Here is a 72,089-nt window from a genome sequence, read left to right on the forward strand (position 1 = left end):
CCCACGCCAACCGTTAAGGCATCAACTTCCAAGATGAAGGCCTTACTGACATCCAGCTGTTGTAACACAGGAGCTGAAATAAAGGCTTGTTTTATTTTATGAAAAGCAGACAGTGCTTCGTCAGACCATTGAGAAGGATTTCCCCCTTTCCGGGTAAGGCAGGTAATTGGAGCTATTAACGTGGAAAATCCTTTAATAAACTTTCTGTAGTAATTGGCGAAGCCAATGAAGCGTTGAACTGACTTGAGTGTTGTTGGAAGAGCCCAGCTTTCTATAGCTTCCAGTTTAGCTGGATCCATTTGAAGGTCTGTTCCGGAAATTATGTATCCTAAGAAAGGTATTGAAGAAGCTTCAAATGTGCATTTAGACAGCTTGCCATACAGATGATTCTGTCGAAGACGATGAAGAACCTCCTTCACTTGTTGGCGATGGGAAACTAAATCACGGGAGAATATCAAGATGTCATCAAGGTAAACTACCACACATTTATACAGGAGATCTCTAAACACTTCGTTGACAAAGTTTTGAAACACGGCCGGGGCATTGCTTAAACCGAAGGGCATCACTAGATATTCATAGTGGCCGTCACGAGTATTGAAGGTGGTTTTCCACTCATCCCCACTTCGAATCCTAATAAGATTGTAAGCCCCGCGAAGATCTAGTTTCGTGAAGATGGAAGCCCCCCTTACTCTGTCAAACAATTCTGTGATGAGAGGTAACGGGTAGCTATTTTTGATCGTGATGTCATTTAAACCTCGGTAATCGATACAGGGACGAAGTCCTCCATCTTTCTTCTTGACGAAGAAGAATCCAGCACCAGCTGGGGAAGAGGATGGACGGATGAATCCTTTCTTTAAATTTTCCTTTATGTATTCACTCATTGCTTGAGTCTCTGGGACTGAAAGAGGGTATGTACGCCCTCTAGGCGGCTTGCTCCCTGGAACCAAATCGATGGGACAATCCCACTCTCGATGGGGAGGCAAGACATCCGCTGCTTTTTCACTAAAGACGTCAGTGAATTCCTGATAGGCCTCCGGAAGCCCGGACTGGGACTTTACACTTGAAGACTTTATAGGAAAAATTTGAGCAAGACAAGACTGGTGACAGGAGGAACTCCATGATGTTAACTGTAATGTAGACCAGTCGAATTGTGGATTGTGCAGTTGGAGCCAAGGCATACCCAGTACAATCTCATAGTTCGCTTTAGGTATAACCAGGAACTCAATGAGCTCGGAATGCAGGAAGCCTGTTCCCAGAACTACCGGCTTGGTTTGCTGAGAGATGGAACCCTCTGGAATACGGCTTCCGTCCACGGCCGTGAGATACACTGGACGACACAGCCTAGACACTGATAGATGAAGTCTATCCACTGCAGCTTGCGTGATAAAATTACCAGCAGCACCACAATCCACTAAGGGAGACAAAGACTGGAGTCCCTCTGGCCTTTCCAAGGTGACAGGTAATATCAGATCTTGCGATGAAGGAGCTTTATTCAAGGTCCCTAACTTGACTCCTCCACTACAAGTTAGGACCTGGCGTTTCCCGACCGAGCAGGGCAGGAACCAATCAGATGACCAGCAGCAGCACAATAGAGACACAGTCTTTCCTTTAATCTTCTGGACCGCTCCTCAGGTGTTAAACGAAATTTGTTTACCTGCATGGGTTCATCAGCAGCAATAGGTAGAGACTGTACAGGAGGCATAGCGCAGTGCTTGTGAAGATCACCTCGAGAGCGTTCACAGGCTTGCTCGCGTAAACGTAGATCCAACTTGACACATAGGGAAATTAGAGCTTCCAGTTGCTCTGGTAAATCTCGAGTAACCAACTCATCTTTTATGCGGTCGGACAGACCATGCCAGAAGGCGGCAACCAATGCCTGGTTGTTCCACTTCACCTCTGATGCCAATGTCTGGAACTGGATAACGTACTGACCCACAGTACGTGTTCCCTGGCGGATCTGAAGGAGGTCTGAAGAAGCAGAGGTCGTACGCCCAGGTTCGTCAAAGATGCGTCGGAATGCGGCAACAAATTCAGTATAGTTGTTCAATAATGCATCTGCTCGCTCCCACAGCAGAGAGACCCAGTTTAGAGCAGAACCAACTAGAAGAGAAACAATATAAGCAACCTTTGATCTGGGTGTTGGAAAGTTCTGTGGTTGCAATTCAAACTGAACTTCGCATTGATTTAAAAATCCACAACACATCTTGGCATTACCATCAAATTTACTTGGTGTAGGAAGATGGATGCGAGACATTGAAACAGAAGCAACTGGAGAGCTAGAAACTGAGGAACTAGGAACAGGAACTGGAACTGAGGAAGACACTGGGGAAACTGAAATTGGAAGTGATTGTTGCAGAGTATCTAAACGTGAAGACATTCCTTGCAGGGATTGAATAATCTGCCGCTGCGCAGCCTCTTGACTATCCAGTCGTGACACTAGGTCTTGGAGTGTCCCTGACCCCACACTCTGACCACCGTCCGGGTCCATGGGCCTCGGACAAACTGTCAGGTCTCTAGGTTTGTCTGTCCCCGGCGGGGGCGCTAGTGGGTCAGTGTTGGTATGATGGATAAAACATAGAGGCAATATAAAAGTCCTGCGCATAGGCGCTATGTTTTATTATAACTGAGCAGATGAGATAACACAGCGTGAACAGAAAACCGGTAATGAAATGACAATGATTGATAACGGAATTTGAATAACTGAGGTCTCTTGCAAAAGAAATATGAAACAACAAATACTGAAGGCAGATGATATAAACTAAAGTCCGGAAGTAATTGATAGCACACAGTCTCGGTATAACATAAGGTAACGTAACTTGGAAAGCAGAACTCCGATATGCATAGGAAACACACAGTCCCAATAAAGCACAAGTCCAAGTAGCCTTGCTAGGCTCAAGCAGGAGACAGTCTCTAAGCAACTTGTTGTTATATTGCAGGAATGCACAGATGGAATACTGATAGCAAGTGCACAGGTAAGATGGTAATACGAACACCTGAGGAGAGTCTCTGCTGCTGGTGGATTGTGGCTGGATGTAATTGAGTCCGGAGTAACAGAAGAGCTTGTGAAGGTGAAAACTGGAACAAAGGAAATAACCACGGGGAACGCTGGAAACAGGAACACAGGAACCAGGAGAACTTAGGCACAAGGTATGTGACTCGTTGTCCGGGGCAATGTGAGAGGGCCACGGACCAGCAGTTAAACCCCCTGCTCAGCAGCGATTAGACACAGAGCTGCAGGCGGAGACACAGCGCTGGATTGAGCACCCGGAACAGCTGAGTGCAGGTGTCATGGCAACGTCCCCACAGGCCGGACACCAGCACGCAGGAAAACCCACACAGGATCAGACCCAGGGGCATTCAGTAATGCGGAAGATGACGCTCACGGCCACTACACTCACGCAACCGCAACTGGGGCCACGACCTCCGGAGGCCTGCACACCAGCGCGCTGGTAAGTGAGACGCAGCAGCGCGCCGATTCCTGACAGGTACAGATTAATCAGCACATATCACCCACACGGGGTTAGAGAAGGTAGTTTCTTCATATACTGTAGCTAGGGCTTAGAAGAGACAAATATAGTGCAATCCCATTTATAAAAACAAGAATTTTTAATGTATCAACACACTCACATAGGGTAAAAAGCTTATAAGCATATATCACCAATCCTCTGGTGGACCCTCCCAGGCAGTCTCATGTGGTTAGATGGAAATTCCTTGGGTAACCAAATGATGTAAAATCGTCCCCAATGTAGAACACACAGCTGCAAGGTCCGTTTCTGTCCAGAGTCCCTCTGTCTGCTTAAACGCGTTTTCGGATGATTATCCTTCCTCAGAAGCATGGGGATCTGGGGTGCCTGTTTGCCTTATATACCTACCAATATTAGTTCACACAGAACACCTGAAGAGCCGCGCCAATCCAGCCGCCGGAAGCGGAACTCCGTTACCGGAAGTGACGCGGCATGCGTTCCAAAGCAAGTCTCCTGACTTCCTGTTTGCATTCCACAGTCCGTAAATGGCTCTGATATACAGTTCCTTTTGTTTTCACATAGATCTTTCACTCAGCAATTTGTATATAAGGCAATCAGGCATCCAGATGAAGGTATGATCAACATGAAATATAGAAATATAATATCAAGATACATATTTTTAATACATGAATAAACATTAAAAATAGGAAAGTAGAATAGGCTCCTTTTGTGTTTTTAAAAAAATTCAATATTGTAAAAACCATTTAAGCTCGAAGTCATTATTAAGACCTAAAGGTGCTAATGTGCCCAACTTATATATCCAGCGCATTTCTGATTTTGCTAAAAGGATATCCACATCCTTATTCCGCCATGTGGAATTTACCAATTGGATACCCCAGAATGACTTAATGCCATTCGGACTGCACCCATGTGCCGTTTTAAAATGCAACGAGAGGGAATGGGACTCCAGGCCTCTCTTTATGTTATACAAGTGCTCGGAAAGTCTCACTCTAAGATTTCGGGTGGTCTTTCCTACATACACGAGCCCACACTTGCACTCTATAGCATTAATTAAATTTTTCGGGTTGCAAGTAATGAACTCGTTAATGGTATGTTTTTTGCTGTTTACCACAAAATCCTTCATCTTGCTTATACCCGTTGTTGCCCTGCACATGTTGCATAGGGCGCAACGATGAAAACCTTTTGTCCTTATACTGCTCCTTTTAACAGGCTCAATAGAGCTATGGACTAATTTATCTTTAAGAGAACGTGATTTTCTATATATGAACACAGGTTTCATAGGTAGATTACTTCCAAAAATGGGATCTTTTTTTAACATCAATAGTTTTTATTGAATTTTATATCAAATGCAAAGAAAAAAAAACAAAAGGGGGGGGTACAGAAAAAAGAACAGGGTGGGGAGGGATGTACATGTCAATGAAATGCAACATACATATTGAACAGATAACATAACACTAAGTAGGTATACAGGTATCCTAGTCATGTTAAAGGTTTGAAGTGCACATAGCTAATTTGATAGGGTTTCTCTACTCCGTCTCTAGTATCCGGTGGGGATCGGTCGACAACATTATAAATGTAATCTAGTGTAAACCAAAGGGGGAAGCATGAGAGATAGAGCACTCAAGAAGTAGAAGATTTCTCATTCAGGCTGAATTGTAAGGGGGATGTCTTCCCCGGGTCGACAACATTATAAATGTAATCTAGTGTAAACCAAAGGGGGAAGCATGAGAGATAGAGCACTCAAGAAGTAGAAGATTTCTCATTCAGGCTGAATTGTAAGGGGGATGTCTTCCCAGGGTGTGATATGAGGGCAGAACCTTCCCCCTCCGTGACGTATTCATGCCAATGGAACCATTTCACAATGGGAGAGGAAGCAGAGGAGGAATAAGGCACACATTCAGTTTCCATAGTATAATGGAAATTAACTTTATGAAACACCCTTAGAGCAGAGGGGACCACCGCCTGTTTCCATGCTTGGGCCAAGGTTGCCCTTGCTGCTATGCAGATGTGTCCCAACAAGTACCTCTGGGAGGCTGATACCTCCAGGGGATACATATGTAGGAGAGCCAGAGCTGGGGACGGGCTTAAAGATAGGCCTAGAACTTTATTTATTAGCTTAAATACTTCTGCCCAGAAAGTTTGGAGAAGGGGACACGACCAAAAAATATGGTACACATGTCCTATCTCTCCGCAATTTCGCCAACATAGTGGTGAGCAGGAAGGCCAGAAGGTGTGCAGTCTGTCTGGGGTCAGGTATAATCTATTCAGTAATTTAACATGCATTTCTGAATGGTTTAAACAGCGAGACATGCGAAATGTTAAACGATATAATTTCTCCCATTGTGACTCTGCTATGGGAATACCCAAGTCCCCCTCCCAGCGCCTCTGGGCATTAGACTTTTGGTATGGGACTAATGAGATGAGTGTATTGTACCAATAAGTGATATCTTTAGTTGATGAAGATAATACCACGCGGGATCGAATAGACTGAACTAGAGAGCTGGGGGGAGTTTGTACGGTGGGTAGACTCTGGAACCAGTGTCTGATTTGAAAGTAGTGAAATAGTTCAGTACTCGGGAGGGAGAATTTATCGTGCAATTGGGCGAATGAAAGAAAAGTAGTTCCATCTAATAAGTCTCTAAGGGTATGAATATTACAAGCAGTCCACGTGGAGATATGTAAGTTGGGAATTAACTTACTCACTGCTTTAAGTGAAAGGGCCGTGTAGGGGGTAGTAATGCCAGGGAGTTTACTCATCAAATTATCCCATATTCTTAAAGAAGAAGCCGTAGAGGGGAGGACATTCAAACCATTGGGACGGAGGGCCTTAGGAGTCCACAGCAAATCTGCTAAGGGGTATCCTATGCACCCGACCTCCTCAATATGAGCCACAGGGGTGCGGGATTGGAGATATTCCAAGATTTCAGTTGGGCAAGCACACAAGCTTCCTGATACATACTTAGGTCAGGCAATGCGAGGCTTCCTCTGTGTCGGGGAAGTATCATTCTAGCATGTGCCAGTTTTGGGGGGTGCGATTTCCACAGGTATCTCGTCAGAACAACTCTGCATTTGTCGAGATATGGTTTGGGGAAAGAATAAGGTATAGTGCGAAATAAATACATGAGTTTGGGTAATAAGGACATTTTAAAGGCCGATAAACGTCCCAGCCAGGATATCTCATACAGCAGCCACGAGGATGTCAGGTTCTGGTGAGTGAGTATCAGGGGGGGGAGATTTAAATCGAACACAGCAGAGGAGGTAGTGGGGATATGTATCCCGAGGCATGTAAGTGAGTTGAGTTTCCAGTTGTATGGGTATTGAGAACGTAAAGCAGCCGTGAGTGTATCGGGTAGTTGGACAGGCAAAGCGTCGGTTTTAGTTGTATTCAGTTTGTAGTGTGATGCCTCACTGAAGTCGTGTAGTATGGAATGTAGATGCGGGAGAGAAGAGGAGGGTTGAGATACGAAGAGGAGAACGTCGTCAGCAAAGAGACACAACTTATGGGAGAGTCCTCCATGGGTCAGGCCGGGGAATGCAGCATCTGCTCTAATTTTAGCTGCCAGGGGTTCAATACCTAGAGCATATATCAAAGGTGAGAGAGGGCAGCCCTGGCGGGTACTATTAGTGATTGGGAAGGCGTCCGACAAGAATCCATTGCTAAAAACCCTTGCTGACGGTAAGGTATATAATGCTAAGATTGACGCCAGAATCTTGGCCGAGAAGCCAAATTTAACCAAAACAGTACGCATATATAGCCAATTTAGTCTGTCGAACGCCTTCTCAGCATCCAATGAGAGCAACAAAAATCCCTCGGTGCCAGGGGCCCTATCTATCAGGTTAAAAACTCTGCGGGTATTGTCAGAGGCCTGTCTGCCAGGTACAAACCCAACTTGATCGGGGTGAATCAACAGCGGTAAATAAACACTAAGTCGGGATGCTATCAATTTAGCATAAAGCTTAACATCACTATTAAGTAATGCAATTGGTCTGTAATTGTGGCAGTGGGCAGGGTCTTTCCCAGGTTTGGGGATCGCTACCACCTGAGCCTCCAGCATTTCTTTAGGGAAGGTACCGGTACTAGTTATATCATTAAACAGAGCGGTCAAAGTGGGGGAGAGACGGTCCGCAAAGGAAGCATAGAAGTCGTTAATAAACCCATCGGGGCCAGGGGCTTTATCCTTAGGGAGGGATTTATTTGTGGATTCGACCTCTATTGCGGTCCAAGGAGCATTTAAGGCGTCCAGCTGATCATGGGTTAGGGTGGGGAGATTGACAGAAGAAAGAAACGCTTGTATAGAGTCAGGGGTAGGCTGGAATGTGAGGGGATCAGAATGCAAGTTGTACAGTTTAGTGTAATAGTCTGCGAATTGGTTAGCAATATCTAGAGGGTTAGCAAGCTTAGAGCCTGTGGAGGAAAGGATGAATTTAATTCTGTTGCGAGCTTGTTGGGCACGAAGCCTGCGGGCTAGCATTTTACCGGGTCTGTTACTTACTAAATAGAATTTCTGTCGTAGTCTATTGAGAGCCATTTGGGTTCTAAAAACCAAGAGTTTTTGTAGTTGGCTGCGGATGTCAGCAAGTTCCTTACATAAAAGCCGGGTGGGGTGCTTCTTATTCTTGTCTTCAGCTATTTTAAGTCTCTGTTCCAAGTCTAGTTGGAGTCTTTTTGCTTGCTTTTTAAGCGTAGCTCCAGCCTGAATAGCGGAGCCGCGAACAACCGCTTTTAACGCACACCAGTAGTTCGGTAAAGATGTGTCCGAAGGGGAATTGGTATCTGTATACAGGGACAAGCTGTCTGAGATAATTTTTTTGGCTAGCGCGTCATGCAACAAATGGGGAGATAGTCGCCATGGTCTGGGGGGCACGGGAGCAGGCCCAATATGCCACTTCCATAATAGCGGAGCATGGTCGGACCAGGTGATAGGTAGGATATCCACTGCACCAGACTCCTGTAAGGTCCATTTATCGCATAACACGAGGTCAATTCGTGAATATGAATTGTGAACTGGTGAAAAGAACGTGTAGTCTCTACCTGAGGGGTTGCGAATTCGCCAAATGTCATATAAATCAAACTCCGCTACAACATTACGCAGCGCTAGTGAGGGGCCAGAGCGAGTTTTAGGTGTAGTTGAAGGGGGCTGGGACGATTTATCTAGTTTAGGATCTAGTACTAAGTTAAAGTCTCCTAGGAGAATTAGGGAGCCGACCCGGACCTTCTGGATAAGCAAGCATAGCTTCCGAATAAAGGCCACTTGGTTCGAGTTAGGTGCGTATAGAGAGACTATAGTGACGGACTTACCCTCCAAAATACCCGTGAGAATTAAGTACCGGCCTGCTTTATCTGCAATTTGGGAGTGGAGAGTAAAAGGGACACCATTTCTAAACAGCAGAGCTACTCCGTTTCTTTTAAAGGGTCCGTTAGCGAAATATCCAGTAGTGAACCTATGATCTTTCAATACAGGGGGATTGTGTGAGGAAAAGTGAGTTTCTTGTAGGGCTACTATATCGGCTTTATACTTATGGAAGGAGGATAGAGCTAATCTACGTTTGTTGGGGGAGTTTAAGACCTTAACGTTCAATGAGAGAATACCAACCATACCTATTCAATTAAAGTATCATGCAAGTGACGGCATCCCATCCGGATGGGGGGGGGGGGGCACAAAAATCACGGAAACGGGGCAATATGCGTAGACATAGTAAAACAAAAGGGAAAGAAAAGTAAACCGACCCAGTACATCGGGTCTGCATAGCTACTGCAGGGGAAAAAGGAATGCAGTAGATAAACGAGGGGCAGGCGGACTCTTCAATCCGCCCAGAGTCATTAAGAAAACAAATAGCTAATATGTAAGGGGAATAACTGCACATCTCCATCTAAACATAAGTGGAACGTGGGGTATAAACACACATTAGAAAAACACAAGTATAGCACAAAATGATATGGCATATCTTGCTAGCGGGAATACATCCGTCTGCTGTAATCAGCGAATACTAGAAAGATAGGCCAGTAAACAGATAAACAGGTAAACTGGGGCGAAAGCTGAACGACCACATTTAAGTAAAAGAGTAAGCGCTATAAGAATTAGTGGGAAGAAGGTGTATCTCACCTAGAGGGGTTCGAGAACCGTAAGAGCAACAATAAACAGAATATAATAAAGACGATAACTGTAACGAAATATAGAAAGGCATGTTAGAACAAACATTAATTACGTAATGCGTTCACTCAGTGGACCATTCCGAGCGAGGAGGAGGACGTCTCTCATGAGAGGATGGTAGTTTCACCGAGACGTCCCAGTCTTCGAGCAGCTTCACTCCGGCTTCCAGTTCTGATATAATAAACGTAGAGCCGTCATGAAATACAATCAGCTTCACTGGAAAGCCCCATCTATATCGGACATCTTGGGCCCGGAGGGCGGTGGTAATCGGGGCTAAGCTGCGTCTTTTAGAAAGGGTGATTGCGGAAAAGTCCGGAAACAGTTGCAAGCCTCCCAGGGTATCAGAGTTCTCTGCATCTCGAGTAGCTTGGAGAATACGTTCCTTAACGGTGAAGAAGTGTACCCGGAGTAACGTATCTCTAGGTAAGGAGCTGGAGAGAAACCGAGGTTTAGGAAGACGATGAATCCTGTCAATGAGCAGATCCGCATCGGGTGCTTCAGGTAGCAGTTTACGGAACAAGGCCATCGCATATCCCGTCAGATCGGAGTTATCGACCGAATCAGGTATTCCACGTATTTTAATATTGTTCCGTCTGGAACGGTCCTCCATATCTGCCATTTTGTTTTTAAACGTGTCCAACTCGTTTTGTTGTTGGTCGTGAGCTGTAATGAGATCATTATGTGACGTCACCAATTCTTCCAGTTTACGCTCTAGAGTGTTGGTTCTATCACCAATGGCTGTCAGCTCAACATAACTTCCCGTATAGCAGCTGTGAGGTCGCGAGTTAAGTCCGATTTGAAGGCTGTTAAGACCTGGCAAAGGGTCTTCACGGTAAGGGGAGCGTCAGAGCTCGGATCTACGCCCGACACTGAGAGCGAGCTGGTCAGATCAGATGCATGCGGGCTTTTCGTGGAGGGGGCCGACACTCCTCGAGGTGGCGGAGACGCCTGATATTGTTTCCGGATCGGGAGAGATACCTGAGGAGGTAGTGTGCCCTTTGCTTTTTTAGGCGCCATACTGAGATAGAGGAAAAAATGGAGAAAAATAAATGCTCTGAGGGTAGTGCAGCAGCCGGATCCCTCTAGGCTATATAAAAAGAAAGGAGTTTTACCAGCGCTGGCTGATCATGTAGATAATGAAAACAATCTAAAAACCAAAGGGCTTAAATGAATATCACATTTATTATACAATAACAATGAATAAAAATACTATCATAAAATGTAAATCATAAAAATAAAAAACTAATAATAAGTCCAAAATAAATGTGTGAATCAGTAAGTTTTCACTAAAAATGCCACAAGATGCCTGGGATTATTTAAAAAGTCCACGTTAGGCTAATATATGTCACTCAGAGGGACTTGATTTACTGGAAGTGTCCATCACTAGTCGGTTGTTTTGCATAGACCGACAAATAGCAGATGTGTGGTAGTTACCAGTTATCCTTGGTGCAGAATGAATCCACCTGTATTGACTGGATGGTTGTCCTCTTTAGGCATGGAGGAATAGGTCCAGAATGGTGGGTGCTGCTGGATGATTGTCCCAATAATATATTCCAAGTGACAGGAAAGCCGGTGGTGCTAATAAAAATCAGGCTGGAGTAGGCGCTCCCTCTAGGCTGATGTGTTATAAAGTAGACAGGGTGCTGATTTTCAGACGTATTCCCATGTTAAACGGTAAGACTCTGGGCGGAGATGGCACATATTAGGGTCACATCTTGCCGGGCTGTATGGATATAGAGACGAGGGCTGCCTCAAGCTCGATAATGATGGTAGGAAAGCTCCAGGCAGGGCTGAGGGCAGTGACAGATTAGTATAGGAGGGCACGGTTAGATAGCAGAGCGTATTGCAGTGGCTGCAACCAGCAGCTTATTATATGTCTTCAGTAGGTAGAGGCTGCATACAAATGCACAGCATACAGGATGTGTGGGCTAAAAGATTACCACAGAGCAGCTATGTAGCAGCCCTGGGTTATGCTGCTTGTAATCTCAGGAGCTATAAGAAGTTTTCCAAGATGGCCGCCGCCAGAGTTAACAGGACAGAGACTCCTCTTCCACTGGCTATTGCAGGCACAGGAAGGGAGCTGTCGGCCCTCTGCAGGTACCTGAGGGTCTGGGAAGGGTCTCCGCCGGTCAGGGTATGTGTAGTGCGCCCACAGGAGATCCGCCGGGTCCCGCCGCGGCCGCGAGCGGGTCTCGGAGCTCGGCGCCGGGATGTCCCCAAACTCGAGGCCCCGGCTTCTGGAGGACACGTAGGCCCCGAGCTCGTATCTGCGGAAATCAACTCTCAGCGGTGCGGGAGGCCTCTCCGGGGAGCCCACAGCAGGCAGGAGGGGAGCTGGAGGGGATCAGGAGCCAGCAGAGGCCAATACAGGTAAATTGTGGCTATTTTAAAGCTCTTATAAGCAGGAGCTCCAGCTCAACGTGACAAAGCAGGACAGCATCCAAGCCATGCCCCCAAATGGGATCTTTTTTAAGAACTTTCCAGTGTTTTCTAAACACATGTTCAATTTAGGGACATGGCGCAATAAGGATGTGGATATCCTTTTAGCAAAATCAGAAATGCGCTGGATATATAAGTTGGGCACATTAGCACCTTTAGGTCTTAATAATGACTTCGAGCTTAAATGGTTTTTACAATATTGAATTTTTTTTAAAACACAAAAGGAGCCTATTCTACTTTCCTATTTTTAATGTTTATTCATGTATTAAAAATATGTATCTTGATATTATATTTCTATATTTCATGTTGTTCATACCTTCATCTGGATGCCTGATTGCCTTATATACAAATTGCTGAGTGAAAGATCTATGTGAAAACAAAAGGAACTATCTCAGAGCCATTTACGGACTGTGGAACGCAAACAGGAAGTCAGGAGACTTGCTTTGGAACGCACGCCGCGTCACTTCCGGTATCGGAGTTCCGCTTCCGGCGGCTGGATTGGCGCGGCTCTTCAGGTGTTCTGTGTGAACTAATATTGGTAGGTATATAAAGGCAAACAGGCACCCCAGATCCCCATGATTCTGAGGAAGGATAATCATCCGAAAACGTGTTTAAGCAGACAGAGGGACTCTGGACAGGAACGGACCTTGCAGCTGTGTGTTCTACATTGGGGACGATTTTACATCATTTAGTTACCCAAGGAATTTCCATCTAACCACATGAGACTGCCTGGGAGGGTCCACCAGAGGATTGGTGATATATGCTTATAAGCTTTTTACCCTGTGTGAGTGTGTTGATACATTAAAAATTCTTGTTTTTATAAATGGGATTGCACTATATTTGTCTCTTCTAAGCCCTAGCTACAGTATATGAAGAAACTACCCTATCTGACCCCGTGTGGGTGATATGCGCTGATTCATCTGTACCTTTGTGAGTGGGACCAATAAAAATAGTTTTTATCTTATGGTGCCATCTCCTATTTGCACTATTGTGTCTTCTTCTTTAAATTTTAGGAAATTGAAATCTTATATGGTCAAAAAGAATTGTGTATGAAATTAGCCAACGTTTCTATATATATGTGTAAGCATCTTTCTTTTTAACGATAGCGCCCCTTAGTACATCTGCCCCTAATTGTGCTATCTTCACTACTACAAGTCTGGAGAGTTCTGCTATATACAGTATGTTTGAATATGACTTCTATTGATAGTGGGCACTGCGGCAATTGTATGCTCATAAGATGAGCGCTATCCCATTCAGGCTTTCAATCACTTGTGTATATAAAGCAATGAAAATATAGGCATTTGATTAAATTCCCTCAATAACAGGGTTAATATAGTGAAAATAAGGCAATTTAAATATTTCTCTCTCCATGATATGGTTAAATGAAAACGTACAACAGTAAAGTTGATTCCATTCCCAAAAAAGGTAAAAAAAAAATATTTATTCAGATTTTGAGATATTTCGCGGGAGGGGGCATGGACGGATAGAGCACCATAGATGGATGCAGGGGCGGATTGGTATGCCGGGACTCCGGGCCACTTCCTGGTTGGCTGTCCCCGCACTGGCCGGCATTCACCCCTCCACTGGCTGGCTGCCGTGATCGGAGCTGAGCTCTGATCAGGCAGAGTTTAGAAACGGCACCCTCATCACCAGGGACGTGCAGTCAGGGGAGGCAGGGGAGGCAGTGCCTCCCCTGTCATTAAAGATTAAAATAATGCAAAGAAGATATTTATGACACATATTCTGTGTCATAAGTATCTGCGTTAGGTTGTGTATTATTTTAATCATTTTACGCTGTAAAAAACTGTTTTAAATGTGTTTTGGAGGCACCATTCTTGGTGCCTCCCGCCGTCAGTGAGAAAGGTACAAAAGCGGGGGGCGGGGCCAAGCATTGGGCAGTGAAAGCCCATTGAAAAAAGAAACATAAGCGGCACCTACTAGCAGTGCCGCATAGACAGGGGCGTGCTTTCAGCTCATATGATAGCACGCCCCTGTCACTGAAGAAGATAGGATTGGGCAGTGGGAGGGCCGACCCTATCTTTAACCCTGGACCTAGTATGAGGCTGAGTAAGGTGCAGGACTCGGAGCCACATTTAGGAAGGTGCCGCACCGCTGCACGACATACCCTGGCGCAGTGTCTACTGGTGTCCCCACTACTAGCACGACCACCGTACACAATCCCCTGTGTTCCACCCCTCCCCATGTGTCCGCACTCCCTCCCCCCCGTGTGTCCCCGTAGACGGTGCGCACAGACGTTTTTTTTTCAGAGACGGAGACAAGGTTGTCTCCGTCTCTGTACCAGCTGCGCACCCTCACCCCATTGCTGCTGCCCGGCGGTTCAGCTGTTAGCGCTTCCGTGACAGGTTGCCGTCATATCCACACCACCTAACACGGAGCGCAGGCAGCTGAAGCGCCAGTGGCCGGGCAGCACACCGCGAGCACTCGATGACAGCCCTGCAGTGAGGAGGAGGAGGAGGTTCTGCGCCGCCAAGCCCTGCCAGCAGTCACGGAGGACATCCTGACCTGTAACAGCCACCTGCATGTGAAGTATGGGGGAAGGAGAGGGGGGGGGGGGGGGGGAGGCTGTGTGTTTTGTGTGTTTTTATAACGTGTGTGTGTGTATATGCCCTGTTGATGTTTTTTCAAGCATGCTGCGTGTGTGCATGCTACATGTATGTGTGCTTCTGTGCATGTAGGCTGTGTGTTTGGTATGCTGTGTGTATGTACTGTATTTATGCTGTGTGCCACACATACTCTCTCTGACTTGACTTACTATATATATGTATATATATATAGTATGTGTGTGTGTGTATATATATATATATATATATATATATTTTATTTTTTTTGTATGTGTATATATAGAGTATATAGTACAAGAAAAAGGCCAGGACACCAATAATATAGGAAAACTTGCCATGGTGCCCTCCCAGGAAACAGATGCCCATATTATACAGGTTGCAAATGGCGGCAGTCAATGGTCTATATTAGTAAAGAATTACACAACTCACAAGAATTCTTGATAAAGGTGGAAACACCGAAAATTTGAGCTAAGAAGGACTTGGGGTCACGTGATTCTTTGCTAATATAGACCACTGAGTGTTGCCATTTGCATCTGATATATAAATATGTATATATACTGCAGATAAGATAGATATTTATATTTTGCCCCTGTGCCTGGCAGCGTGAGAAACCCTGTCTGTGAGGTGAGGGGGTGGCAGGACATGTCTGCAGCCACAGTGACCCATGTTGAGTCTGCCCGGCTGACAGGGGACCTTCAGGGGCGAATTTAAGGGTCAGGCCGCCCCTAGGCACAATATTATTGCCGACCCCGCCCCCCACCTCACACACACACACCTATTTTAACGTATTAATTATTGGATTATTAGTCATAACATGCAGGCCACACTGACACTTTGCTGTTGCTGCTCTCTCCTCCTCTGCAGGCGCTCTGCTGTTAATGCCCCCTCCCCGAGGCTGAGAGCTGTGCTGTAGGCACGGGGCGGGCGCTCGCTGCTCTCTCCTCCTCTCCTCTGATGTCATTGTCAATTATATTTGCCACAGTGGCGAATTGACAGCAGAGAAGGAGAGAGTGGCGAGCGCCTTCGTCACCGCCGCCACTGTGGCTCACAGCCTCAGGGGGACATTAACAGCAGAGGAGGGGAGAGCATAGCAGCGAGCACCGCTCACAGCCAGGCGGATTATCACTAATGTATCAGGTAACCAGGGCTGCTGTGTTCCTAACCAGGGCTGCACTGCCAGGAGCAGCTAGTGGCCAGTCGGACATCAGCTAGACTAATGGTGGGGGGGTGGTGGAGGAATTAGCATGCCGCCCCCAGCAGGTGCCTAGTGGAAAATCAGGCTCTGGGGACCCTTATGAGGCAGATACAGACTGCTGCTGCTGGGTCTGCCTAGTGGGATGAGAAGGCCTCTATGGTAGGAGGATTACTGCAGCAATGGACAGTCACAGAGCTGTGAAAACAGTGGGGAGTACGCGGGGAGGGATCTGAAAAGATCCCTCACCTGCACAAGCTGTCGCATCAGTGACGACGGCAGTAACTCGCAATGGCTTGGGGGTGTTAGCGGGCAATAGCACAGGGGTGGCAGCGGGCATCAGCACGGCAGCGGTATGGGTCATCGGCGGGACTCTGCAAACACAGTGCCTCACTAGCTACTGACTTCACCGCACGCCACTCCTCATCACTGATGCAGCAGCTCTGTGGCTGGCTGGGCTGTGTGCAGCACTAGCCCTGTCCTCTGCATGACATCACAGAGGGGGCGAGGCCAGCACTCTGCACTGCTGCTGCAGTGTGATGTGAGAGAGGCAGGAAGAGCCCAAGTAAGAGAGAGAAGAGAGATGCAGTAAACGTAAAGGAAGGTATGAGAGAGAGAGAGAGAGAGAGAGAGAATATGGAATGTGGTCAAAGAATGAGGGGAGGAAAAGAGTAAGGCACATTAGACAGTAAAGGGGTGATCAAAGTACTGTATGTTAGAGAGAAAAGAAATACTCATTCTGCGTGAGAGAATAGAAATGAAGGTGAGATACAGTAGAGAAAAGAAAGATGAAAGAAATGAGAATAAAGTATAAAAACTAATGGGAAAGGTGAGGCTTCAGAGAGCAAAGATAGTAAAGAAAAGGGGGGCACAGGGACCTGTGTGCGGTATTATAAAGAGGGATGTGGGACCCACGTGTGGTGTGATATAGAGGACGGGGACCTGCACACAGTGTGGTATATAGGGATGGTGATCTGCGTGCAATATGATATAGAGGGACGAGGACCTGTGACGGTGTGATATAGAGGGACAGGGACCTGCTTGTGATATGATATAGTGGGTATGTGCGGTATGATACAGAAGGACGGCTACCTTCTCATGATATGATGTAGAGGGATGGGGACCTGCACATGATGTGATATTGAGGGACGACGACCTGCGTGCAATGTGATATAGAGGGACGGGGACCCACGTGCAGTATGATATTGAGGGACAGGGACCCATGCACAGTGTGATATTGAGAGATTGGGACCTGCGTGTGGTGTGATATTGAGGGACAGGGACCCGCACAGGCTGTGATATGGAGGGACGGCTACCTGTGTGCGATATGATATAGAGGGATATGGACCAGTGCACGGTGTAAAATAGAATTACGGGAACCAGCAAACGGTGTAATAATAGGATTTGGTTACCTAACGGTAAATCCTTTTCTCGTAGTCCGTAGAGGATGCTGGGGTCCACATTAGTACCATGGGGTATAGACGGGTCCACCAGGAGCCATTGGCACTTTAAGAGTTTGAGAGTGTGGGCTCTCTCCTCCCTCTATGCCCCTCCTACCAGACTCAGTCTAAAAACTGTGCCCGAGGAGACGGACATCTTCGAGAGAAGGATTTAACACAGATAGTGGTGAGATTCATACCAGCTCACACATACAAGGCACATCAGGCTAACTTAGCCTGAAAACTCATCAACCACTGAAAACATTACCAAGTAACAATGCAGTACTTAACTAAAAACAAAGCTGCACTGAACCAGATAACAATTGCAGGAAAACGAAGCGCTGGGCGGGCGCCCAGCATCCTCTACGGACTACGAGAAAAGGATTTACTGGTAGGTAACTAAAATCCTATTTTCTCTTACATCCTAGAGGATGCTGGGGTCCACATAAGTACCATGGGGATGTACCAAAGCTCCCAGAATGAGAGGGAGAGCGCGGAGGCTCCTGCAAAACTGATTGACTGAACTTCAGATCATCAGAGGCCAAACTGTCAAACTTGTAGAACTTTGCAATCTGTTCAACCCAGACCAAGTTGCAGCTCTGCAAAGTTGTAACGCTGAGACACCCCGGGCAGCCGCCCAGGAAGACCCCACCTCACGAATAGAGTGGGCCTTGACAGATGTAGGACACGGCAAGCCTGCCGTAGAATACGCCTGCTGGATAGTAAACCTGATCCAGCGAGAGATCATCTGCTTAGAAGCAGATCACCCAATTTTCTTGGGATCATACAGGACAAACAGAGAGTCCGATTTCCTGTGACGAGCAGTCCTCTTCACATAGATTTTCAGAACCCTTACAACATCTAAGGACATCCAAGGTCAGTATTCACTGGCACCACAATAGGTTGGTTGATATGAAATGCCGACACAACCTTCGGAAGAAACTGCTGACGTGTCCGGAGCCCAGCTCTATCTTCGTGGAAGATCAAGTATGGGCTTTTACAGGACAAAGCCCCCATCTCCAACACACGTCTAGCAGAAGCTAAAGCCAACAATGTGACAGCTTTCCACGTAAGAAACTTGACCTCAACCTCCTGTAGAGGTTCGAACCAGTCCGATTGGAGGAACTGCAACACCACGTTAAGGTCACAAGGCGCCGTAGGCGGCACAAAGGGAGGTTGGATGTGCAGAACTCCCTTCAAAAAGGTCTGAACCTCAGGGAGGGCAGCCAATTGTCTTTGGAAGAAAATGGATAGGGCCGAAATCTGGACCTTCACAGATCCCAACCTCAGGCCCATATCCACACCAGCTTGTAGGAAGAGGAGAAACTGTCACAGTTGAAAGTCCACCGCAGGAAATTTCTTGGACTCGCACCAAGATACATATTTTTCCAATTTCGATGGTAATGTTTAGACGTTACTCCTTTCCTAGCCTGTATCAGGGTAGGAATAACCTTGTTCGGAATGCTCTTCCGAGCTAGTATCAGGCGTTCAACCTCCATGCCGTCAAACGTAGCCGCGGTAAGTCTTGATAGGCGAAAGGCCCCTGCTGCAGCAGGTCCTCCCAAAGAGAAAGAGGCCTCGGCTCTTGCAGTAGATCCAGAAGATCCGCGTACCAAGTCCTTCCTGGCCAGTCCGAAGCAATGAGGATCGCTTGAACCCTTGTTTCCTTTGGCGACAGACGTATTCTCTGGTGCATGTGTAGATGGGATGCCGACCACTTGTCCAGGAGATCCAGTTGGAAGGACCGAGCGTGAAACCTCCAGTACTGCAGAGCCTCGTGAGAGGCCACCATCTTCCCCAGAAGTGAATGCACTGATGAACTGACACCCGGGCTGGCTTCATGACATCCCGGACCATCGTTTGAATCACTCCTCTGGGAGAAATACCCTTTGCACCTCCGTGTCGAGGATCATTCCCAGGAAGGACAACCTCCTGGTTGGTTCCAATTGTGATTTTGGAAGATTCAGGATCCAACCATGTTCCCTGAGAAGCTGAATCGTGAGTGTTATGGACCATAACAGCTTCTCCTTGGATGATGCCTTCATCAGCAGATTGTCCAGATACGGAATTATGTTCACCCCCTGTCTGCGGAGGAGAATCATCATTTCCGCCATCACCTTGGTGTATACCCTCTGTGCTGTGGAGAGCCCGAATGGGAGGGCCTGAAACTGAAAGTGACAGTCCAACAATGCGAATCGAAGATAAGCTTGATGCGGCAGCCAAATCGGAATGTGGAGGTACGCATCCTCGATATCCAGGGATACTAGGAATTCCCCCTCCTCCAGACCTGATATAACTGCCCTTAGAGACTTAATTTTGAACTTGAACTCCCTCAGAAAGGGGTTCAGAATGGGCCTGACCGAACCATCCGGTTTCGGTACCACAAAAAGGTTCGAATAGTAACCTTTGTTTTGCATATGAGGAGGTACTGGCACAATAACCTGTGCCTCCACCAACTTCTGGACGGCTTCTTGCAGGACAGTCCTGTCTGCCAGCAGAGCTGGCAAGCCTGATCTGAAAAATCGGTGAGGAGGGAGATTTAGAAATTCCAGCCTGTACCCCTGGGACACAATCTCTTGCACCCAGGGGTCCAGGCCAGAGGACACCCAGACATGACTGAAATGTCTGAGTATCGCTCCCACCGGCGCCACCTCCGGGGCGTGCAGTCCACCGTCATGCGGAGGACTTTGGTGTACCTGAAGCAGGTTTCTGTTCCTGGGAACCTGAAGCTGCAGGTTTCTTGAACATGGGCAGACCTCCCCGAAAGAAGGTGTTGGACAGCTTGGTCTTTCTGGGCTTGTTAGACCGAAATGGCTGTGATGTAACTGAAGAAAAGGGTTTCTTCGGAGCAGGTGTAGCTGAGGGAAGAAAGGGTGACTTACCAGCCGTAGCCGTGGAGATCCACGCATCTAAAGCTTCCCCAAAGAGAGCCTGACCTGTGTAGGGTAGGGTCTCCACACTTCTCCTGGATTCCACGTCGGCAAACCACTGGCGCAACCACAGTCCTCGACAAGCTGATACCGACATGGAGGAAATCCCCGCAGCCATGGAACCCAGGTCTTTCATGGATTCTACCAGAAATCCTGCCGATGTCATACCGCCGCCGGGCTTGTCTCTCCGGGGGTGCTGGCTTTCCGGGCGGTCGTCCTCGCTGGCGGTCTCTGCCTCCCGGCGCTCCATCCGGCGCCCGTAGTGTGGACGTCGCGGGTGCGCCCGACGTTCACTGGGGACGGGTGACGTCATCAGCGCTCCTCCAATCAGGTGCTGGCGGGAAGTACAAATTCAGACGCCGGGCAGAGCTCCGGCGCCTGAGTATCATCGCTACTACTACTGTACCTATGATCTCCAGAGCTCCGTGCCTCCAGCACCTCCGTGCCTCAGCATTTCCGTGCTCCAGCATCTCCGTGCCTCAGCATCTCCGTGCCTCCAGCACCTCCGTGCCTCCAGCACCTCCGTGCCTCCAAACATCTCAGCGTCTCTAAATGCCTCAGCGCCTTCAAACACCTCAGTACCTCTAGCATTTCAGTGCCTCTAGCACCACAACATCGCTCACAGTGAGCTTTTGGTACTCTCCACCAATTCATCAGCACCTTTACAAGTCTTGTCTTTCAGGAGACCTTCAAGCGCCCACCCGTGCCTTCTGCCTACCGTCCTAATCCTGCATGAGGAAGACCTACATCCGGCCATCTCTGCTGCGACCCAGTAGCGGTTCCTCTTCCCGGTCACCGGAAGAAGCCCCGAGTCCACAGCACTTCCAGACCAGCTCAGTGATAGAATACTCAGGCCCCATGGACCAGGTCACGTCTTCAGCTTCCTACTCCTTCCCGCTATAATGGGAACCCAAAGAATTGCTGTGGTTTTCTAAATCAGTGCGAGGTGCACTTCGAGCTTCTCTCTCATAATTTCCCTACGGATCGCTCTAAGGTAGCGTATATCATTTCCCTGCTTGAAGGGTCAGCGTTGGATTGGGTGTCTCCGTTATGGGAACGATCTGATCCCGTGGTTTCCAACTACACCAACTTCATCACATCCTTTCGAAGAATCTTCGACAAGCCCGGCAGGATGACCACTGCTTCTTCCGACTTGCTCCGTGTTCGTCAGGGCTCCCGTTCCGTGGGTCAGTACGTGGTTAATTTCCAGACCATTGCCTCTGAACTTCGCTGGTATAATGACGCTCTGAGGGCTGCCTTCTGGAACGGTCTCTCCGACCGGCTGAAAGATGAGTTGGTCACTAGGGATCTGCCAGATCCATTAGAAGAGTTGATTTCCCTTTGCGTCAAGGTGGATCTTCGGATGCAGGAGCGTGGAGGAGAACGTAGCCGTTCAGATCGTTTCAGGTTCCGGCATCCTACTCCTAGACCGGCGGCTGGGCCCAGCTCGGACGAACCCATGCAAATTAACCGATCCTGACTGTCTCCGGAGAAACGACAGCGTCGTCGTGAGGGTGAACTTTGCCTTTACTGTGGAGCCGCAGATCATTTCCTTAAGTTTTGTAAATCCCGTCCGGGAAACGGGCAGGCCTAGCTTGTTCCGGAGGAGTCAAGTTGGGGGTCACGACTAAATCTTCTCCAATTTTGGATTGTTTGCTTCCTGTGTCTTTAATCACCAATTCAGTCTCCAAGTCTTGTGAAGCCCTGTTGGATTCGGGAGCTGCGGGGAACTTCGTTTCTTCCTCCTGTGTCCAAAGCATGGATTTAAAGGTACGGCCTATCGAGCGGCCTATTTCGTTGACGGCTATCAACGGTACTAGAATTTCCAAGGGTCTCATAACGTGGCGCACGGAGCCAGTTAAGCTGCAGGTCGGGCTCTACATCAAGAATGTCTGGAACTCTTGGTGATTCCAGAAATGCATCACGATCTGGTCCTTGGAATGCCTTGGCTCAAAATTCATAATCCCCACATTGACTGGAAGTCTTCTCAAATTCTGTCTTGGAGTTCTTTTTGTCATGCTAACTGTCTCACTCCCGTTTGTTCGCTCCGTGTCTCTTCTAAGTCGGATGAAGAGCATATTCCGGAGGCGTATCAAGGGTTCAAGGATGTGTTTTCGGAACAGGCGGCTGATCAGTTACCACCTCATAGGCCTTGGGACTGCCCTATTGACCTTGTCCCAGGGAAGATGCCACCCCGCGGCCGCACATATCCTCTGTCACTTCCCGAGACTCAAGCTATGTCGGACTATATTAAGTCCAATCTGCTCAAGGGATTCATTCGCCCCTCTTCCTCCCCTGCTGGAGCGGGCTTCTTTTTCGTGAAGAAGAAGGACGGGGGGTTGAGACCATGTATCGACTACCGCGGCTTAAACAATATCACCATCAAGAATAAATACCCCTTGCCACTAATCACAGAGTTATTTGATAGGGTTCGTAGCGCCCGCGTTTTCTCCAAACTCGACTTGAGGGGAGCTTATAATCTTATACGCATCCGAGAAGGGGATGAATGGAAGACCGCCTTCAATACCCGGGATGGGCATTACGAATACCTGGTGATGCCGTTCGGCCTTAGTAATGCTCCTGCTGTCTTCCAGGGATTCGTCAACGAAATCTTCCGAGACATGTTATATCAAAGTGTTGTGGTATATTTGGACGACATACTGATTTTTTCCAAATATCTTGTTGAACACAGGACTCAAGTCAAAGAAGTGCTCCACCGTTTACGAGAGAATCATCTCTATGCTAAGCTCTCCAAATGTACCTTCGAGTAACATCAATTCCGTTCCTCGGTTATATCATCTCGGGGACGGAGCTTCGCATGGATCCGGAGAAGCTCTCTGCCATTCGTGACTGGACTCAGCCTCTCTCTTTAAAAGTAATACAAAGATTCCTGGGCTTTGCGAATTACTACAGGAAATTTGTTAGGGGTTTCTCCACTATTGTTGCGCCCATTACTGCCTTGACGAGAAAGGGCTCTAAGCTTTCATGTCCGCTCCAGTTCTCCAACAACCAAATTTCGATGAACCTTTCTTCCTAGAAGTTGACGCATCTTCGGTCGGAGTTGGGGCCGTTCTCTCTCAGTACTCCTCAGATAAGAAATTACATCCGTGTGGCTTCCACTCTCGTAAATTCTCTCCGGCCGAACGAAATTACACTATTGGAGACCAGGAAATTTTGGCAATTAAATCTGCCTTGGAAGAGTGGAGATATCTCTTAGAAGGGGCCAAACATGTGATTACCATTTACACGGATCACAAAAATTTGTTGTATATCAAATCCGCACAATGCTTGAATCCTTGCCAAGCGAGATGGGCACTTTTCTTTACTCGATTTTCTTTTGTTATCAAGTACCGGGCCGGGACTCTCAATACTAAAGCAGATGCACTGTCCCGTTCACAAATTTCCACAGACGAGGATGATTCTTTCAAGCGGAGTTTAATTCTAAATCCAATTTCTGTCTCCGCTGCTTCAACTACTCCAGCTCCTCCTCCTGGAAGAATGTCCGTACCAGCTAGATTCCGGCCGAGAATACTACAGTGGGCCCATATCTTCAAGTTTTCCGGTCATCCCGGCGCCCAGAAGATGTACAAGTTTCTGCAAAGATCTTACTGGTCGGACACCATGAGGAAGGATGTACAGGATTACGTTAATTCTTGGCCACAGTGTACACAACATAAATCTCCTCGCCTGCCTCCTGCTGGGTTGCTTCGTCCTCTGCCCATTCCTGTGAAGCCCTGGACTCACATTTCCATGGACTTCATTACTGACTTGCCCTGTTCCAAAGGTTGCAACACCGTCTGGGTGATCGTCGACCGTTTCTCGAAGATGGCGCACTTCGTTCCATTGACTGGTCTGCCGACAGCTCCTAAACTAGCCCTACTATTCATCCGAGAACATTTTCGGTTGCATGGGTTGCCTCAGGAAATAGTCTCTGATCGAGGGGTACAGTTCACCGCAAGGTTTTGGAAAGCCCTCTGCTCGGCCTTACAGATTAAACTTAAGTTTTCATCCGCCTATCATCCCCAAACGAATGGTCAAACGGAACGAGTCAATCAAGATCTAGAGACGTTTCTTCGCCTTTATCTCTCCCCTTCACAGGACAACTGGGTGGAGTTGTTACCTTGGGTGGAGTTTGCCCATAACCATTCATTTCATTCTTCCACTGGTGAATCTCCGTTCTTCGTCAACTATGGGTTCCATCCACGAGTTCCGGAATTACCAAGTCTTCCGACAGAAGAGGTTCCAGCTGTAACGTCCACTCTACTGCACTTCAGACAAATTTGGTGTAGGATTCATGCTAGTCTTAAAAAGGTTTCTGTCCGATACAAGTTCTTCGCCGATAGGAAACGACGAGCCGCTCCTCAATACAAGGTTGGTGATAGGGTATGGCTGTCCACACGTAATCTCCGGTTGAAGGTGCCCACTATGAAGTTTGCTCCAAGATTCATCGGTCCTTACCCTGTGCTACAAGTCCTGAATCCTGTGGTCTGTAAGTTGGGTTTACCTTCTCACCTACGTATTCCAAATGCCTTCCATGTTTCTCTTCTTCGTCCTCTCGTCCTTAATCGTTTTCATTCAAAGTCCTCTAGCCCCACCTCAGTGGAAGCTGAAACGGGAACAGACTTCGAGATCAAAACAATTCTGGACTCTCGTTACCTTCACAAGAATCTGCAATATCTGGTGGAATGGAAAGGGTACGGTCCTGAGGAGAGAAGTTGGATAAAGGCTTCTGAGGTCTCGGCTCCTCGACTAATCCGGATTTTCCATTCTAGACATCCTACGAAGCCAGGAAAGCATCCAGGGGCCACTCCTAGAGGAGGGGGTACTGTCATACCGCCGCCGTGGCCGCCGGCCTTGTCTCTCCGGGGTTGCTGGCTGTCCGGGCGGTCGTCCTCGCTGGCGGTCTCTGCCTCCCGGTGCTCCATCCAGCGCCCGTAGTGTGGACGTCGCGGGTGCGCCCGACGTTCACTGGGGACGGGTGACGTCATCAGCGCTCCTCCAATCAGGTGCTGGCGGGAAGTACAAATTCAGACGCCGGGCAGAGCTCCGGCGCCTGAGTATCATCGCTACTACTACTGTACCTGTGATCTCCAGAGCTCCGTGCCTCCAGCACCTCCGTGCCTCAGCATTTCCGTGCTCCAGCATCTCCGTGCCTCAGTGTCTCCGTGCCTCCAGCACCTCCGTGCCTCAGCACCTCCGTGCCTCCAGCATCTCCGTGCCTCAGCACCTCCGTGCCTCAGCATCTTCGTGCCTCAGCACCTCCGTGCCTCAGCATCTCCGTGCCTCAGCATCTCTGTGCCTCAGCACCTCCGTGCCTCAGCACCTCCGTGCCTCCAGCACCTCCGTGCCTCCAAACACCTCAACGTCTCTAAATGCCTCAGCGCCTTCAAACACCTCAGTACCTCTAGCATTTCAGTGCCTCTAGCACCACAACATCGCTCACAGTGAGCTTTTGGTACTCTCCACCAATTCATCAGCACCTTTACAAGTCTTGTCTTTCAGGAGACCTTCAAGCGCCCACCCGTGCCTTCTGCCTACCGTCCTAATCCTGCATGAGGAAGACCTACATCCGGCCATCTCTGCTGCGACCCAGTAGCGGTTCCTCTTCCCGGTCACCGGAAGAAGCCCCGAGTCCACAGCACTTCCAGACCAGGTCAGTGGTAGCCGAATCCTGAATGTTACGTAAAAACGATTCAACATCACATTTCTCCATAGTATCCAAGTCCTCAAGTAACGTGCCTGACCACTTTGCTATAGCTTTGGCAATCCAAGCACTGGCAATAGTGGGACGTAGGATCGCCCCAGAAGCTGTGTACATGGATTTGAGCGTATTATCAATTTTACGATCAGCCGGCTCCTTCAAGGCGGTAGATCCTGGAACTGGTAAAACCACCTTTTTTGAGAGTCTGGATACTGACGTGTCAACAATAGGTGGGTTTTCCCTTTTTTTTCCTATCCTCTACCGGGAAAGGAAATGCTACCAGAATCCTTTTAGGTATCTGGAATTTTTTATCCAGGTTTTCCCAAGCCTTTTCAAATATAGCATTTAATTCCTTTGACGCAGGGAAGGTTATCGAGGCTTTCTTATTGTTAGTGAAGTAAGCCTCCTCAACCTGCTCGGGTGTTGTATCAGCAATATTCAACACATCCCTAATAGCCTCTATCATCAACTGCACCTCTTTTGCAAGAGATGCAGCCCTCCGCAACACATCCTCGTCACCGTCTGCAGTATCAGAATCGGTATCATCCTGCATGATCTAAGCAAGAGCACGTTTATGTGAATATACAGCGGGGAGTCCTGATGTACCAGAACTGGGCCAGACTGCCATAGAGTTCTGTAAAGCTTGAGTTGCAGATTCATTTTGTGCAACCCTATTTGAAATCTGAGAAATCATAGATTTGATAGAGGATAACCACCCAGGCTCCCTTGCTGGAATCTGTGCTAAACCAGTGCAATCCTGATTACATGGAATGGGATCATCCTGAGAGGACATATCCTCTACAGCATATGACACAGAGTCCCTGGACATTGCTTAATGGAGACCACAGACACTCCACACACACACAGGGGAGGGCGGACAGAGTTTCACCCCCAAGAATGGCAAGAGAGACACAGAGATTGGAGCCAACCCACACACAGCGCTTTTAATATAAAGGAAGACCCCCTATTAGCGCTGACTGTGCACCATAACAGGTTACACAGTCGTTTTGCAGCCTCCCCCCCCCCCCCTCCTTCTACAACCCCCTGGTACCGTGATAGATAGCTGGAGATGCTGTGGAGGGACTTGCTCTTCACTGACAGCACTGTGCAGGCAGGAAAATGGCGCTGAAACGCTGCTGGGTCCGCTCTGAGGAGAAGCTCCGCACCCAATATGGCGCTGTCTTCCCGCTCTTCACAGGATTATACTGGCCTGAGGATTGATGCTAGCTGAGATCCGGGGACCCTGACAGGCTTTGTGACCAGTGTAGGGGCTGGCACAGGGCACCCCTCATAGCGCCGCACTATGTATCGCTTAGCCTCCGGAGCGCAGTTAATACTGCGCTCCTACCCTGATGCCACCATCTTCACACCGCCCCCCCGCTTGCTAGGGGGTCAGTGACTCACTCACCACAATCTTCAGCTCCCCCCCTCAGTCCCTCGATGCAGGTAGGCTGTTGCCAGCAGCCTCCCTGTAAAATAATAAACTCTAAACTTTACTAAAGAAACTCTGGAGAGCTCCCCTAGCTGTGACCAGGTCCTCCGGGCACATTTTCTAAACTGAGTCTGATATGAGGGGCATAGAGGGAGGAGCCAGCCCACACTCTCAAACTCCTAAAGTGCCAATGGCTCCTGGTAGACCCGTCTATACCCCATGGTACTAATGTGGACCCCAGCATCCTCTAGGACGTAAGAGAAATACAGGGATATGGACCTGCTTGCGTGTAATATAGAGAGAGGGAGACCTGCGTGTGGTGTAATATAGAGGTATGGGGACCTGCAGGTGGTGTAATATAGAGGGATAGGGACCTGCGTGTGGTTAATATACTATGAATATACAGTATGAGAGAGTTGAAAGAAAAATATAGGACTTGAAGAAGCAACAAATATAAAGAGAAGTGGAGACAGTAAAGGATGAAGAGTTAAGCGGGATGTGCTGCTGTCAGTGAGGTGAGGATGTGCTGCTGTCAGTGAGGCAGGGATGTGCTGCTTTCAGTGAGGCGGGGATGTGCTGCTGTCAGTGAGGTAGGTATGTGCCGCTGTCAGTGAGGCGGGGATGTGCTGCTGTCAGTGAGGTGGTTATGTGCTGCTGTCAGTGAGGCGGGGATGTGCTGCTGTCAGTGAGGTGGTTATGTGCTGCTGTCAGCGAGGAGTGGATGTGCTGCTGTCAGTGAGGTGGGGATGTGCTGCTGTCAGTGAGACGGGAATGTGCTGCTGTCAGTGAGGCGGGGATGTGCCGCTGTAAGTGAGGTGGGTATGTGCCGCTGTCAGTAAGGCGGGGATGTGCTGCTGTCGGTGAGGCAGGTATGTGCTGCTGTGAGTGAGGCGGGGATGTGCTGCTGTCAGTGAGGTGGTTATGTGCTGCTGTCAGTGAGGCGGGGATGTGCTGCTGTCGGTGAGGCAGGTATGTGCTGCTATCAGTGAGGCGGGGATGTGCTACTGTCAGTGAGGTGGTTATGTGCTGCTGTCAGTGAGGCGGGGATGTGCTGCTGTCAGTGAGATGGTTATGTGCTGCTGTCAGCGAGGCGGGGATGTGCTGCTGTCAGCGAGGTGGGGATGTGCTGCTGTCAGTGAGGCGGGAATGTGCTGCTGTCAGCGAGGTGGGGATGTGCTGCTGTCAGTGAGGCGGGAATGTGCTGCTGTCAGTGAGGCGGGGATGTGCCGCTGTAAGTGAGGCGGGTATGTGCCGCTGTCAGTAAGGCGGGGATGTTCTGCTGTCAGTGAGGCGGGGATGTGCTACTGTCAGTGAGGTGGTTATGTGCTGCTGTCAGTGAGGCGGGGATGTGCTGCTGTCAGTGAGATGGTTATGTGCTGCTGTCAGCGAGGCGGGGATGTGCTGCTGTCAGCGAGGTGGGGATGTGCTGCTGTCAGTGAGGCGGGAATGTGCTGCTGTCAGCGAGGTGGGGATGTGCTGCTGTCAGTGAGGCGGGAATGTGCTGCTGTCAGTGAGGCGGGGATGTGCCGCTGTAAGTGAGGCGGGTATGTGCCGCTGTCAGTAAGGCGGGGATGTTCTGCTGTCAGTGAGGCGGGGATGTGCTGGCGGGGATGCGCCGCTGTCAGTGAGACGGGGATGTGCAGCTGTCAGTGAGGCAGGGATGTGCCGCTGTCAGTGAGGTGGGGATGTGCCGCTGTCAGTGAGGTGGGGATGTGCTGCTGTCAGTGAGGCGGGTATGTACCGCTGTCAGTAAGGCAGGGATGTGCCGCTGTCAGTAAGGCAGGGATGTACTGCTGTCAGTGAGGCGGGGATGTGCCGCTGTCAGTGAGGCGGGGATGTGCTGCTGTCAGTGAGGCGGGGATGTGCTGCTGTCAGTGAGGAGGTAATGTCTCTGTGAATCATATTATAATAATTATTATTATAATTATACTATACACTTTGGATTTTGTGTCTCCATAGGTGGTATTACATAATTATAATTGTGTTAAATACTATTATGAGATTGTTCACCAAATGATGTGCCTGCTACAATGCCAGTTCAGGCTTTTTTATACTTTAAAAAAAGCTTTTTTGCACTTTAATATATGTTTTTGTACTTGTTGTTATGTATTCAGTGGGTCCCATGGCGTCACTTCCAGGATGGCAGAACAAGCATTCTGTTCCCCCATGGGGATAGGTTTGTTGGTTCTGCCACCTGGAAGTGGAATCGCAACAATCCAGCGTGTTTATGAGGTTGTTCAGGTGCAAGTGAGCACACTTCTTTTAATTTTAGGGCTATTTAAGCTATGTTTTGAAAGGGCATAGTATGGCAGACCATTGAAGAAGGTGGTAGCACACCGAAACAGCTGTTGGGAGAGGATCTGGCTGTGTGTGTGTCTGCCATAGCCTATGCCTTGATATTGATTCTCAATTTATATTGCTGATAAGAATACATTGAAAATGACTTGATTTGATGTCTTTGCATACCCACAAGTAAATGTTGTGAATACACTTGGATGCAGAATCTGGAGTGCTGGTCTCTGCTTGCTCATTGGCCATTCTTGGAGCTGAGGAAGTACCTGTTTGTTCACTCATGACCCTGCACACAATTATTTATAAGAAACTGTATGCGATTTATTCTCTATATCTATGGGTTGGGTATGATATAACAGCGGCCGGGATGCCGGCCATCTGTATACCGTCGGCGGGATCTCATGCGCCAGTATGTCAGCAGCGTGGCGAGTGCAGAGTCCCTTGTGGGTTCGGTGGCTCACTGCGCTCGCCACAGGTTCTATGCCCACTCTATGGGTGTCGTGGACACCCACAAGTGGGATGGAATAGCCCCTTTTAGCCGGCATTGTCAGCAATCGGGATTTCGGCGTCAGTATCATGACTGCCGGGATCCCGACCACCAGCAAAGTAACTACATCCCATATATGTATATATTTGTACATACACAGTATATAAATATTCATGTCCCTGTTGTAGTATTTATATAGCAAGCACCACTATGGTATAGTATACAGCATTATGGGACTGATTCTGTGTCTGACCAGTGGCGATGTTGCATGCAGTAGAGAGATGTTTTCTGTCCGAGTTGCACCACAGATAAATCCTGATGGTGTTCGTACAGAGGTGTAGTACAGATTAACACACAAAGAAGTGCATAGAAAATGTGTTGGTCATTCCTGTTGTGCTACAGGGTGTTGGCTAATCAGATGCAGGTGTAGCGCAGTATGGGAATTTTGCGGGCTTGTTGCTGAAAGTGGCTTGGTGCAGAGACGCTGAATCGCTAACACTGGAGGCCATACTCAGATGGATGATCTGCACCTAGCAGAAGGTGCAACCGATGGTGACAGCTTTGTAGTTGCAGACCCAACTGAACAGACCCCACCCCCTTGAAAGACCCCACCTCCATAAAGGCTGCTTCCAGAATTTTCCCGGGCTGCTTTTCCATCCCAATCCGCCCCTGGATGGATGGATGGGATGGAGCATAGACAGACAAACGGTAGAATAAAGCACCATATGGGGGTATAGACGGACAGCCAGAAGAGGGCATAGACAGATGGACAGGGACATGGGCAGACAGACGGAGCACCATATGGAGGCATAGGCAGACAGTCGGACGGACAGGAAGGGGCATAGACAGACGGACGGGAGGGCGCATAGACAGATGGATGAGAGGGGGCATAGACAGACAGACATGGCTGGCCCCTCTAACTATACAGGGTGTACAGGATGTAGCTTTTATAGGACTTGGTGGCTTGTGGGGGCCCCAAAGGGGCACACTCTATAATTTTTTTTTCCTTCATTTTTTTTATTTTAAATCACTGCTGCCGCACCGGGTTTGGAGCCCAGCAGTGTACTTACAGGGAGTTAGAAGGGAGACAAGAGGCAAAGACGCTTGTTCTACAGTATCCTGAAGTGTGGCTGCACCTGCAGAAGCTGACGGGCACACACTGATTGTGCTTATACAGTGCCACATCCGTCAGCTGCACACTGCCGCATCCGCTTCTGCAGGCATAGCCATGCTTCTGGATTCTGCATAACAAGCGGCTCCACGTCCCTCCTCTCTCCCTGTAAGTACACTGCCAGGCTCCAAACCTGGCACGGGAGCAGGTGATTACAAATAATAAAATGAAGAAAACATTATTTTTAGAGGGTGCAGTGGGATTGCCTTTGGGGCTCCCCATAGCAGCTGCTTCCTCTGCACCCTCTACAGTTACACCACTGGTTCTGGGTGCACCCTGGACATTTCAGCATAGTTTGGAAAAAGGATCCCACTGGTTCCATAAAGACTTCCATTGATGAGCATTGTAAACACCAAATTGCAGTACGCATATTACGTACAGTATTTCCTCATGGTGAATACCAAATTATTACTCTAGAGAGCATTGTTTTCTCACTCTTTCTAGTACATATCCATGGGACACTACAACAACAGTCTTTCAGGAGACTAAGCGGCTGCCACCTGTTACACAGGGAGTGTTAAAGAGGACTAGTTGATTAAGACAATATATGAACCTACCGATTGAAGCACAGACAGAGTGAATACCCGCCCCAGGCAAGTCTGCGTATGCTGTGCGAAAAGCTATGCAAATGTCGGTCAGCTGCAAATCCGTTCGCAACTCACTCACCATCGAATGTTTTTTTCAGTCTGTGCGTAGCCCAAGATCTATGCCTACAGTGCGATAGAAACAGGCTGTTCGGGGCTGGAGTGAACGTCACACACCCTCCTGAAAACGCTTGGGAACACCTGCATTTTTACTGATACTCCCAGGAAATGTCCAGTTACCACCCCCAAATGTCCGCTTCCTGTCAATCAACTTGCGTACGCCACAGTTTGGCTTTGCGAGTGCACAATGTGAGGATACTGGGTCCAAAATCACTCAGTCATGGTGGTAGTTGAAAAACCAACAGTGGTTTATTGAACAGAATGGGTTATAAACAGCTCAGCACACTTCTGTGATCCAATTCTACACGACAATTCCCTCCTGGAACTCCTGGCAGAACATTACTTCTTAGCCAGTCTCCTGTCACTCTCTCTCTCTCTCTGTGTCAGATCTCTCCCTCCCCCCCCCCCCCAGCAGAGCTCACTCCTCTTGTTATACCCTCCCCTGTCTATTCATCACACAAGCTGGTCAGTCAGGAGTGGAGACGAGGTGTCTGGACTCTTGTACACAATGGAGTGCACAGGATCAGATTACCTGCATCTCCATACAGAACCTGTTTACTACATAACCTACTCATCCTAATCACATCTGAGTGTACAGCTAGGGGACTTACATTACAATGAACTGATTTAACTATGTTACTAACACTCTGGCCTAGACTTATTCAGTTAACAATTACATTGAATATATAATAACCAAATAAACTACATATACCAAATATAACAGATAAAATATAACTGTACAATATAATAACCACACAATACAATACAATATTGCCTAACATATAACTAATAACATATTGGCAATTGGTGAAGTCCATGTGTAGGACCAGGGCTAGGAAAGTAACCACGTGTCTTTTACCACACCACTGTGCGACACGACACGCCGGCTGTTTCATCACATGTCGTCACACACACTATGATCCGTATGCATGCGCAGTCGATCGATAATCGGCCACCTTGCGAATTCGCACGACAGTGATCAGGTCTGAATTACCCCCTTAGGCAGGTGTGGAAAAAATGCTGCAAAGTAAGAATGCTTTCAAAAATAGAAGTGTTAATAGTTTATTTTTATCAATTAACACAATGCAAAGTGTATGAACAGAAGAGAAAGCTAAATCACCCTTAGATTGACCACCCTTGCACACGGTTTTTGAAGGAACTTGGCAGGGAGGTTCTTCCACACATCTTGGAGAACTAACCAGAGATCTTCTGTGGATGTAGGCTTGCTCAAATCCTTCTATCTCTTCATGTAAGCCCAGACAGACTTGATGATGATCAGAGCAGGGCTCTGTGGGGGCCATATCATTACTTCCAGGACTCCTTGTTCTTCTTTATGCTGAAGATAGTTCCTAATGACATTGGCTCTATGTTTGGGGTTGTTATCCTGCTGGAGCCACGCAATTTCCATCATGCAATACCATCAGGGAGGCTTCTGATTGGCTCCAAATGTATTCTGCAACAGGACTACAGAAAATAGAAAAATACAGTTGCCCATATTCTATAGTATTCAATGTAAAAAAACTTCTACTCACATATAAAGCTATTAACCAAGTTATACAAACATATATCTCTTTGCCTATCTCAAAATATCTACCAACGTGACCTCTCCGCTCTGCACAAGATCTGTGTCTCTCATCGGCAAGGATTACTTGCCCCCATTCACAATTGCAGGACTTTCTTCAGGCAACACTCACCCTATGGAATGCCCTCCCACACACAGGACTCTCCTCTAGCCTCCAAACTTTTATGCGTTCCCTGAAAACTCACCTCTTCAGGCAAGTCTTTTAAATTCCAGAACCGCCCACATAACCTTCAGAAGCATTCATATCTAATATACATAATATCAGTTACTATTTGTAGATACAGCAATTTTTTGCAGAAATTTTTGCAGAAAGGACCATGAATGTACAAATAGAGTAGAATATGAGGAGAGACAAAAGCATGAAGATAAATCACCTGCAAAAATGTGTAATGCGTGAGCAAGTGGTGCTAATTTAAGTAATGCTTAATGTTTTAATGTGCATCACATGGTTCCATATGGTCTCATCAAGTTGCTTATTCCTTGGTGATAGCTTCAACTTACAAGTGGTATGACAATAAAGGTAATTACAGAACAGATTCAAGTTCTGTGCTCAAACTAGTCCAGATAATAGCATTTGAGCTACAGTTTCAAGCATGGCATTCAATACACGATGTTACATAGAAATAGAATGTGACGGCTGATAAGAACCTTTTGGCCCATCTAGTCTGCCCTTTTAGGGTGAGGATTTATGAGAGTTAGGGGTTAGAGCTGGATTCAGGGTTTTGGTTAGGGGTTTGGTTAAGGTCAGAGTTCAGATTAAGGGTATTAGTGTTAGGGGTTAGGATTAAGGCATTAGGATTAAGCGTGAGGGTATTAATGTTAGGAGTAAGGGTTAAGGCATTAGAGTGAGGGTTAGGGTATATAGACAGATACAGCCAGGCCACTGAGGTCCAGCTGGGGAGACTGTCCAGGGTGGAGAGCAGGATCCTAAGGGAAAGACTTAAAACAATCACAGGAGTAGCAAGCAAGTGTTATCTCAATATTCAAACAGGGTGTCCAGCAAGTAATGTCCAGGACATGGAGGAAGCAGGTGTTTGAATTGTAGCGTGGCCAAAGCAGTTCTTTCAAAGCAATAGTAGAGATTTCAGGTTGACTATTATACAGGGCCGGACTGGCCAACAGAGGAAACCCCGGTGGGCCCACCTCCTCCTCTAGAAATCCGTTTTAAAAGACTGCAGAAATTATACATAATTTATGTTTAGAGATGAGTGGGTTTGGTTCTCAGAGAACCGAACCCTACCGAACTTCACGTCCCGAGCCCGGATCTGAGCCCGGCTCGGGACTTCCCCGCCAGACTTTTGGATTCCATATAAGGAGCCGCGCGTCGCCGCCATTTTCACTCCGGAATCGGAGAGTGTAGCGAGAGGACGTGTCTCTGTCCTCAGTGTCTGTGCGGGAAAGTGGGGTGGCGATTCCAGTGCTGTCTTGTGCTGCTCAGTCCAGTGTAGTGTCTTATGCTGCATCAGTCCAGTCACAGTGGTGGTGTCCTCTGCTGCCATATGTTCAGTGTAGCTGTATAAGTCCAGTGCAGTGGTGCTGTGTTGTCCTGCATCAGTACAGTGGTAGTGTCTTGTGCTGCATCAGTCCAGTCACAGTGGTCGTGTCCTCTGCTGCCATATGTCCAGTGCTGCTGTATAAATCCAGTCCAGTGGTGCTGTGTTGTGCTGTATCAGTCCAGTGCTGGTGTCTTGTGCTGCATCAGTCCAGTCACAGTGGTGGTGTCATCTGCTACCACATGTCCAGTGCTGCTGTATAAGTCCAGTCCAGTGGTGCTGTGTGGTGCTGCATCAGTCCAGTGGTGGTGTCTTGTGCTGCATCAGTCCAGTCAACGTGGTGGTGTCCTCTGCTGCCATATGTCCAGTGCTGCTGTATAAGTCCAGTCCAGTGGTGCTGTGTTGTGCTGCATCAGTCCAGTGGTGGTGTCTTGTGCTGCATCAGTCCAGTCAACGTGGTGGTGTCCTCTGCTGCCATATGTCCAGTGCTGCTGTATAAGTCCAGTCCATTGCAGTTGTGCTGTGTTGTCCTGCAGCAGTCCAGTGGTGGTGTCCCTGTGCTGCTGTACAAGTCCAGTGGTACTGCTGTATATGGCCAGTGATACTGCCGTATATGTCCAGTGATATTGCCGTATAATTCCAGTGAAACTGCCGTATAAATCCAATCCAGTGGTACTGCCGTAAATGTCCAGTGGTACTACTGATTCAATCCAGTGATACTGCCATATATGTCCAGTGGTACTGCCATATAATTCCAGTAATACCGCCGTATATGTCCAGAGGTACTGCCATATAAATCCAGTGGTACTGCCATATAAATCCAGTCCAGGGATACTGCCGTAAAAGCCCAGTGATACTGCCGTATATGTCCAGTGGTACTGCCGTATAAATCCAGTGATACTGCCGTATATGTCCAGTGGTACTGCCGTATAAATCCAGTCCAGTGATACTGGCATATATGTCCAGTGGTACTGCCATATAAGTCCAGTCGTGCTGCCGTATAAACCCAGTCCAATGTTACTGCCATATAAATCCAGTCCAGTGGTACTGCCGTATAAGTCCAGTGGTACTGACATATAATTCCAGTGATACTGCCATATAAATCCAGTGGTACTGCCGTATAAATCCAGTCCAATGGTACTGCCGTATAAGTCCAGTGGTACTGCGGTATAAGTCCGGTGATACCGCTGTATATGTCCAGTGGTACTACCGTATAAAACCAGTGGTACTGCCGTATAAGTCCAGTGGCACTACCATATAATTCCAGTGATACTGCCATATATATCCAGTGGTACTGTCATATAAATCCAGTGGTACTGCCTTATAAATCCAGTCCAGTGGTACTGCCGTATAAGTCCAGTGATACTGTCGTATATGTCCTGTGGTACTGCCGTATAAATCCAGTGGTACTGCCATATAAATAAAGTCCAGTGGCACTGCCGTATAAATCCAGTGGTACTGCCATATAAATAAAGTCCAGTGGTACTGCTGTATAATTCCAGTGATACTGCCTTATATGTCCAGTGGTACTCCCGTATAAATTCAGATGTACTGCCATATAAATCCAGTCCAGTGGTACTGCAGTATAAGTCCAGTGGTACTACCATATAATTCCAGTGATACTGCCGTATATGTCCAGTGGTACTGCTGTATAAATCCAGTAGTATTGCTGTATAAATCCAGTCCAGTGGTACTGCCATATAAGTCCAGTGGTACTGCCATATAATTCCAGTGATACTGCCTTATATGTCCGGTGGTACTGTCCTATAAATCCAGTTGTACTGCCGTATAAATCCAGTCCAGTGGTACTGCCATATAAGTCCAGTGGTACTGGACATCGGCCATCCAGTGGTTCGGCCATCGGGCATGCGACGGCGCATGCGCAGTTCTGACCCGATCGTGCCGCTGTGATAAACTGCAGCGTGCGATCGGGTCAGAATGACCCCCATTGTTATATAACTCCAGAAAGATAATGGAGAACAAAAATTTGGAGGATAAAATAGGGAAAGATCAAGAACCACTTCCTCCTAGTGCTGAAGCTGCTGCCACTAGTCATGACATAGACGATGAAATGCCATCAACGTTATCTGCCAAGGCCAATGCCCAATGTCATAGTAGAGGACATGTTAAATCCAAAAAGCCAAAGTTCAGTAAAAGGACCCAAAAAAATTAATTCAAATGGTCTGAGGAGAAACGTAATCTTGCCAATATGCCATTTACGACACAGAGTGGCAAGGAACGGCTAAGGACCAGGCCTATGTTCATGACTAGTGGTTCAGCTTCACCTGACGATGGAAGCCCTCATCCTCCCGCTAGAAAAATTATAACAGTTAAGCTGGCAAAAGCACAGCAAAGAACTGTGCGTTCTAAGGTGGTATCACAAATCCCCAAGTGTGTCGGCGGTTGCGATGTCTGACCTTCCCAACACTGGACGGGAAGAGGTGGCTCCCCCCACCATCTGCATGCCCTCTGCAAGTGCTGGAAGGAGCACCCACAGTCCAGTTTCTGATATTAAAATTGAAGATGTCACTGTTGCAGTGCACCAGGATGAGGATATGGGTGTTGATGGCACTGAGGAGGAAGTTGACGAGGAGGGTCCTGATGGTGATGGGTTTGTTTAATTCAGGCACCGGGGGAGACAGTTGTTGTCCGTGGGATGAATAAGCCCATTGTCATGTCTGGGCAAAATACCAAAAAAGACACCTCTTCAGTGTGGAATTATTCTCCACAAATCCGGACAACAGGTGTCAAGCCATGTGTTACCTTTGTCAATCCGTAATAAGTAGGGGTAAGGACGTTAACCACCTAGGAACATCCTTCCTTATACGTCACCTGCAGCGCATTCATCAGAAGTCATTGTCAAGTTCAGAAACTTTGGGTAAGAGCGTAAGCAGTCCACTGACACCTAAATCCCTTCTTCCTCTTGTACTCAAGCTCCTGCAAGCCACACCACCAACTCCCTCAACGTCAATTTCCTCCTCAGTCAGGAACATCAGTAGTCCTGCAGGCCATGTCACTGGCATGACTGACGAGTCCTCTCCTAACCGGGATTCCTCCGGAGGATCCTTGAGTGGTACGCCTACTGCTGCTGCTGCCGCTGTTGTTGTTGCTGCTGGGCATCGATCGCAATCCCAGAGGGGATGTCGGAAGACGACTTGTACTACTTCAACTATGCAATTGACTGTCCAAAAGTCCTTTACGAGGAAGATGAAATATGACAGCAGTCATCCTGTTGCAAGCGGATAACTGAGACCTTGACAGCTATGTTGGTGTAAGACGTGCATCCGGTATCCGCCATTGGTGCAGTGCGATTTAGACAATTGATGGAGGTAGTGTGCCCCCGGTACCAAATCCCATCTAGATTCTACTTCACTAGGAAAGCGATTCCCAGACTGTACAAGGACATTAAGAAAAGTGTCCTAAGTGTCCTGAAAAATGCGGTTGTACCCAGTGTCCACTTAACCACAGGCATGTGGTCAAGTGGAGCAGGGCAAACTAAGGACTACATGACTGTGACAGCCCACTGGGTAGATGTATTGCCTCCTGCAGAAACAACAGCAGCGGCACCAGTAGCAGCATCTCACAAGCGCAAGCTCGTTCCTAGGCAGGCTACACTGTGTATCACCGCTTTCTGTAAGAGGCACACTGCTGACAACCTCTTACGAAAACTGAGGTACATCATCGCACACTGGCTTACCCCACTTAGACTCTCCTAGGGATTTGTGATATTGGACAACGCCACCAATACTGTGCGTGCATTACATCTGGGCTAATTCCAGCACGTCCCATGTTTTGCACATACAATTACTTTGGTGGTGCAGAATTTTTTTTAAAATGACAGGGGTGTGCAGGAAATGCTGTCGGTGGCCCAAAAAATTGCGGGCCACTTTTGGCATTCAGCCACCGTATGCCGAAGACTGGAGTGCCATCAAACACTCATGAACCTGCCCTGCCATCACCTGAAGCAAGAGGTGGTAACGAGGTAGAATTCAACACTCTGTATGCTTCAGGGGATGGAGGAGCAGCAAATGGCCATTCAAACCTATACATCCACCTACGATATAGGCAAAAGAGGGGGAATGCACCTGACTCAAGCGCAGTGGAGAAAGATTTCCGTCTTGTGCAAGGTTCTCCAACACTTCGAACTTGCCACATGTGAAGTCAGTTCAGACACTGCCAGCTTGAGTCAGGTCATTACCCTCATCAGGCTTTTGCAGAAGCAGCTGGAGAAATTGAAGGAGGAGCTAAGAAGGAGCGATTCCGCTAAGTATGTGAGACTTGTGGATGGAGCCCTTCATTTGCTTTGCCAGGATTCAAGGGTGGTCAATCTGTTGAAATCAGAGCACTACATTTTGGCCACCATGCTCGATCCTAGGTTTAAAGCCTACATTGTATCTCTCTTTCCGGCAGACACAAGTCTGCAGAGGTTCAAAGACCTGCTGGTGAGACAGCTGTCAACTCAAGCGGAATGTGACCCGTCAACAGCTCCTCCTTCATTTTCTTCCGCAATTGGGGCTGCGAGGAAAAGGATAAAATTTCCGAGCCCACCCGCTGGCGGTGATGCAGGGCAGTCAGGAGCAAGTGCTGACATCTGGTACGGACTGAAGGAGCTGCCAACGATTACTCACATGTCTACTGTCACTGCATATGATGCTGTCACCATTGAAAGAATGGTGGAGGATTATATGGGTGACAGCATCCAAGTAGGCATGTCAGACAGTCCGTATGTATACTGGCAGGAAAAAGAGGCAATTTGGATGCCCTTGCACAAACCGGCTTTATTTTACCTAAGTTGCGCCCCCTCCAGTGTGTAGTCCGAAAGAGTGTTTAGTGCAGCCAGTCACCTTGTCAGCGATCGGCGTAGGAGGTTACTACCAGAAAATGTGGAGAAGATGATGTTCCTCAAAATAAATTATAAATTCCTCCAGGAATACATTTACCAGCAATTGCCTCTAGAAAGTACACAGGGACCTGTGATGGTGGATTTCAGTGGGGACGAATTAATAATCTGTGAGGAGGAGGAGGATGTACACGCTGAAAGGGGTGAGGAATCGGAGGATGGGGATGAGGTCGACATCTTGCCTCTGTAGAGCCAGTTTGTGCAGGGAGAGATGAATTGCTTCTTTTTTGTTGGGGGGATTAATTGCTTTTTTTTTGTGGGGTCCAAACAAACCAATCATTTCAGCCACAATCGTGTGGCAGACCCTGTCACTGAAATGACTGGTTTGTTAAAATGTGCATGTCCTGTTTACACAACATAAGGGTTGGTGGGAGGGCCCAAGGACAATTCCATCTTGCACCTCTTATTTTTTTCTTTGCATCATGTGCTGTTTGGGGCATAGTTTTTAAAAGTTCCATCCTGTCTGACACTGCAATGCCACACCTAGAAGGGCCATGGGTGTTTGTGGCACACACTTGTGTAGCATTGCTTAGTCACCCAGAGACCTCGGTGCACCTCTTTTTTTTTCTTTGCATTGTGTGCTCTTTGGGGCCTAGTTTTTAAAAGTGCCATCCTGTCTGACACTGCAGCGCCACTCCTAGATGGGCCAGGTGTTTGTGCCGCCCACTTGTGTTGCTTAGCTAAGTCACCAATCAACCTCGGTGCACCTCCTTTTTTTCTTTGCATTATGTGCTGTTTGTGGCCTAGTTTTTAAAACTGCCATCCTGTCCTCCACTGCAGTGCCACTCCTAGAAGGGTCAGGTGTTTGTGCCGCCGACTTGGGTCGCTTAGCCTAAAATGTGAAACTTAGTGATGTGCTATAATTAAGTGATACGGTGTGATACGAGTGTGATATGAAAGGGTGAGAGTGGGGTTTTCTGACTGACTTCCATTTTGTGCCGCAGTAACTATGCCATATAATGACAAGAGAATAGCAAGGGTGTTTGTCTCATCAAGAGAATAGCAAGGGTGTTTGTCTCATGAAGCAAGATGTTCTAGAAGAAGGATTCTTAGAATAGACAAGGACTCATGTTGTTATTTTCAGTTTGTTATAGACAAGGACTCATATTGTTATTTTCAGTTTAGACAAGGACTCATGTTGTCATTTTCAGTTAGATAAGATGTTTCAGAACCCCCGGAATGTACCCATATATGGATAGATTGTGTTTTTAGTTTTGTATAAAGGACGGGGAATGTTAGGGGAATTTCGGAATCCACCTGAGACGCTAGCAGACGTGCTGCGTGTGAATACCGAATTTCCCCTTGAGACGATCGTCCTGAGATTCCCCGATCCAGAGTGCTCAAGTGATGCTACAATATTCGGTAAGATATTGATGTAGTTTCTTGATATTATACCTATATTTATGATTATGTATTAATACCTGACGAAAATACTATAAGAACTAATAAATTATTTACTATTGAGATATAAAAGTGTTGTTTGTTTTGCTGCATTAAAGTGTAAGCCTGTTCTGGGCAACAGTGAGCGCAGAATGTATTGAGCAATCTCACACACCCTAGTTCTATACAGCAAGACATTTTTGGCGTAGTCGGCAGGATCTATGTTTTCTTATATCTCGGTGTAGGATACTTATAGTGTAAAACGCTTTTGTACAGTGGTGGGTCCTGGCCAGACTTACCTCTGTTCAAAGTTTTGTCAATTGGCAGGTTGCCAAGTTTTCGCCGATATATAACAACATAGCACGGTAAGGATGTTTCGTAAGGAAAAAAAGGCTGGAGCGGAGCAAATCACCGTCCCAGGGTGGACTGAAAGTCCCTACAATATTATAGCACAGGAGTTATTAACGTCAGGTTTAGCAGAATCATGGGATGGTAAACTCAAGAATGCAGAACCCCTCGATGTTGTATATGTACTTGAGGAGGTCCCTGCCAAGGCAGGTGATGTAATGGCGCTGGGAAGACGGTGCTGGATACTAGTATCAGCATACCGTGCCGAACCCCTCGATGTTGTATATGTACTTGAGGAGGTCCCTGCCAAGGCAGGTGATGTAATGGCGCTGGGAAGACGGTGCTGGATACTAGTATCAGCATACCGTGCCGAACCCCTCGATGTTGTATATGTACTTGAGGAGGTCCCTGCCAAGGCAGGTGATGTAATGGCGCTGGGAAGACGGTGCTGGATACTAGTATCAGCATACCGTAAAATGCACCAAAGATATGAGCAGTTACAACGTTATTTATATATAGAACAAACAGTAATTGAACAACAAGGAAAGATAGGATTGTTACAGTGCAGCAATCAGATGTTATCAGAAAAAGCACAGAAATATCAGATTGTTGCCGAGAAGGCTGCTGTCAAAGTAGCCCAGAACAAATATTTAAAAAAAAGGGGAAGGGTAAACACCCGAAAAGTACGAGCAATTATTGCTTCTGCCGATCTTCAATGGGATCCCGATACATGGGATGGTGATGTATGGGATAGTAGTAATGGGGAGGAGGGAGAGGACAAGGGGGGATGGGATCCTCCCAATCCTGTCATTGACCCTCCTGGGGCAAATGCTTGTCCTGTCTCGCGCAGGCAATTAACTAAGGTTGCAGAAGGTGGAGGGCAGGCAGTCCTCAAAGAGAAAATGATACTGCAAGATTTCACTCAAAATGAAGTTCTGGAACTATTGACCAAATTTTAACAACGCCCCGGGGAAGGCGTCCTTACCTGGCTGGTCCGTTTGGTAGACGATGGCGCTAGAGGGGTTGATGTAGATAGACAAGATGTTGCAAAATTTGAAGCCTACTGCTTCTCCCGAGGAACAGGAAGATTCAGAGGGTGATGCATAGGCAGCCAGCCAAGCCCCTGTATGGATTCGTCATGATGAGAGACCTTATGTCAAATTAGGAATCCATTGGTCACGGGGCAATGTACAAGAGGTCCCCGCGTTAATTGACACAGGAGCGGAGGCTACCCTAATATATGGAAATCCCAATAGATTTAAAGGACCCCGAATTAAAATTGCAGGGTTGGGGGGTCGAGTAACTGAAGGGGTACAGGTGGAAATACCTCTAAAAATAGGAAATTTACCTATTAAGAAATGCCGAGTACTAATAGTACCCATTAGAGAATATATTATAGGCATTGATGTTTTAAAAGGACTGACCCTTTATTTAGATACAGGAAAATTTAGTTTTGGAGTCAGAAGTAATTGTATTCAGGCCAGACCTATTGTGGTGGAAAAAGTAAAAATGCCCCCAATACATGTCCCACCTGCAACTAAATTAATTGCAATGAAACAATATCGTATACCGGGGGGCCATCAAGAAATAAGCGAAACCATTAAAGAATTAATGGATACAGGAGTGGTACGATATACCACTACTGCTTGGAATAATCCGATATGGCCAGTGAAAAAGAGCGATGGCTCCTGGCGCATGACTGTGGATTAGAGAGAACTGAATAAATATACAAATCTCAATGTCACACATGGTTTACAGATGGATCTGCACGTTATGTTGCGGGAAGAAGGAAGTGGAGATCAGTTGCGTTTAATCCCCGCATGTCTAAGACATTAGAAATAGAAGGGGAAGGAAAGAGTAGCCAATATGCCAAATTATTTGCAGTATATTTGGCCCTTAGACAGGAAATTGGAGGTGAATGTAATCCACATGGATAATGAGCTGGAAGAAACATGATTGGAAAATTCATGGGAAAGAGTTATGGGGAAAGGAAGTCTGGGAGGACATTGAAGTTATCACTAAACAAACAAAAGTAACTGTATTCCATGTTGATGCACATGTACCATTAGACTCACTTGAACGTTTGTTTAATTCACAAGCAGATGCACAAGCCGCCATTGCTAAGTCATCTCATGAGCCAGTGGCAGGAGAGACGAAGGAATTGGAATCATGGTTGCAGGGTACAGCCCTTTGGGCACACCAAAAGAGTGGACATCTGGGAGAAAAGGCAATTTACAGGTGGGCGCAAGAAAGGGGTATTCCCCTCACATTGGACATTGTGAAATCTGTGATTTTACGGTGTCCCTTGTGTCAACACTCCCAAAAGAGGGAAGTGCCCCATACTGTAATGGGCCATATTGGAAGAGGTAAGTTACCTGGACAAATCTGGCAGATGGACTTTATTGGACCCCTGCCAGAAAGTCGAGGGTGTAAATTTGCATTTACAGCAGTAGATACATACTCAGGATTATTGGTAGCTTTCCCCCGTAAAACTGCTACACAATGGAGCACTATTAGGACACTTGAGATTATATAGAAAGAATGAATGGATTATTAAAATCCACTCTGAAAAAGGTTAATGGATCTGATAAGTTTGGGCAATGGAGAGATAATATCTCAGAATCTTTACAGATAATAAATAACCGACCATTGACAGAATCCACAACTCCTCTGATGAGGATGCTGACCCCCAATTTATCAATCAAGGCAGCACATAAAGTAGAAAGCCTTATTTATTGGAAAATTCATGAAAAGGCGATAGAACCGTACAGAGCTACGCCCATGTCGGCAGGGTTGGACATGTATGCTATAAACCCTGATGTTATTGTTCCTTATGGGATTAAGGTTATATCTACTGGGATAGGTTGCAAAATGCCTTCTAATCATTATGGACAGTTGTCAACCCGTTCTAGTATGGCAAAGAACGGAATAATAGTGATAGGAGGAGTAATTGACCCCGATTATCAAGGAGAAATTAAAATAGTTGTGATGAATTTGAGCCCAGACCCCTGCGTAATCTGTGAAGGGGACCGAGTGGCACAATTGTTAATAATACCCATTTTGATAGAGCCTATCCAATTGGGAGAAGCTCCAACCGAACTTACTGTTCGAGGAGACAAAGGTTTTGGTTCATCTAACACTGTGAATGTAGGAGCAAAAATCTGGGTACAGAAGCCTCAAGGGCCGCCTGAAGCGGCTGAAGTTATAGCTGTGGGAAAAGACAGAGTACTCTTAATAATGAAACCAGGGCAAGAGAAATGGGAATATGTACCTCAAGAAAAATGTTATTTGCGAGAGTAACTTACACTGATTTTGTACCTATAGATTGTCGTGAGGCTCAGTCTTGGAATCCTTGGAATTGTATTATTGGTCGTCCCCTCTAGTACATGGACACCTGGATTGAAGATAGAGAAACGAGAGTTGCATACTGTACGGTGGGGATGGAACAATGCTACCATACCAAGAACCCAAGATAATTTCACTTGTCAGGCCAATCAGCGCTGTACTAATATAGTAAATATAACAATTCCAGGAACGATGTGGGCTGGATCGCCTGATCCACAAAGAAACAGATATCGACCTACATTTGCCTTACATCAGTCAGAAGGCAATATCACAATTAATGCTGCAGTAAATATAAGTTGCTGCTCCAAACCTTATATGTTCCGATTTCTCCCTAAAGAAGAGAAGAATAAAGAATATAAGAATTGTTCTAAACAAGGAGCAACCACATTTCGGTTAGCTGTAAAAGACGTTTTAATTTTGGTATGTCATAATGCTACTGAAATAAAAAATCGAACGTGGTGGGCACAAGATTTAATGTTTATTGATATCAATGCATCACGAATCGATATTGGACATGTTAAAAGATTACCATCTACATGTGAAAATGTAGGTACACAAGCTCAAAAGACTGTGTTAGGCACACAAGTTGTTTTCCCTCCCAATAATAGACAATGTATATCCCGGCAACGACGTGCCTGGTATGATACATTGTTGGGAGGATATGGGACTCTAACAGGAGTATTAAATGGAATAGATATTGAAACATTAGCCAATAGGATGCATAGCGCCGGTAGTAAATTAAATGACGGACTTACATTACAAGCAAAATGGATGCCTACTATTTTTGAGCCAGCCAAAATATCGGCTGGAATAGATACTTTAATGAACCAGCTAATTAATGCTAGTAATGATTTTGCTGTTGGATTTGATACCAACATGACTAAATTTATAAATTGGACCGTCTGTACACTACAGACTATGTATGAGCAACAACAAAAAGGCGTTATGCAAACAATGCTAATGACCGGAAATGAACAAGTATGGAGAACAATTTTTAATACAAGTGTGTCCAGGGACGCTTGGAAACACTTGGAAGCTGCTAAAATGATTTGTAATGACACCGTATGCCAAGGTATTTTAACTATGTATAATGTAACCAAAGTTATTCAAATGTGTAAATATATTGTAATGCCTTTGTTATTAGGACCATCTGGTGGAGAATGGTACTGGTTCCCCACTATGAAAGGAGAATATATAGATGAGAATAATAGAACTCATGATTTCAGTATTTGTACACCCACTTTACAAGGCAAGATATGTAGAGTACAATCTGCAGTTTATGAACCTTGCTTATTAGAGAATGGAGTAAATTTATGTAAATGTATAGTTTTACCTTTGTCATATACAATGATGATGGAGTTAGCCCCACAGGAAGTATGTTTGGTAACTGATACACCAGCCATACCTGGAATGGTAGTTCCATTTTCCGGATGTATTAGTAATGTTAGTTTCTTAACCTGGGAAAATGAGACATTTATATTGTATGCTGACCGTGAAGAACATGTTACAAAATATTGGAGTCCACAAAATTTAAGTATTCCCCAATGGGATTTGAAGTTAGATAAACTGCATACAATTATGAAACAATCCAAAGTTTTTGAAGATCATATCAAATATCTAAATCAGTCTATTGTAACTCATCAAGTGACAACAACAATAATTGCTGATCAATTACAGAAAATTGGTTCTGATGTCCAGGATGCAACTTCTCATCATTGGTGGGACTTGTTTACTGGATATTCTCCGTCTGCATCCAATATGCTAAATTTTCTGATACATCCTGTTCTCATACTGTGTATAATAATAATAATAATTTTATCTATTTGGAACTGTGTGGTATTTTACAGCATATGTTGTAAACGACAAAAGGTTGTAATGGCAAGTTATGCGTTATAATTGGAATCAGTCAAGGGCCGTTTGTGATACGAGTGTGATATGAAAGGGTGAGAGTGGGGTTTTCTGACTGACTTCCATTTTGTGCCGCAGTAACTATGCCATATAATGACAAGAGAATAGCAAGGGTGTTTGTCTCATCAAGAGAATAGCAAGGGTGTTTGTCTCATGAAGCAAGATGTTCTAGAAGAAGGATTCTTAGAATAGACAAGGACTCATGTTGTTATTTTCAGTTTGTTATAGACAAGGACTCATGTTGTTATTTTCAGTTTAGACAAGGACTCATGTTGTCATTTTCAGTTAGATAAGATGTTTCAGAACCCCCGGAATGTACCCATATATGGATAGATTGTGTTTTTAGTTTTGTATAAAGGACGGGGAATGTTAGGGGAATTTCGGAATCCACCTGAGACGCTAGCAGACGTGCTGCGTGTGAATACCGAATTTCCCCTTGAGACGATCGTCCTGAGATTCCCCGATCCAGAGTGCTCAAGTGATGCTACAATATTCGGTAAGATATTGATGTAGTTTCTTGATATTATACCTATATTTATGATTATGTATTAATACCTGACGAAAATACTATAAGAACTAATAAATTATTTACTATTGAGATATAAAAATAAGATTTTACTCACCGGTAAATCTATTTCTCGTAGTCCGTAGTGGATGCTGGGCCTCCGTAAGGACCATGGGGATTAGCGGCTCCGCAGGAGACTGGGCACAACTAAAGAAAGCTTTAGGACTACCTGGTGTGCACTGGCTCCTCCCACTAAGACCCTCCTCCAGACCTCAGTTAGGATACTGTGCCCGGAAGAGCTGACACAATAAGGAAGGATTTTGAATCCCGGGTAAGACTCATACCAGCCACACCGTATAACTCGTGATACTATACCCAGTTAACAGTATGAAATATAACGGAGCCTCTCAACAGATGGCTCAACAATAACCCTTTAGTTAGGCAATAACTATAAACAAGTATTGCAGACAATCCGCACTTGGGATGGGCGCCCAGCATCCACTACGGACTACGAGAAATAGATTTACCGGTGAGTAAAATCTTATTTTCTCTGACGTCCTAAATGGATGCTGGGACTCCGTAAAGACCATGGGGATTATACCAAAGCTCCCAAACGGGCGGGAGAGTGCGGATGACTCTGCAGCACCGAATGAGCAAACTCTAGGTCCTCCTCAGCCAGGGTATCAAATTTGTAGACTCTTACAAAAATGTTTTAACCCGACCAAGTAACAGCTCGGCAAAGTTGTAAAGCCGAGACCCCTCGGGCAGCCGCCCAAGAAGAGCCCACTTTCCTCATGGAATGGGCTTTTACAGATTTAGGGTGCGGCAGTCGAGCCGCAGAATGTGCAAGTTGAATCGTGCTACAGATCCAGCGAGCAATCGTCTGCTTAGAAGCAGGAGCACCCAGCTTGTTGGGTGCATACAGGAGAAATAGCGAGTCAGTCTTCCTGACTCCAGCTGTCCTGGAAACATATACTTTTCAGGGCCCTGACTACGTCCAGTAACTTGGAATCCTCCAAGTCCCAAGTAGCCGCAGGCACCACAATAGGTTGGTTCACATGAAAAACTGATACCACCTTAGGAAGGAATTGGGAACGAGTCCTCAATTCCACCTTATCCATAGAAAATACAGATAAGGGCTTTGTATGACAAAGCCGCCAATTCTGACACACGCCTGGCCGACGCCAAGGCCCACAGAATGACCACTTTCCACGTGAGGTATTATAGCTCCACGGATTTAAGTGGCTCAACCCAATGCGACTTCAGGAAATCCAACACCACGTTGAGATCCCACGGTGCCACTGGAGGCACAAACGGGGGCTGACTATGCAGCACTCCCTTAACAAAAGTCTGAACTTCAGGCAGTGAAGCCAGTTCAATTTTGGAAGAAAATCGATAGAGCCGAAATCTGGACCTTAATGGAACCCAATTTTAGGCCCATAGTCACCTCTGACTGTAGGAAGTGCAGAAATCGACTTAGCTGAAATTTCTCCTTTGGGGCCTTCCTGGCCTCACAGTACGCAACATATTTCCGCCATATGCGGTGATAATGGTTTGCGTTCACTTCTTTCCTAGCTTTAAATAGCGTAGGGATAACTTCCTCCGGAATTCCCTTTTCCTTCAGGATCCGGCGTTCAACCGCCATGCCGTCCAACGCAGCCGCGGTACGTCTTGTAACAGACAGGCCCCCTGCTGCAGCAGGTCCGGTCTGAGCAGCAGAGGCCATGGGTCCTCTGAGATCATTTCTTGGAGTTCTGGTTACCAAGCTCTTCTTGGCCAACCCGGAACAATGAGTATAGTTCTTACTCCTCTCCTTCTTATTATTCTCATTACCCTGGGTAAGAGAGGCAGAGAAGGGAACACATACACCCACGGTGTTACCAGAGCGTCCACAGCTATCGCCTGAGGGTCCTTGACCTGGCGCAATATCTTTGTAACTTTTAGTTGAGGCGGGACGCCATCATATCCACCTGTGGCCTTTCCCAACGGTGTACAATCATTTGGAAGACTTCTGGATGAAGTCCCCACTCTCCCGGGTGGAGGTCGTGTCTTCTGAGAAAGTCTGCTTCTCAGTTGTCCACTCCGGGAATGAACACTGCTGACAGTGCTAACACATGATTTTCCGCCCATCGGAGAATCCTTGTGGCTTCTGCCATCGCCATCCTGCTTCTTGTGCCGCCCTGTCGGTTTACATGAGCGACCGCCATGATGTTGTCTGACTGGATCAGCACCGGCCGGTGTTGAAGCAGGGTCTAGCCTGACTTAGGGCATTGTAAATGGCCCTTAGTTCCAGAATATTTATGTGTAGGGAAGTCTTCTGACTTTTCCATAGCCTTGGAAGTTTCTTCCCTGTGTGACTGCCCCCCAGCCTCGAAGGCTGGCATCCATGGTCACCAGGACCCAGTCCTGTATGCCGAATCTGCGGCCCCCTGGAAGATGAGCACTCTGCAGCCATCACAACAGCGACACCCTGGCCCTTGGAGACAGGGTTATCCGCCGATGCATCTGAAGATGCGACCCGGACCACATGTCCAACAGATCCCACTGGAAAATCCTTGCATGGGACCTGGCGAATGGAATTTCTTCGTAAGAAGCTACCATCTTTCCCAGGGCTCGTGTGCATTGATGCACCGACACCTGTATACGTATTAGGAGGTCTCTGTCTAGAGACGACAACTCCTTGGACTTCTCCTCCGGGAGAAACCCTTTTTATCCTGTTCTGTGTCCAGAACCATACCCAGGAACAGTAGACGCGTCGTAGGAACCAGCTGCGACTTTGGAATATTCAGAATCCAGCCGTGCTGTTGTAGCACTTCCCGAGATAGTGCTACTCCGCCGAACAACTGCTCCCTGGACCTCGCCTTTATAAGGAGATCGTCCAAGTACGGGATAATTATTTCGGCCATTACCTTGGTAAATACCTCGGTGCCGGGGACAGACCAACGGCAACATCTGGAATTGGTAATGACAATCCTGTACCACAATTTTGAGGTACTCCTGGTGAAGAGGGTAAATAGGGACATGCAGGTAAGCATCCTTGATGTCCAGTGATACCATGAAATTCTCCAGGCTTGCAATAATCGCCCTGAGCGATTCCATTTTGAACTTGAACCTTCGTATATAAGTGTTCAAGGCTTTCAATTTTAGAATGGGTCTCACCGAACCGTCTGGTTTCGGTACCACAACATTTTGGAATAGTAACCCCGGCCTTGTTGAAGGAGGGGTACCTTGATTTCACCTGCTGGAAGTACAGCTTGTGAATTGCCGCCAGTACTACCTTTCTCCGAGGGCAGCAGGCAAGGCTGATGTGAGGTAACGGCGAGGGGGAGTTGCCTCGAACTCCAGCCTGTATCCGTGTGATACTATTTGCAGGACCTAGGGATCCACCTGTGGGCAAGCCCACTGGTCCCTGAAGTTCCCGAGACGCGCACCTGTCTCCACCTGTGGAGCCCCAGCGTCATGCGGTGGACTCAGAGGAAGCGGGGGAAGATTTTTGATCCTGGGAACTGGCTGCTGGTGCAGCTTTTTCCTTCTTCCCTTGTCTCTGTGCAGAAAGGAAGCGCCTTTGACCCGCTTGCTTTTCTGAAGCCGAAAGGACTGTACCTGAAAATACGGTGCTTTCTTAGGCTGTGAGGAAACCTGAGGTAAAAAATTTTCTTCCCAGCTGTTGATGTGGATACGATGCCCCAGAGACCATCCCCAAATAATTCCTCACCCTTATAAGGCAGAATCTCCATGTGCCTTTTACAGGCAGCATCACCTGTCCACTGCCGGGTTTCTAATACCCTCCTGGCAGAATGGACATTGCATTAATTCTGGATGCCAGCCGGCAAATATCCCTCTGTGCATCCTTTATATATAAGACAACATCTTTAATATGCTCTATGTTAGCAAACTATTATCCCTGTCTTAGAGTATTAATATTATCTGACAGGGTATCAGACCACGCTGCAGCAGCACTATTTATGCTGAGGCAATTGCAGGTCTCAGTATATAACCTGAGTGTGTATATACAGACTTCAGGATAGCCTCCTGCTTTTTATCAGCAGGCTCCTTCAAGGTGGCCGTATCCTAAGACAGCAGTGTCACCTTTTTTGACAAACGTGTGAGCGCCTTATCCACCCTAAGGGATATCTCCCAACGTGACCTATCCTCTGGCGGGAAAGGGTACGCCATCAGTAACTTTTAGAAATTACCAGTTTCTTATCGGGGGAACCCACGCTACTTTAAACACTTCATTCATTCATCTGATGGGGGAACAAAACACTGGCTGCTTTTTCTCCCCAAAAATAAAACCCCTTTTATGTGGTACTTGGGTTCATGTCAGAAATGCGTAACACATTTTTCATTGCCGAGATCATGTAACGGATGTTCCTAGTGGATTGTGTATATGTCTCAACCTCGTCGACACTGGAGTCAGACTCCGTGTCGACATCTGTGTCTGCCATCTAAGGTAACGGGCGTTTTTTGAGCCCCTGATGGCCTTTGAGACGCCTGGGCAGGTGCGGGCTGAGAAGCCGGCTGTCCCACAGCTGTTACGTCATCCAGCCTTTTATGTAAGGAGTTGACATTGTCGGTTAATACCTTCCACTAATCCATCCACTCTGGTGTCGGCCCCACAGGGGGCGACATCCCATTTATCGGCCTCTGCTCCACCTCCACGTAACCTTCCTCATCCAACATGTCGACACAGCCGTACCGACACACCGCACACACACAGGGAATGCTCTGACTGAGGACAGGACCCCACAAAGTCCTTTGGGGAGACAGAGAGAGAGTATGCCAGCACACACCAGAGCGCTATATAATGCAGGGATTAACACTATACTGAGTGATTTTTCCCCCAATAGCTGCTTGTATACATATATTGCGCCTAAATTTAGTGCCCCCCCTCTCTTTTTAACCCTTTGAGCCTGAAAACTACAGGGGAGAGCCTGGGGAGCTGTCTTCCAGCTGCACTGTGAAGAAAAAATGGCGCCAGTGTGCTGAGGGAGAAGCCCCGCCCCTTTTTCGGCTGACTTTTCTCCCGCTTTTTTATGGATTCTGGCAGGGGTAATTTATCACATATATAGCCCTGGGACTATATATTGTGATGATTTGCCAGCCAAGGTGTCTTATATTGCCCTCAGGGCACCCCCCCCCCCCAGCGCCCTGCACCCATCAGTGACCGGAGTGTGAGGTGTACATGAGGAGCAATGGCGCACAGCTGCAGTGCTGTGCGCTACCTTGGTGAAGACCGAAGTCTTCTGCCGCCGATTTTCTGGACTCTTCATGCTTCTGGCTCTGTAAGGGGGACGGCGGCGTGGCTCCGGGAACGAACACCAAGGTCGGGTCCTGCGGTCGATCCCTCTGGAGCTAATGGTGTCCAGTAGCCTAAGAAGCCCAAACTACCACCTGTTAGGTAGGTTCGCTTCTTCTCCCCTTAGTCCCTCGCTGCAGTGAGTCTGTTGCCAGCAGATCTCACTGTAAAATAAAAAACCTAAATATACTTTCTTTCTAGGAGCTCAGGAGAGCCCCTAGTGTGCATCCAGCTCAGCCGGGCACAAGAATCTAACTGAGGTCTGGAGGAGGGTCTTAGTGGGAGGAGCCAGTGCACACCAGGTAGTCCTAAAGCTTTCTTTAGTTGTGCCCAGTCTCCTGCGGAGCCGCTAATCCCCATGGTCCTTACGGAGGCCCAGCATCCACTTAGGACGTCAGAGAAAGTGTTGTTTGTTTTGCTGCATTAAAGTGTAAGCCTGTTCTGGGCAACAGTGAGCGCAGAATGTATTGAGCAATCTCACACACCCTAGTTCTATACAGCAAGACATACGGTGAGAATACAACTCACAAATATATTGATAATAAACAATCATGGTGTAAAACGTTCGTATTTTCTTTAAAAAATAAAAAATTATCAATGATAGGTTTCTCGTGAATTTTGTAAAATTTCTAATGTATAGACATTGTAAATACTTATGTTGTTTATTATATGGCAATATAACTTTTATGAGTTGTTTTTTAAGGTGTAAAATGGGGATTAGATGGTAGAGACTGCTGATACACAGTTAAACATTTAATTGAATGAGCTAATTTCCCCTCAGATTTTGATTGGCTGTTCAACATTTAAATATCTGGCTTTGCACACTTAGCCCATTGTCTTCATAAAGGTCACAGTTGTGACCGAAACACGTCGACAGGAACAAGTGTGGACAGACGATTTTTTTTACTTATTACCTTCGGAAGAGGTATGCTGTACCTGATTCTTCATTGTTAGTGCCTTTGAAGGAACTGTAAAATTTTCTGGTCAACCTGTCCTCTTCCAACCAGTGCATTTTTATTGTATTTTTTCATTGTGCTTTAATTTGTGTGTCCATTGTATGGAAAAACTTTTTTTGGTATTGGGAATAAAAAAATTCTGGATTTATGTGACCTCATGGATATCTTCATTACTTGCTGATTGGGAATGGGACATTCCCTGAATCCATGGCAGAGGTCAAAGGAAAAGATACCTTTACATGCTTTGAAATCTTCCCATTGAATCGTGAGTGTGTTACGCTTACCTTCAGAAATGATTATATACCAAAGATACCTTGATACGTCTGTTATCACCTCTATAGAGAGTGAGTGGGGTACGCCCATATACTTACCATTTATCACTTAGTAATCCTTGGTGGTTAAAGTGTGTATTCGGGTGTTACTAGCATTTATATGACAGCTGTCTCCGTATAAAAAGGTTAGATTGTTCTACACATTGGTGTGTTATTTTATTTTCTATACACGTGACATCAACGACTGGGAGTGGAAATAGAGGACGGGTTGAGAATGGAATTTGTTGACTGGTCGAATTAAAAGATACCGTGATGTGTTTGACACCGTCTATTTCACCGTGAGTAGGGTATGCTTATCCTTCTATGAAGTTTCTTGGAAGTTAAAGATACCTTTATGTGCTTTTTCCTTTCTACATACCATAGTGAGTGGGGTACGTCTTCACGAGAAACCTATCCTTGATAAAAACATTTTTTTTAAAGAAAATACAAAGTTTTAGACCACTAATTGTTTATTATCAATATATTTGTGAGTTGTATTCTCACCATATCACTTAATTATAGCACATCACTAAGTGTCACATTTTTAGATTAATCTACACATTATTTGTATGTTTTGTATTTTTTATGTTCATCACATCACGTGGCTTCAAAACCCCACTCCCTGGTGACGTTTGAGAGAGAAAAGCAAGGAGAAAAACATTCGTTCTACATCATTCTGAAAGGAACGTTGTGTGTATATTTGCATTACAATTGTCAATATTGTATAACATTCTGTACTGCGCCCGGGATAGGGTTCCTCCCAAAATGTTGTGATTGGTTGATCTAGCTTGTGGTGAAATATTTATTCTTAACCATGGATGGAAGGAAGGTGGTGGACATGGATCCTGGCTCACACCATTCTATTCTCTTGGACGACACCATTAGGAGACATATTGTTGATTTATTCTTATTATATAATGGATTATTGCCCATGGTATGTGTTATACTGTATTCACATTGGATGTACTTCTTTGAAATGTTCTGTGTATTTGTTATGCTTCAGTAAACAAAAATTTGTTTAAAAGAAAATTATTGAATTGATGGGATTCTAAAACCATCTTACAGAAAAACAAGCTGTTATAAAGCAGAGTAGCATAACACAGTCCAGACAATGGGTGCAAAGACCAATTAAAATATGATACACAGAAAAAAGGGAATAAATGCATATGACGCAAACATGGTGTTACCATTGTATAAGTCACAAGATGGACCACATTTCTAAATATATGATAGTTTTGGCCATCTGACTACATGATGAAGAACACAGGAGAGTTTGAGAGGGTATTATAGTGAGCAACCTCATTAATAAAGAAATAATGGAAAGGTAAAATAAGATTTTACTTACCGGTAAATCTATTTCTCGTAGTCCGTAGAGGATGCTGGGACTCCGTAAGGACCATGGGGAATAGACGGGCTCCGCAGGAGATAGGGCACTTTAAGAAAGCTTTGGATTCTGGGTGTGCACTGGCTCCTCCCTCTATGACCCTCCTCCAGACCTCAGTTAGGGAAACTGTGCCCAGAGGAGATGTACAGTACGAGGAAGGATTTTTGTAAATCTAAGGGCGAGATTCATACCAGCCACACCAATCACACCGTATAACCTGTGATAACTTACCCAGTTAACAGTATGAACAACAACATAGCCACGGTATCACCGAAAACTATAACATAACCCTTATGTAAGCAATAACTATATACAAGTCTTGCAGAAGAAGTCCGCACTTGGGACAGGCGCCCAGCATCCTCTACGGACTACGAGAAATAGATTTACCGGTAAGTAAAATCTTATTTTCTCTAACGTCCTTGAGGATGCTGGCACTCCGTAAGGACCATGGGGATTATACCAAAGCTCCCAAACGGGCGGGAGAGTGCGGATGACTCTGCAGCACCGATTGAGCAAACAGGAGGTCCTCCTCAGCCAGGGTATCAAACTTATAGAACTTTGCAAAGGTGTTTGTCCCCGACCAAGTAGCTGCTCGGCACAACTGTAATGCCGAGACCCCTCGGGCAGCCGCCCAAGAAGAGCCCACTTTCCTAGTGGAGTGGGCCTTAACCGATTTTGGTAACGGCAATCCTGCCGCAGAATGCGCCTGCTGAATCGTGTTACAGATCCAGCGAGCAATAGTCTGCTTTGAAGCAGGGGCGCCAACCTTGTTGGCCGCATACAGAACAAATAAAGCTTCAGTCTTCCTGATCCGAGCCGTTCTGGTTACATAAATCTTCAAAGCCCTGACTACATCCAGGGACTCAGAATCCTCCAAGTCCCTTGTAGCCACAGGCACGACAATAGGTTGGTTCACATGAAAAGATGAGACCACTTTTGGCAGAAAGTGAGGATGAGTCCTCAACTCTGCCCTATCCACGTGAAAAACCAAGTATGGGCTTTTATGCGATAAAGCCGCCAATTCTGAAACACGTCTCGCCGAAGCTAACGCCAACAACATGACCACTTTCCATGTGAGGTATTTCAACTCCACAGTTTTAAGTGGTTCGACCCAACGTGACTTGAGGAAACGTAACACCACGTTAAGATCCCAAGGCGCCACCGGAGGCACAAAGGGAGGCTGAATATGCAGCACCCCCTTCACAAAAGTCTGTACCTCAGGAAGAGAGGCTAATTCTCTTTGAAAGAAAATGGATAAGGCCGAAATCTGGACCTTTATGGACCCTAATTTTAGGCCCAAGGTCACTCCTGTTTGAAGGAAGTGAAGTAGTCGGCCCAAATGGAACTCCTCCATAGGAGCAGCTCTGGCCTTACACCAAGAAACATATTTCCGCCATATACGGGTAGGAATGACTTCCTCCGGAATTCCTTTTTCCGCTAGGATCCGGCGTTCAACCTCCATGCCGTCAAACGCAGCCGCGGTAAGTCTTGGAACAGACAGGGCTCCTGCTGCAGCAGGTCCTGCCTTAGAGGAAGAGGCCACGGATCTTCTGTGAGCAACTCTTGTAGTTCCGGATACCAAGTCCTCCGTGGCCAATCTGGAACAATGAGGATTGTTCTGACCCTGCTTATTCTTACAATTCTCAACACCTTGGGTATGAGAGGAAGAGGAGGAAACACATAGACCGATCTGAACACCCAAGGTGTCACCAGAGCGTCTACCGCTACCGCCTGAGGGTCCCTTGACCTGGCGCAATACCTCTTTAGCTTTTTGTTGAGACGGGACGCCATCATGTCTATGTGAGGCAGGCCCCACCGATCCGCGATCTGTGCAAAGACTTCTTGATGGAGTCCCCACTCACCCAGATGCAGGTCGTGCCTGCTGAGGAAGGCCGCCTACCAGCTGTCCACCCCCGGGATGAACACCGCGGACAGCGCGCTTACATGGACTTCCGCCCAGCGTAGAATCCTGGTCGCTTCTGCCATGGCCACTCTGCTCCTTGTTCCGCCTTGGCGGTTTATATGAGCCACTGCCGTGACATTGTCTGACTGAATCAGAACCGGTCTTCTCTGAAGTAAGTTCTCCGCTTGGCCCTCAACTCCAGGATGTTGATGTGGAGACAAGTCTCCAGGCTTGACCAGAGACCTTGGAAATTTCTTCCCAGTGCCACTGCTCCCCAGCCACGGAGGCTTGCGTCCGTGGTTACCAGGACCCAGTCCTGAATGCCGAACCTGCGACCCTCTAGAAGGTGAGCACTGTTCAGCCACCATAGGAGAGATACCCTGGTCCTGGGAGACAGGGTGATCCTTTGATGCATTTTGTAAATGGGACCCGGACCACTTGTCCAAGAGGTCCCATTGAAAAGTCCTTGCATGGAATCTGCAGAAAGGGATGGCCTCGTATGAAGCCACCATCTTCCCCAGGACCCGCGTGCACTGATGCACTGAAACCTTCTTTGGTTTCAATAGGTTCCTGACCATGGTCAGGAGTTCCTGAACTTTTTCGATCGGAAAAAAAAAACCTTTTTCTGGTCTGTGCCTAGGATCAGGCCTAGAAAGGTCAGACGCGTTGTAGGAACTAGCTGGGACTTCGGTATATTGAGAATCCAGCCGTGTAGCTGCAACGTCTTCATGGACAGAGACACGCTGTCCAGCAACTTCTCCCGAGATCTCGCCTTTATTAGGAGATCGTCCAAGTATGGGATAATTGTGACCCCCTGCCTGCGCAGGAGCACCATCATTTCCGCCATTACTTTGGGCTTTCCACGGCCCCGAGAATTTTCACCAAACGGCAACGTCTGAAATTGGTAGTGACAGTCCTGCACTGCAAATCTCAGGAATGCCTGATGAGGGGGGAATATTGGAACATGAAGGTATGCATCCTTTATGTCCAGGGACACCATCCAACCCCCCCCCTCCAGGCTGGCGATGACCGCCCGGAGTGATTCCATTTTGAACTTGAACCTTTTCAAGTACAAGTTCAGAGATTTCAGGTTTAAAATGGGCCTGACCGAACCGTCTGGTTTCGGGACCACAAACAGGGTTGAATAATATCCCTCTCCCTGCTGGGGATGAGGAACTGTGACAATCACCTGTTGAACATACAATTTTTGGATTGCTGTCAACACTGACTCCCTCTCTGATGGGGAAGTCGGCAGAGCCAATTTGAAAAACCGGAGGAGGCAAGTCTTCAAATTCCAGTCTGTATCCCTGAGCAACAATCTCTATTGCCCATGGATCCACCTGCGATTGAACCCAGACGTGGCTGAAAAACCGAAGACGAGCCCCCACCAGATCTGCCTCCCCCCGGGAAGCCCCAGCGTCATGCGGTGGACTTTGCAGACGCAGGGGAGGACTTCTGCTCTTGGGAACTAGCTGTGTGCAGCTTCTTTCCCCTGCCTTTTCCTCTGGTAACAAAGGACGATCCCCGCACCTTCTTGTTTTTATTGGAACGAAAGGACTGCATTTGATAATGAGGTGCCTTCTTAGTATGCTGCGGGGGGACATAAGGTAAGAAATTCGACTTACCGGCCATAGCCGTAGAGACTAGGTCCGAGAGGCCGTCTCCAAACAACTCCTCCCCTTTGTACGGCAAGGACTCCATGTGCCGCTTAGAATCGGCATCTCCCGTCCACTGCCGGGTCCACAGGAATCGCCTAGCAGAAATAGACATAGCATTTATTCTGGAGCTTAATAAACAAATGTCTCTCTGAGCATCTCTCATATACAAGGCAGCATCTCTGATATGCTCTATGGTCATTTGAATGGCATCCCTATCTAAGGTGTCAATCTCCGCAGATAAGGAATCTGCCCATGCCACAACTGCACTACAAACCCAGGCCGACGCCATAGCCGGTCTAGCAATAGTACCGGAGTGAGTGTAAATGTGCTTCAAGGTAATTTCCTGCCTGCGATCAGCAGGTTCCTTGAGGGAAGCCGTATCCTGAGAAGGCAGTGCCACCTTTTTGGACAAGCGTGTCAGCGCCTTGTCCACTTTTGGTGAATATTCCCAGCGTATCCTATCAGTTTGTGGAAAAGGATACGCCGTAAGAATCCTTTTGGGAACTTGTGGTCTCCTATCTGGAGAGTCCCAAGCCTTTTCGCACAATTCACTTAACTCAAATGATGATGGAAAAGTGATTTCAGGGCTTTTCTCTTTATACATGTGTACCCTCGTGTCAGGGACAGGGGGTTCCTCAGTAATATGCAAAACCTCTTTAATGGCCATAATCATGTACCGTATACCCTTAGCCACCTTCGGCTGTAATTTTGCATCTTCATAGTCGACACTAGAGTCAGAATCTGTGTCGGTATCTGTGTCATCGGTCTGGGATATGGTGCGCTTCTGAGACCCCGACGGGCCTGGCGCTTCAGGGACAGGCATGGACTGGGTACCTGACTGATCCCTAGTTTCTGCCTTGTCTAACCTTTTATGCAATAGATTTACATTTGCATTCAAGACATTCAGCATATCCACCCATTCCGGTGTCGGCGTTGCCGACGGCGACCTGACATTCAAACACTCCCCCTCCACCGTAAGCGAGCCTTCCTCGTCAAACATGTCGACACACGCGTACCGACACACTTCACACACACAGGAAACCCCTTTTCTGAAAACAGTATCCCTGTTAAGGCCCTTTGGAGAGACAGAGAGAGAGTATGCCAGCACACACCCCAGCGCAATAACCCTGGAGACCAACACAATTTTTTTTCCCCCAGCAGCGCTGTGTAATATGTAAACCGCCAATTATGTGGCCCCCCCCCCTCTCTTTTAAGCACCCTTTCACCGTGTGTAAGCAGGGGAGAGTCCGGGGAGCTTCCTCTCAGCAGTGCTGTGGAGAGAAAATGGCGCTGGTGAGTGCTGAGGGAGAAGCCCCGCCCCCTCGGCGGCGGGCTTCTGTCCCGCTCAAACTTAGTAAAATATGGCGGGGGCTCTTTTATATACATGTACAGAGCCCACCTGTACATGTATATAGTCTTTTTGCCATGCAAAGGTTTATATTGCAGCCCAGGGCGCCCCCCCTGTGCCCTTACAGTGACCGGAGTGTGTGAGGTGTATGGGAGCTATGACGCACAGCTGCAGTGCTGTGCGTTACCTCAGTGAAGCTGAAGGCTTCTGCCGCCTGAGACGTCTTCTGACTTCTTGCTCTGTGAGGAGAACGGCGGCGCGGCTCCGGGGGTGGACGCCCAGTAAGAACCTGCGATCACCCCCTCTGGAGCTAATGGTGTCCAGTAGCCGAGGAAGCAAAGCCTATCTTTGACAAGAAGGTCTGCTCCTCTCTCCCCAGTCCCTCGATGCAGGGAGCCTGTTGCCAGCAGTGCTCCCTGTGAAAAAGTAGTAAAAAGTAGAAGAAAAATCCAAACAAAAATGCTTTCAAGCAGAGAACTCTAGAGAGCTCTCTACAGTGCACCCATCTTGCTCTGGGCAGTGTTAAACTAAGGTCTGGGGGAGGGTCATAGAGGGAGGAACCAGTGCACACCCAGAATCCAAAGCTTTCTTAAAGTGCCCTATCTCCTGCGGAGCCCGTCTATTCCCCATGGTCCTTACGGAGTCCCAGCATCCTCAAGGACGTTAGAGAAAAGTATAAATAGAGCTTAGAAAAAGTAGGATTCTTTCTTTGGAGTAAAAGTGTCTTAGAGAGGACTTATTTACTTATGTTTACTAAAATTTGAGTCCTAAATGTAAAGGAGAGTTCTGGGCAGATCGTTTAACTATGTAAGTGATTTTATTCATATTATTTTGAGAACAACTGTGGTTCCACATATGTTATGCATAAAATGGAAGGTGGGTAAGTGTACAGTAGATGATACAGCATCAGAAATTCATTGTAATATGACCTACTTGTTAGTGGACTAAATAATAAGAACATTTCTAAATCAAAGGGGGATTTGCAGGACATTGTGTTACTACTATAATACATTAGTAGGAATTATGGACTAGTAGGAGCTCTGTCATAAACAACTCTGGAAAAGTTCTGTTTACATAGCACCGCATCAACAATAGGCATTAAATGATCAAATTTCTCTCAGCAAAGGAATAAGAAAATTCTGCTTATTAAATAACAGAGAGAGAAAAGAAAACATACTTTTCTAATTGTGAAACTCAATTCCTTGGAATAAACCAGTTATACCAGGAGAAACTCTATTCACTATACATAAAACTAAAAGTGAAAAAAGGTTTCTTCCATTGTCACCTCCTCTAGGGATCAGGATCCAGACTGTGTAATTGAATTATACATTATACATATGTTACCATATACTGCACAGGACTGTGGTGTATTTTCTACAGTACATTGCAACATTGCTGTTATTAATCTGGTACATTAGCATGAATGCACTAGCAGTATTTACTATATACTGTATCTTTATCAAGATGCCTAGACCATACGCTCTTTAATGGCTAACCAAACCTCTGTGGTGGCTGGCCATACCCCTAAACATGGGCCCCTACCACTGCATTCCCCCGGTGGGCCCTTCATGTCCCGGTCCAACACTGCATATACATTATAATCATGAAAGCTTACTAGCTGAGCAATAAAGGAGTTAGGAGACACTCGGTATTATAATAAGAAATAAAGAAACTAGTGACACAATGGTCTGGATTCATGTTTGCAAACAAAGCAAAAAAAAAAAAAAGCAACTGTGCAAAACCATGCTGCACTGCATAACTTACAGCTAGATCATACTTGCCTACTTTTGAAAAAGCATTGCGGGGAGATGTGAGAGTGACACCTATCATGCGAACATGTACTGCTACATCTAAGAGGCGTGTCATGAAAATTACTTACATCCAAATGTAAATGAGCCCCAAAGTTAGTAAGATCTACTTGTTGAAGAAAAGACACTGATATTTTCAGGATTTGTTTGTGTATTGTGTTGTACAAGAAGTTCCATATACTGTAAGTGGCCATGAGAAACCTTATTAAATATGCATGTCGCTATAGGGATCATTGTGCCATATGCAGGGAAATGGTTCTGATGATCCCATTTGAATGCATATATCTCCAGTTTCTTTTTCTCCCAAGCATGTAACTGCTACATAATTGGGGGTAAGGTGCAATCAGGGAGATTGCTGGTCTATTCAGGGAGTCAGGGAGATTGTTACTATTTTAGGGAGTCTCCTGCAGAATGCAGGAGGGTAGGTAACTATGAGCTAGATTCAGATGTGGGTGTGGTAGTTCAAACTGAAATCTAAATTGCAGTGCATAAAAGAAGCTAACGTGTGGACTACATGCAAAGCAGCCAGTAATTACCCTGCACAGAAAAAATATAAATGTAATTGCTCCCCTTGTATGGCAGCATGGTCTGTTCCAGAAACAAAGTTACTTGCTTTTTTTGCATTACTTACAAACATGAATAAGGCCCACAGTGGACACTACTCACCCGTATTGTGACTCCAGTATTTGATAATTAGTTGCATGGTGCAACAGTATAATACTCTATTTGGTTTATTTTCTCTGTATAGTTCATAGGCATTAGAGTTGTAGCACAACCACAATACATACAACGAGGGTCGGATTGCACGTTACGCCCACTACACTGGCACATAGAGCTCCAGCCAGTGGGGGGAGGCTGTTCCACAGACCGCAGATGCTGTCGTCGAGTGAGCGCATGTGCCTCCCATGATGCTGCCGCCTCAGGTCACGGAAAGCTCACCGCCCAGGTTTGGTGTCAGGACTCCGGTCTGCGATCGGCACATTATCCCTCCTAGCTGGGATCACAGCTTCCCCTGACAGTAGCGGATCTTGCCACGGGCAAGCAGGACTTTTGTCCGGGGTGCCGCCTTCCGGAGGGCGCCGCACCATGGCAAGATCCGCTACTGCTGTGCCCCCCGCTGTGAAGGGAACTAGACGCTACGCTGTGCGCAATGACGTCATTGCGCACCGCACAGCATTGTGGGACTGACATAGACGCTAGGGGTCATAATTGACCTCTAGTGTCTGTCTATGCAAGATCCGTTGAGAGGAGCGGCGCCGGCGGAGGTCTGCAGCGGTCGGGAATCAGGAGTGGGGATAGTAAGTATTCATTTTTTTTTTCTCTCTTTCAGAGGCGCTACTCTACTGTACAGGGGGCAGAACAAGATATATATGGGCACCAATGCGCTAATCACAAATGTTCATATAAAAGTCCAAATATCTTACATCAAAGATGTATCAGAAGTATTTAGTCTCTGTTCCAAAACTTCCTCCCAGAATAGCCGGTGCACCGTGTGGAAAAGGACCATAAATAGGGATATATCCTCTTGTCCTCACATATGTAGCCTCACCACAGAGATAGATGTCACCTTTAAATTGTCCAGAGATAAACGAAAGATAGTGCAAGGACAGCCGAATGCAAAGTTAAAAATGATATTTTAATAAAAATGCACTCACAATAAACAGAATAACAAAAGCATGTAACCACTATTGTGGGTTAGGACATTTGCCAGGCATTCGTGCAGTTACCCTCCCAGATCTCAGATAGGATGATGCGGATCAGCGGTCCGGATACACTGAACCCCACTCTCAGGAAACTGTCACCGCCAGGAATTGTCCTCAGAACACCAGTCACCACGCCTGAAGCTTTTCGGACCTCAGTCCTTCATCAGAGGCCTGACCACGCCCCCTGTATGAAGCCACGCCCTTATTTCCTGCCCGGTGCACCAAAAGGGCTAGAACCGGCCCTGTCCCCTGACTATTGGAGTGTCCTGCGGCTGTATCCCATCAAGGGGCTAGAGGTGAGATCCGACTTCGTGCTGCATCAGGGGTAAGGGATCTACGGAGAGGGCTCCAGATGATCCTTCTCTAAAAGAAAAGAGTGACTACTGGAGTGTCCTGCGGCTGTACTCTGCTGCATGTGTGTGATAAAAGGCTGCTCACACTTCCTGTGTTATATTAGCACTGTACTCATTGCCCTCTCTCCCCCATTACACTCATTACTGGCAGCCACTGTGTTAGCATCGTCCCCTGTGTTATACTGTAGTATCATTGTTTGCCTAACATAAGGGGGCTACACTGGTGTAGATCACTCCTCATAAAGTTTTACGTGCACACACATACACACACTAAATATATATATATAGGGGTATATTTACTAAAATTCTTATTTTTCAGAATGAGGTTAAAGATCTAACACGAATGACATCGAAAGTGTAAATTTGCAACTTTTTGAATGTATTATGACTAATTTACTAACTTGTCGTATTTTTCTATTTCGTGTTTTCCCATGTCGATGTCATTCGTAGTTTTGTAAGGAAGAATGCGGCCGATTTAGTGGTTTTGCGGCCGTGTTCTGAGGTTTTTTTACGACTGCGTCACATTTTAGTCACTGCAGTGTTTGTCCGTTCACGGCCGCGTTTTTTTTCTAAGTTTCGTTTTTGTCACTCGTCCGTGATTGGTTTGATTTGTGATGGAGGAGTGTCTGTGCACATTACTATAAAAACGCCCCAAACAGTCAGCACCTCGTGGGTTTAGCTAGTGGAGAGGTGAGAGGAAGGTGTGTTAGGAGTTGGAGAGTTTTTTGGAGTTAGAGGAGGATTTGAGGAGGTTATTTGCGATTGTTGTGTGCTGTACTGTGTGTGTAAGTAGTCTTGTCATACTTGTTGTGTAGTTATTTAAAAGTTTGTCTACTTTTTTGTCATTGTTTTTTATTTCACGTCTATTGTCATTGTTTGTGAGTGAATGAGTGAGTGTGTGTGTGTGTGTGTGTATGTTTGGTGTGTAGTGGAGGAGTGTGTTTTATGTTTTTTTTTTCTCAGTGTTATTTGTTGTTTGTCCTGATTATGTCCCAGTCAGAGGTGAGTGTGGTGGAGGAGGCGAGTGAGAGGGAGGAGGTGAGTGAGGTGGAGGAGGTGAGTGAGAGGGAGGAGGTGAGTGAGGTGGAGGAGGTGAGTGAGAGGGAGGAGGTGAGTGAGGTGGAGGAGGTTAGTGAGGAGGAGGGGGTGGCTGCTGCTGCGGCCTCCAGTGATAGTGATGGTGTTGTGGCTCCGCAGCCACGCACCACTACAAAGACTGGCCGCAATGTCAAATTCAGCTACGCTGAAAATATGGCTTTGGTGCGAGAGCTGATGAGGCATCATCGGCAGTTGTTTGGCCATGATGCTGCCAAGGTGACGTCACGCAGGAAGTCTGTTCTGTGGGGGAAGGTCATTGCGGCTGTAAATAGTGAGGGTGTGGTGAGGCGGACCGAGGACACGTGTCGTAAGCGTTTTTACGACATAAAGCGCCGTGTCAAGGCGAAGATGGCCAAGGAGGCTAAATCAGCCCGCCAAACCGGGGGTGGACACCCCTTCCGTGCATCTTATCGTGATTGGGAGGAGCCTGTGCGTGCACTCATTCCGCCAGAAGTGGTTGGTGCGACTCATGTCCGGGATTCTGACCGGCCAAGGCAGGATGGTGAGTTGTTTTTTATTTTTAAAAAATGTAAACATCTGTGTTTTGTCCTTTGTTGTCTGAAATTTCTTCAAGCTAATTGTGATTGTCAGTTTGTTAATTCTTCTAATGTGTTGGTGATGTAGTGCAGGCCTGGGCAACCTGTGGCTCTCCAGGTGTTGCCAAACTACAAGTCCCATCATGCATTGCCTCAGTTTTGCTATTAGTGAATGCTAAATCTGTTGCTGGGCATGCTGGTATGTGTAGTTTTACTACATGAGCCACAGGTTGGCCAGGACTGATGTAGTGTTAATATCAATTATGTATATTTTCTTCCTTTGTTTTTTTTTTTTTTTTCTTTGGTTGCCTTGGCCTTTTCCTTCCGTTTGATATCAGTAGTAAATCTTTCTAGGTGTATTTTAAAGAAGTGTGAAGAATATGTTATATGCAAAGTGTTTTTTTATTAAGATTTCATTGGATTTATGTTTATTGTGTGTTGTTGTGGGTTGTCCTTTGTGTGTTTGATGTGTTTTTCATGCATATTTGTTTTTGCATTTTAAATTTTTGTGCAGATATTTGGGCCTAGTGTTTTTTGGAGTTTATTTAAATTGGTACCTTAGCGTGCAATATTGTGGTTGTGTCAAGCTATGTGATTTGGTTTTTAACCATTATAATATTGTGCATTATTTGGCTTTGTGTATGGATTATTTGGTAAAATTGTATCTTATTTAAAGTATACACACCCAATGAAGTCAGGCAGAAAAGCATAAGCATCGTTTAGTTTACTTATCATCTGGATCCACATATGTTTACATCACAATAATGATTTTCAGAAAACAATGTTATAAAAAAGTATGTTCATAACGTAATTCTTCATATTTCTACAGTACGCCAGAGAAGCAGCACAGCCAGGCCACATCCAACACTGCCAAGTGATGCAGATGGTGGGAATGCAGGTAAGAATTCACTGAAAACACATATTCAGCAAACACATAGAAACACAAAATGTTAATGTTTATCTTATCACATAGGTTCTTCTTCTGCAAACCCCCCTCCACTAAGGCGCCCGTCACAGGGCTCGGTGACTGTGCTTAGGAGGCCAACCAAGAGACGCCGTCTTGAGGCTGAATCTGCAGCACCATCATCACCACCCCAACGGCGCATCTCCGCAGTGTTGTCCCTGCCACCACAAGCAATTTTGGCGAGTCCACAAAGCGAGGAACCACAATCACCTCAGCTGTCTGGTGAGTAAACATAAAAGTTATTTGTAACAAAATTAAAAAACAGTGTGGTCTATGAATTAACCTGGATAAGGCATAATGAAGTGATAAACCACTGATATGTGCAAGGTGATCAAGGCAGAAGCAAAACAGATCCTAACAGTTAAATTACAGATTGGAGCTGTTTGGCTTGTGCCTTTATCACCTTGCACATATCACTGGTTTATCACTTCCTTATGCCTTCTCCAGGTTACTTTATCTGCACCACTGTTTGTGTACAGCCAAAAATAATGTATTTGTTTTAATTAGGAATCCAGGTAATAATCACAAACAACAAGCACATGGGCTTTACGTTATATTTGTGTTTACATTTTCAGATGTGATGTTGCCCATAGCAACCAATTTAGAATTATATTTAATTTGCCAGAAACAGCAACATAAATGTAATCTATAATCCAATTGTTTGCCATGGCCAACATCACCATTTCTAAACATAGGCCACCTTAAGACATTTACATGCATTTATAATGAATAATTTGTGTTTTACTTTATTTGTTAAATTTTTGCACACAACACTGACTGCCTTGAACAATGTATGAGTGTTTTCCAAAACACATTTAATGTATTGTGTGTGTTTAACAAAAGGAAGGTTCATACACAATCTGTGAATGCATTCATTTTAAATTGAGACAGTTCTTCGTGTTTGCACATTAATTATGGCTCAGAGTCCGACAATTACCTAAATCATTTTTCAACTGAGTATGGAAAGTTAGAAGCCACATATGTCTACAAAAAGGTGAGCTACCTAGTTAATTTTAGGCCACAATCTCTGTATCATTTACAACATGAATATTATTAAGTAAGGCATGTTGACATAAAGCAAAGAAATTATATAAAAACTAAATAGTGGCTGTTATCAACCCCATACAGAACCACCCATCATGGACGAGGACGCCCAGCAGGAAAGTGACCAGCAGCCTACCTACACACTACACCTGCAGCCCATCGATCCTACCCAGCCAACCACGCCGCAGGACATAACACAATCACCCCAAACATCCCATAGCCCTCAATTGAGGCCAACACCACCCCAGCAACAAATGGCCCCAGAGTTTTGGAGCAGTTGGGCCACACAACAGGCGCAACACTATGCCTGTCTGAACACCCACACCCAATACCTTGCCAGTCTGCCCCATCATCTGCCTCACCTCAGTCGGAACTCAGGCAGACTGATAGTTCAGGTTGGCAGAATTGCCAATTCAATGGAGCAGATGAGGGCAGACAACAGTCAAATGCAAGCCAATTTACTCCGAATCATGGATGAACAACAGCGGCAGCAACAAGCCCTCATACAAATTATCCAACACAACCAACTGATAAACGAAAGCCTCTCCCGAATTATTGCCAACAACACTGCCGGAAATACACAACTGACTGCAAGCATACACAACCTGAGCCAAAGCATTAATGTGTTGGCATCCAAACAAATCAGCTCAAGCTCGGGAACTACCACACCAAGCCAGACCCCAGTTACCTCCCCTGTTAGACGCTCCAGCAGAACACGGACCAACGAACCAGGCCAATCCTCTGCACCCGGCACACCCAAAAAATAAAAATGAAGGATGCAGCAAATCGTTGTTTAACAATAAAGCTTTGGGAATTGTTACACCAAAAATACCTGTGTTCAAGCAAATCATTTTTAAACACGCAATATGTGTATGGTTTAATGTGCTAATGAGTGACAGTGTAAATTAATCAAATTACAGTATAACTGTAAAGAACAGGATAAATACCAAACACTAACGCAACACAAACAACATTCACACCTACAATACATTTTAGAAAAGTGGTTAGGCAAGGTTATTTAAAACTAAATAATACCGTTAAAATAACGCAGAATCACTTCTTGCCTTACCTGCCTCCCTACATCTGTACTCACACTGTCACCAGATGTATCTAACTCACCTACTTGCTGGCTGTTTTCTTCATCACCAACATGTGGCAGATGTTGCCGCAAACACGTTATGAAGAAAATAGCAGCAGAACACAATCCTAGTCACCTTTGAGGGACTATACAACAAAAGCCCAGCAGACTTATCCAGACACCGAAACCTAGATTTCAGCACCCCAAAACATCTTTCTATCACATTCCGCGTAGACTTATGTGCATTATTATAATTGTGTTCAGCAGGAGAATCAGGTTGGGACAATGGAGTAAGGAGCCAAGAGTAGCAGCCATAACCACCATCACCTGAAAGACAGATATAGGCAACATTAGGACATGTGGATTATGGTAAATCAGATACAAAAAACAGGAGGTTGAAGTTACCACACATACACACAACACACTTGGAACATACCCAGCAGCCAGCCATCAGGCATTTGTCCGTCCTCAAACTTATCGAAGAGTGATGACTGACTGAGGATGAAGGAGTCATGGCAGCCGACAGGGTAACCTGCAACCACACTCATAATTTTGAGATTTGCATCACAAACCACCTGGACATTAGTGGATTGGCCCATATGTCTATTTGTATAAATATATTGCCTGCCCCTAGGTGATCTCAGCTCAACGTGTGTGCAACCTATGGCACCCAGCACATTGGGCATGCCAGCAAGCTCATAGAAAGCTACCCTGACTGCATGCCACTGCGACTCCTGGGTAGGGAAGCAGATAATAGAGGCATCTATGTGGGGTTCCAAGACATCCAAAACCTGAGTGGACATTACAAAATATAAGGTGAGTGTCATGATCTGTAAGCAATACAATACCGTGTTATATTACATAACAGAAGCAACACTTAGACATAGACGTGTATGTATGTTTAAACTCACCTGATTTAAATATTTTGAAAAGGTGGGCTGGGAGATACCAATTACATCGCCAGTCACAGCCTGGAAGCTCCCAGTAGCCATAAAGTGCAACACAGCCAGGAGTTTGTGCAGGCCTGAGACAGAGCGAGAGCGTGCTGTCTCAGGGTCTAGGTCCAGATTGACAAGGTCATACAGACGGAAAATGTTGTTTCTATTTAGCCGAAACATCTGTATGACCCTATCATCGGACAATGCGTTCAAGTTTAAACGACCCCTAAAAAAACGAGGCCTGCGCAGCCTCCGCGGCACCTGTACAACCTGCTGACCATGTTCACTTGCCTGGGCCTGGTTTATTGTAGCCTCATGGAGCAGTCTCAGGTATCCCCCAGCAAACAAGAAATCTGTACTACACACGGCAGCAGCCATTTCAGAGTGAGAGTTGCTGAAAATGTGCTTGGGTCCCTTTTAAAGGGCCAAAAATTCAGGCGTGACTAATGTATAATTGAAAACACATGTAAACACGCTTATCAAAAGCAGGTCTACTTTTTTTTAGGACTTTTTTACGATTTGTATTTTTTCACGTTAGAGATTTCAAATACGATTGGTTAGTAAATGACCGTGATCCATACCTAAACAGCCGCGTTTGACCGATGGTGTAATCATTCGTATTTTTATTCGAGGACTTCCAAAAAAATACGAATGCCCTCATCACTGCCGTGATTAGAGTTTAGTAAATTCTCGAGATGACACTTTGAAGAAAAAACACCATCTCGGTCAAAATCGGGAGCTTAGTAAATATACCCCATAGTGAGAGGGGATCCGGTCTGAAGATCGACAGTGTCTAGGTCGACAATGTTTAGGTCGACCACTATAGGTCGACAGTCACTAGGTCGACATGGATGGAAGGTCGACAGGGTTTCTAGGTCGACATGTGCTAGGTCGACAGGTCTAAAGGTCGACATGAGTTTTTCAATTTTTTTTTTCTTTTTTTGAATTTTTTCATACTTAACGATCCACGTGGACTATGATTGGAACAGTAAAGTGTGCCGAGCGAAGCGGTAGTGGAGCGAAGGCACCATGCCCGAAGCATGGCGAGGGGACGCGGTGCACTAATTTGGGATCCCGGTCACTCTACGAAGAAAACGACACCAAAAAAAAATAAATCCTCATGTCGACCTTGTTAATAAATGTGCCCCTTTATTTTCTGTTGTTAAGTTATGCTGTGGGAGGTAGTCCATGATCCGCTGGGGTAGGGAGGTGTCCTCCTGTGGCAACCCCCTGTGCCATTGCCGGCACCTGCACATGTTATTAGCGGAGTTACCAGATTTTCACATCTCTGCGGCGCACCAGATATACCTCCCTGGTTAGGGCCCTGGTAGTGCCCACACAGTGGGCATGTGTGCAGCATGTATGTGTGCAGCGGGCATGTGTGTATCCTGTATATGTGAAGTGGGCATGTGTGCAGCATGTTTTTGTGAAGTGGGCATGTGTGTAGCATGTATGTGTGAACTTAGACTAGAGCCTCGGTACGTTCTGGCGTGAGGGGGATAATACTGCAGCACACAACACTGGCACTGATAGGGAGTCACAGGGGAAGAGATAGCAGGCTTTTGTAGAATCGAGAAGGAGAGGTTATCTGCACAGGGTCACAGTCTTCCACACGGAGCTGCCTTATTGGATCAGAGCACAACTTCACAGTATATGGAGTTGAACACAGTCACTACAGGACACAAGCTCACTGCTTCAGCTCACCATTGTGTGAATCTGAAGTCCCTCACTAACACTCCCCACGAGGACTCCGGAACCTATCAGCAGCATTCCGCTCCCCATGAGGACTCCGGGACATGACAGTCATTTACATAACCCCGCCCACCTAATGACGATGTGAACGTTCGACCTATCCTCCTGTGATCGAGGTCAGGCAATGTGTTTCACCAGGCCACTTACACCGCCGCACCACGGCTCCCTGAGTATACCTCCCTCCTCCTCCCTTCTGCCACAGCTGCAGCACAGATTCTGCTCCACTCCTCCGGCCATTTACAAACAGCCCGCAGCACAGCGGCATGTGGTTACTCATCATACAGCTTGGCTGACTGTGGGCCCTTGGTTGCGGCGGGCCTCGGTGCAATGCACCGGCTGCACTGTCACTAGTTCCGCCACTGCCCAAGCGTCAGTGTAACTTTATACTTTATCTATGTTTGATAAATTAAACAGTGGCATGACATGGTCAGGTGTGCTCAATATAATAACCTCTACTGTGCCAAGCTCTGCTTGTCCTTTACCAATGTT

This window comes from Pseudophryne corroboree, chromosome 1 (genome assembly GCF_028390025.1).
Source record: "Pseudophryne corroboree isolate aPseCor3 chromosome 1, aPseCor3.hap2, whole genome shotgun sequence".
NCBI lineage: Eukaryota > Metazoa > Chordata > Amphibia > Anura > Myobatrachidae > Pseudophryne > Pseudophryne corroboree.